The sequence below is a fragment of the Phaseolus vulgaris genome, chromosome 9 (genome assembly GCF_000499845.2).
Source record: "Phaseolus vulgaris cultivar G19833 chromosome 9, P. vulgaris v2.0, whole genome shotgun sequence".
NCBI lineage: Eukaryota > Viridiplantae > Streptophyta > Magnoliopsida > Fabales > Fabaceae > Phaseolus > Phaseolus vulgaris.
The window spans coordinates 26034567-26106655 of NC_023751.2; the positions used below are offsets into that span (position 1 = coordinate 26034567).

Below are 72089 nucleotides of genomic sequence, written 5' to 3' on the forward strand. Positions count from 1 at the left end.
GTTTGGAATCATATGCACCAAGCAATAATTTTCACGCCGCGAACTCATCATTACATTGCTCATATCTACTCTTTTCTTCTTTCTCTTTTTCAGTCAACTATAATAATCCTTCATAAATTCGCAGAAAGATCCTGCATATATACGTATATAACAAACATTTCTGTGGTATTCGATCAGCATATTTATATTATATCTAACATTCCATGGTCCTAGCTAATTGATAGGATTCAGAATGATGCTTGATTGCCACGTGCAGGAGTTCTAGAAAAAAGGTTAGTGTCTGATCGAAGACCAGTGCTTGCTTTTATCTACTTCTTTATGACCCTTATGAGAATTATATTTTTTAAGCTAAAAGTTGTTCGTCTACAAGATTTCCAATGATGATGGCCATGATGGTTGCCACTACTTCTGTTCTAAACAAACCTATGATTATGGGTCAAAGAGATGCCCTAATCTCATTCTTCCCTTTCCCTTTTATCTAAATGAATCATGCAAATGCTTTTCATTTCTCTCTCTTCATTTTCCTTTTCAAACGTATCTCCCTTTCAAGCTTTCAACAGCAGTCGTTTAAGGGAATGCGATTTCTTATATGCAGATATTGCAAAAAGAATCATCAAAAGAATATCATTCTAAGATATGCTTATAAGGTTCTTCCAACTTCCAACGGGCATAAGATACTCGATCTCAGAAACTTTAGACCCTCGCAATATTATTAATTATTGCATAATTTTTATGAAGCCCTTGGTAGGGTTTTGGGATTTTTAAATATGTAAACAGAAGCTAACAGTGATCGAAATTTGGAAAAGGTTGGTTCTTGTTTATTATTATTTTCTTAGAAAAATGTACCTTCATGGGCCAATGTTTCTGACTTGCGCAGAAAGACCACCATGTCCTCACACAATTAACGTGGAAGGTACAAAATATGGACTTCAAACTCTTCGTACTCCATTTTATTGTGGAGGCAATTTTATGAAGAAGATTAATTTAAATCCCTTTTAAAAGACTAAATTAGATTTAAAGCACATATAAGCTATGTTTCGAAATTTGTGACATAACTAGTCGTTTTTGTTTAAATAATGGTACATTAATTACTTGACGAATTAATCTAAGCAACTACTTGTATTATTAATTCACTTCGTTTAATATATTTTTTTATTGATGTGTGTAAGTGTGTGTGATTCTTAATTCAGTATAGGATACTTTCTTGGAAAACCCTAATGATTCATGTTCGTTTCACAATTGTCTAAATAAAAATAGGTGAGATGAAGGTAGTCAAAATCAAATATATTAACAACAACAAGTTGGTGGTCCAATATAGTTAGAAGACAAGAAGATCATACAATTCAGTAATAGGGAGTTCATTGTGTTTATGTAACAACATAGGAACTGAGGTAATGATTTACCTGTGATTCCTAGGGTTTTTTTTTTATAGGGGTGAGAATGTGGGTGGAGAATGTACTCCCGTTTAACTTGTCTTTTTTTTTATGCATAGAAATTTTCTTTTTTGTAAAAGCGTTAAAGTATTTGAAGTAGTCCCATATTTATAAATTCATTTTGCTGAAGAAAAACAATCTCTAAAAACTCTACTAATACTAAAAAATATGGTTTCAATATTCTTTGTTATTGATGTCTTTTTTATGAGAGTGTTTTATTTTCTTTGACCTTCAAAAAATCCAAAAATATAGCAAGAGATGTTTCATATATAAGTCAATATATAGATTTTTTTTACTATTATTTAATGTAAATTATAATAAGAGAACACAAATCAAGATATCATGCCCTTTTAATCATTTTGGGATACCTACTCTACCTTGAAATTCATCAATGTGAAAGAAAATCAAGATATTAACCCTGTTATTAGTCGAATTTGTTGAATTAGAACTCCAACTTTTAAAACTTCTTTAGCTACAAAGGAATGTTGACGGAGGAGAATGCCTTATCCATAGTAGCCTTCAAATCTTGGACGCTTACTCACAGTTAGAAATTTCCTTGTATTTACAAAAAAATATTCTAGGTCAATGAATATAGTTCTTATCATGTTTGCATCTCTTACTTACTTTTTGGTGTAGGTTAAATTTGCATATCCTAGTTTCATTTCCTATGTGTTGCACCTCCTAGTCTCAATACTATTCTTGCTAAACTAAAGCATATTGCAATGACTTCAATTCTAAATCAAGAGTCATAAATTCACCTCTTATCTTCTATTGCTCTAATTAAAATGGTCTCCAGCTTCTTTAGTTCTAGTTATACAACCAAAGACTTTATACAAACAAAGGAACAAAGAGAATTTTGCTACTTATTTTGTAACAATGCCCAGACTTTTAATCATCCTATATTGAATATCTCTTGTCTGGGTCGACTCGACTCGATTTGGTCCAGACCTCTATTCGAGTTTGACTCGAACTGATTCAACTCGACTTGATCCGAATCGACTCGGCTCAACATGGGCTCGAACCGACTTAGTTTAATATGGGGTTTGGACCGAATTAGCTCAACATGGCTCAACCTAGGCCAGAGTCAAATCAAAATTCAACCCAAAATCCATTTTTGATAATCCAAAAATGTATTCAATCTATATCTAATCTATGTCCAATTAAATAGATTGAACTTAAAATCCAAAAATATGGATTTAGATTTGAGATACATCTATTTAAATAGACTAAAAGTAATATGGATTTAGATAATTATGAATTAGATTTCACAATTTGAATTTTTTTGTCTTAGTTGGGCATAAGAAAACATAAAGTCACATTAAAATAGAAATAAACTGATAAAAAAGACAAAAAGAAATAAATAAGTAGTATTATTCATAAAATTATTTTAAAGAGTTTAATTTTTATGCAAAATATCTAGTTGTAATATTTATACATAGCGATTGAATGAGAGTGTAAAACTCATAACATTTTTAGTAATACATTCAAATAATTTGGGCCTCAACCCAAAACTGTAAAACCCAGCTAATGCCAGTGTTTTGGGATGAAATAAGATTAAAGAGTTTACGAGAATAGAATTAAGGCTTTTTTCTATTTACGCCTCCGTTTTAACTAAGTTCACTACCCTTCTAATTATTTTATTTAAAATGATATATTTACTCTTATTTTCACTTTCTTGTTTCATGTTTTACACTTAACAAAATATAAATATTTTCCATACTATTAAGAAAATAAAATGTACTAGGGAAAATATATTTGAAATATCTAAAGAGCAATTCGAAAACTAGTTCCTAGAACACAATTTTCTATTTTTACATTTTCGAATGTATTTTTTAGAAGAAAAAAATAGCATTTCACTAAATAATTTTCATAATAGACTTGTTTTTCTTAACATATTATGAAAAATTTCCAAAAACATGAAAATGAAAAGAGTTTCAGAAAGTACTTTTCAAAATATTAAAAGAAAAATAATGTACCAGAAAATATATTTTGGACTACATTGAGAGTATTTTGAAAAATATTTCATAATTTTTTTCCTTTTTATATTTTGGAACATATTTTTAAAAACACATTTTTTTTTCTTAACATTTCTTAGAGTACTTTTTAGAACATGAAAAACAATAGTGTTTTATAAAATACTTTCCAGAATGTAAAATAAATAAATAAAATGTGTTTTTAAAGTATTTTTTCTAAAAGAGACATTCTTATCAAAGATTCATGAGAAAAATAAAAGATGAAGTTGAGAGAATGAAAATTATTTTAATTTAATTGGATCGAAACATATTTATAAAAATACGAAAAACAAAATAATAGAGGATTAAATTGTATTTGTTTTTAAATTATGCACTTTTCTCAAATATATTTTGATAGTAAATACTCAAACAATATATTTATAAATTTGATTAATCAGTTGAGTTTATAAAAGTTATATTTGATTTACACTTAGTTATTTTCAACACTTTAATTAAAATATAAGATGTTAGATTTGTGTTTTAACAATATTAATTTCAATTAATTTATAATGTGTCAGAAATATTATTACTATGATCGGTAAAAACAAAAAAAGGCATGTGTAATATGAGCAAGAGTGCAGATAAGAGTGTTTTTCAAAAGAAAGGAAATGTGACATTTTAAATAAAAGAAACAAAAAGAAAGTGTAGATATTAAAAATGAAGTGTAAATAGTAGCATCAATAGCCTCTGCATGTTTCAAAATTTATTAATTTTCTTTTTGGCTAATCAAAACTTTTATAATTTGTTGAACATTTAAATAAAATTAGGAGTCCTCTTGTACTAGTTTTACTAGAAGAACAACTAGGACAGAAAAATGAAAAAAAAAATTAGAAAGTTATTTTTTTCATAAGTTAAAATTAGCTTGTATAGAAGTTAAAAATAAAATATTGGAGAAATTATATAAGATAACTTTTCGAAATTAACTTATACATAAACTATTTTAAATTTATGCAAAACTTAATTTAGTTGTTTTTTTCTTTTTATCGGTTGTCATAAAAATCATTTTGAAAATTGATGGAAATGATAGGTGTCTACTTTTTAATTGGATTAAACTAGTTTAAGAATTTGATTTGTTTAAAGTTGTTTAAGGATATGCAAAATAAAATAAAATAAACTTAAAAATGTTTACCTAGTTGTTCAACTAATATTTATGTATTTGACTATCCATCAGAAGGAATGGTTGATATCATTATTCGATCTGTAGTGAGAAGATTCATTAGGAAGATCTTACAATAATGAAGTTTGATTCAAATTCATACAAAAGATTGATACTAATCTTAATCCAAAATCTTAACTCAATAAATTTATATATTTTTTCTTGTATTTTACTTATTTTTTTAATTTCTATCCAATCCAATGAGACTTAGACTCACTTGAATTATTACCATAACATTATTTATATTATAAACATTTTTATTATGTGTATAAAGGAGGTTTTGAGAAAAAAAAAAAATAAAATATTAAAGTTGATGTTTGAGTTTGATGAATAGTTAAACAAGTATTATAAGACAAAGTTGATGTGGTATGAAACATAAACAAAATGTATAAGAAAGAAAAATGTGATTATTGTCATAAGAATAAAGTCTAAGTCTTGGATTTTGATTTAGGAATAAAATTAGTTCTTGCACTCCTTTATTTTGTATTCTATATTTCATAATTGGTTTGACGCACCATTTGTTTATCAACAAAGAAAAGCGATGATTTATTGTGCAGAAAGAAAGTTGAAAAATCAAAGCAAAAATTTTTAAAAAACACAAAAAAAAAATCACTTCAAAACTTTCTTCACAACTATGCGATGAAAGTTGTATACATGTATATTATTTAATTAATTAATTTTAATTTACATTTTTACTCTTTTATTTTAAAATCAAATTATTTTTATTTTTATTTAAAATAAAATTATAATTTATATATAAAAAATATAATCAAAATTATAAAAAATAATAATTATTAAATAACATAATTAATCATATTTTATATATAATAAATTATAAATTTAAATAATAAAAATAAATAAATTTATATATAATAAAAGATAAAAAAAAATAATAATGTTATTTAATATAAAATAAGTTTTTATCAAATATTTATAATTATAAATATTTTAATTAAGCATAGTTATAATTTATAATTAAATTAAATTAATTTTTTAATAATTTTTAAATATAAGGATAAATTTGTAAACTTATATTTTTATCAATTAAAAAAATATAATTTCAATCACACCCATCACATATTCACAAACTTTCATAAATTTTTCTACAATTTTCCTTCAAATTATCTCAAATTCACTCTCTCATTTTAACTCCCTAATTCAAAGAAAACATAAACTATTAATTTGTTGTCTTCATTTTTTTCTGACTATTGTCATTACCATGGTCGTCACTATTATCATTGCGGTAGCTCACACTGCACTTAGAAGAGAAAAAATATATATTTTGAAACAAATTTTCTAGACACACATGAAGAAAGTTATTTCTGAAATACATTAAAAACTTGTTTCAAAAAACTCATTCCAAATAAATACATTGAAATGTTATATATGTTCTGAAAAGTTTAATTTAGAAATCTTTTATGAAAAGTTCTTTCCAAAATATATTTAATGAATTCCAAAAAAAATTATTCTAGACAAATTTCTAAAACAAGTAGTAATCCGAAAGCCATTTTAAAAAAGGGAAAAATAGTTTTTTCGAAAATTGTGGGGTGAAGGTTTAAATTGTGTGAGTACATGAAGCAATTCCTTGAGAAAAATATTGTTGAAAAAATTGATCTTTCAATCGCATCTGTTTTGACTCGAATCGTGTTGGCTTGCAAAAATAAGCTGGAAGGACCCAAAGTGAGGGTTGGCAAGCTACCTTATCTATTTATTTATTTTTAAATTATTTTATATCTATATTAAAAACGCACTCATTTATATAAATATTTTAAAATTTATGATTAGTTAATTAATATTTTTAATTAAATAAATTAAGATAATTATCACATTTACATATTAAATAATTTATTATAATTAATAATTAAAACTTAATTTATAAATATTAAAAATTTAAATTATTTGATATTTTTTTATTTTTAGTTTAGAAAACAATAAGGACATGCAGATTGGCAAAGAAAATTGAAGTGCAGGGAAAGTTGAAAAAAAAAAACATAAAAACACAAAAAAAGGAAGCAATTTTTTTGGTTTAAAACTTTCTCTTTCTTCATGGAGAGATTTGCGGGAAAAGGTGAATTTATAGTATTTTTATTTTAAAAAATTAAAAAATTACATATTGACTATATGTGTAAATTAGATATATATTATATTTATAATTTCTTTATTAATTATTAATATTAATTTTTTATATTACTCGCGGGAAACTTGTCTGTGTATCCTGTGTATCCGCATTTTTTATTTCTTTAGTATTTTTTTTTTTAAATAATTTTTCTTAATAACATTAAAATGAGAAGTTAAAGAGTAGTGGAGAGAGAAATTGGGAAGTAGGTACCTATATAAGAGAGAGAAAGTGGAAAGTAAGATATGTGGGTTATGTGTAATGGAGAATCATAAAATTTGTTTCTTAAATCAATTTTAATAAAAAAATATCAGTTTAAATCAGAAAAGTAACATAGTATCCGCATTTTTTATTTCTTTAATATTTTTTTTTATTTTTCAAAAACAATTTCTCTTAATAACATTAAAATGAGAAGTTAAAGAGTAATTAATTTTTTTATTTAACAGAGAAGAAGATCTTTAAAACAGAAAAGTAACTAATTAATCTGAAAAATAAATTAAGAGCAGTTAAGAGGGGAATAAGAAATGACACAATGACCATAATACAATAATAAAATTAAATATTAATATAAGGATAAAATAGGAAAAAAAATTAAGAGCAGTTAAGAGGGGAATCCCCTTTATATATAGGTATAAATAATAAAATAAATAATAAATAAATTATTAATTTTAATTATTAATATGTATTTTTATTAAATTAAATTAAATTTTTTATTTTAATTCTAATATATATTTCTAAATTCTTTTATAATTTTTTTAAAATTTATTATTTATCAAATTTGTAAACTTATATTTTATACATTTTAAACAAATTTAAAAATCTTTCACAATATCACATCAATTACAAACTTCAATAAATTTTTCTCACAAATTTACTCTAACATACTCCAATTTAAACAACTTCACTTTTCTCTCAAATCATTTTAAATTTATTCTCTCAAATTTCCTCTTCAATCCAAACAAAGACGGTAATGAGAGGTCACCTCATTTCTTATTATCTTTGACCCGTTAATTGACTAGTTAAATAAGAGTGACGGACCAAACCTACTTTCCCATGCCTATTAATTTTACTTCAGTACAAACTTCAAATCCATATATTTCAAGGCCCTAAAGTTATTACAGTCTCATATATTGTGTTTGTCATGTGCAACTAGTTTTACTAAAGATATCTGAGTTAGAAAATAACTTTTTTTGAACTTTATTTATTTTATCAACGATTATTATTAAACAGAAAAACAACAATGATGAGACATGCGAAAAAAGAGAAAGATAGAAATGAAGGAGCAAAATTGCATTTGTGTTTCACTTTCCATCATACAGAAAACTAACACTTCTAATTATTATTATACAAACATTACCCCGAAGCAAATTTCCCCAATCACGATTTAATGGCAGAAAGTCTATCTAGAAAGTGGCTAAAATTTTCATCAGTATCCAACATGCTAATTCTTACGTATTTTGGGCTAACCCCAAAATGTTTTCCACTTCTAGTTAAGATGTTGTGTGCTCGAAGGAAGCTTTCGCAGTCTTCCACGTTTCCCTCACACTTTAACCACACAAAAGCTGTCAAATCAAATATGCACACAACAAAAACAATATAAGAGTTTATGTAAATTGAAGTTTATTAGTTTCAAATTTGATCAATTGAGCAAGTACCTGGTTGAGGCTCCAAAACCTCTTTGAAAAAAGTGCAGAATGCTGGAGAAAATTTGGGCAAACTGAACAACTCGCTATGCTCCACCACTAGTCTCAGTTGCTTCCACCTATTGGCCATGAGTTTGTGGCTGAACTTGAAGAAGGACTCCCCCTCTTGGGAGTTTCCTTGTTCCCAGCTGTCAGAAACTGCCCTTAAAACCTTAGCAGCCCTGAGTTGAGAATCCTTAGACACTCCAATTGTGTTCAGCTCTATGAATTTTGTCATTTTCTTTGCTACCTCTTTGTCTTTCACAAGAGCCCACCTACACAAAATACAAATTATGTGGAATCTTCTAGGAATTTCATTGATCTTTCTTTACTTTATGTTTGGATAGATCAAACACTTGTCAGAAAACCAAAGGGGTTCCTGTCCAACTAGCCATACTTCTATAGACTAATAATAACATATTTGGTTTCACATTCCAGGAAAATGTAAAGCTAATAGTTATAACGTCTCATTCCTTCTCAGACTCAGAGAAGAATGGTATTTTGTAACAATGTCAGTATGACACCCTGATCAAAGACTTAAAACGAAGTAGTTTAAAAATTATACTCACAAAATACCACGACCTAGTGGATCTCAGATCTTTCCTTTCTCTAAACATTTTTAGGCAACCAAAAGAGATTAAATCCCCTTTTATGTTGTTAAGTTTGTTGGGACTTAAAGAAAATGAAGTGACAACTGATAAAATTGTATTAAAGAAATATTTCTAAATAAGTCTTAAAAGAGTGATGATTGTGAAATCCAACTCTGGTAGAGCTGTAATTCAAGAAAGGTTATACAAATCTTGTGAAAGGGAAAATAATTGAGGAGTGTACATAAAGGTAGTCTTTATGACAAGGGAAAACTTACCCTATGCGCATTCCAGCATGGCCAGTGCTTTTTGAAACAGTGAAAAGGGTAAGATCATGATCTGCAGGTCCTGATATTGGAGTGTACTGTGGCCAGTAATAGGCAAGGTCATGGACCAAAAATCCCTGACTTCTATTGACCTTAGATATTCTTGCATGTCCATCAGGATTATTGGGAGAAGTAACCAGCTCAATGTAGGGACCCTCTTTCTCAAAACTTTCTGCATCACCACCCCATTGGTAGAGTCCTGATTTCAGGTGATTCGTCATTGATGGATACGACTGCAAGTAGTTAGTTAGTTAGTTCACTAGTCAATTCCATGCCAAACCATCAATTAGTCAAACTAAATAACATGTCACTGCAAAATCTTCCATGCAAACCTCAAGATAATGAACCTCCTGTAAGACCTAATTAGAAAGTCTGAACCATGTGATGTAACTAAAATGTGTGCCCCTTGTCTAAATCTTTCTATATTATACTCTCATTCTTGCGTGTAACTTGTTTCCACGCAGGATCAAGTGTGATTAAGGGTGATCAATAATACCATAATTAGTAATGAAGCCATATGACACCTTTTTTTTGTCCACCAATTGAATGAATTACCTTCCTGTTCAGATTTTCAAACCAAAGCTACTTTTCTGACAGTTCCGCACATGCCACAGTTGGACAAAAGTATCAAGTGTCATGTGATCAGTTGCAGCTGTGCAGAATTATGAGTGTAGGAAAAAGAGAAGATATCCATACACATGGAAGGATTAAAAAGGAAAAAATAAAATGTTATTATCACTGTCATTAGAACAGAAGTTTTTTTTTCCCTTTAATAAGAATATACTTTGACATGATTTTCAAAAAACGAGAAAATTATTTAAATAACTTCAGATTGTACCAGTAAGACCCAAATTAAAAATATATGGGATCAGGAGGTAGAAAATTAATTGCAGAGTACAGATACATAAGAAATGGTAGGAACACATTGAATGGTAGAATTAATAAGTGTTTCTTTAAGAAGAATCTCAGAAAGAGAAAGGGGAATCAAACCGGACGTAATTAACTCAATTGCTAAATGTTATCGATTTCCAACTGTTATAATAAATGCCTGTGGTTCATCATCAACAACCAACAAAAGTCTTCTGGACTTAGTACACTGTTTTAAGTTCCTTGGAGCATGCAAAACTCAAAGTGGTCAAACACTGTTTATAACACAATTATATAAACTATATGGGGTAATTAGTACAAGAGCATTGCTTTACATTACGAAAGCTGTATCAGAAACAAATTCAAGAATGACTTTGCTATTCTTTAATCATCCACTTTTACCAAAGAATACTTTTAAATTCTGCTACAATATCTTAGAAATCTTCTAGTTTATTAATTCTAGACAAAACATAATTTTATATTGTGATTTAATTATAAACTAAACTGAAACATCATTGATAGTTACACTGAAATATAAAATATAGTATATGAAAATGTTTACTCACTGAGTAGTAGGGTGAGGCACAGACAACACTGATTGGTTCGGGTGCATCAGTAGGGGAGAGAGCATAGAGAGCAGCCAGAAAGAGCTGAGAAGAACCTGTCCCAACCACAATGTGTCGCCCTTCTGTGACAGCATTTCCCACTACTGTGTGCAGCCTCACCACTTCCCTCGCAAACTCTGCCTCCAAAAACCAGCAAATGTTGGTCACATCAGAAAAATAACTCATTGACTGCCACCCCGGGATTATGATCGTGCTCTTCTCACCCGTTTGTCTCCAAAATCTCTCATACACTCTCGGGTCTCCACTGCAAAAAATCTCAATTTCATATAATTTCAATCTTTATTTTAATGTAACACAGCTCACATGAAACTACCCACATCATGCACTATCATCATGCCCCACAATGAACAAACATTTCAGAATAAAAAATTCCATGTCTTCTATAATGTCATGAAGTATAAAATTTGCATTATCATCATGTCCACCCATGAGCAAATATTTTAAATTATGCTGAGATTTTTTTTAGGGAAACTGTGAAAATTCAATCCAAAACCTTAAGCTATTAAGTTTATATTTTTTTTTATCTATTTTATATACATTCTTCTTGTCTATTTCTATTCAACACTGCCATACCAACTTCCTCTTGAGGCCGAAAAATTAATTATATATTTTAAGTAATACAATATTGAAAATATAGATCAATTCAAAGATTTTTTACTTGAATACCTTCTCATAGATTTGGTTCTCCTATGTGTTTTTTTCACAAACTTGATGTACACTGTTTAACTGCATAATTTCAATTTATCTGTTAATCTGATATAAAATATTTAAGAGATATATTGATGTTGATGTAACTCTATGTTACACTGTTGATGAATTAAAATCACAGAAATGAAACAACAGGAGAATCAAAGTGGTGAAAATAATGGAAGATGAAATTTACGAAAATGAGCATAATGAGAAGATTAAAAGCACACTGAGAGCAAAGAAAAAACGTATAAAACTTGAAAGATATAATGAACCTAGACAGATACATTTAACCCCTCTCACATGTAGACACAAATCCCATCACTCTGTATCCAATTTCTTTTGAGTAAATTAAGGCATAGTAATGATTTTGTTTGTACATGAAGATGTCCACAAATTAGGTAAAGAAGGAGCCATGAACAAGTTGAGGAAAGGGTATTGAATTAACTAAGGGATGAATGTGCACGTGTAAAGGTTATGGGAAAGTAATCATAAAACAGCATTAGCAAAGCAATGATTTGGTGGGTTGAAATATAAGGGTAGATGTATGCATTTAGGATTACATCAATGAATGGGAAGCATGCAGAAGTGAAGAGCGAAGGGGACAAAATATGTTGGAGTTGGATTTCTAATTTTGGAGGACCCACAATGCAGTTGACATGTGTAGATGCAGATTCCAAAGGGTTCAACCCAAAGCTTGTTTCTGCAATTGAGCGAATCACGATTGAAGCAGAAAAAAAGTTTTAAAAATGTCTTCTCACTCATTCAGCGAGCCAAAGAAAATAAGCGCCTCCACATAGTGTTATGTTATGGCCACGGCCGAAAGAGTGTCTTTATGCAGTGTGCGCATAGGCCATGTGACCCCACCAACTTCTTTCCAATTCTTCCAACTACCAACGAACACTATTATATTATACCATTTAAAAACAAACGCTAAGCTTGATTTTTTAAATTTTATTACATTAATATTCAAAGCAAACTAAAGATAAACATTTCTAGAAGTGTGTTTTAAAGAAAAAAAATCATCATTTAGCTTGAGACTTTCGCGTGTTGGTAATTTTGATCCATTTCTCTGTGACATGCAGTAAAATTTTTGAGTTTATAAAAAAACAGTGAATGCAACTCTGGTGTGTGAGCAAGACCATGTGATCAAGAACAGTACCTTAAAATGGTAGGAAGAAAGTTAGTTGGATATCAAATGTTTCTTGATTTAAAAATTGTGCTTCTAGAAGTTAAACACACTCTAAAACAAGGGTTCTTACAGGTTGAATAGTTGAGATGAAATGGGGTCCTTTAAAATTGACTTTAGTTTTGCAATTATCATCACTTTTCTTTTTCCCTAATCAAATACACTATTATAGCAATAGTGAGTGTCTATTAGGAAACGAATAACTTGTTAAAAGAGAGGAACCACTTTTGAATATAAAAAATAAGAAATCAAAGAGAAGGTTAATGTATATAATGATATTGGGTTAGACAATGTCAACGAGGATCCCGACAATGGTGTTGAAGTTAGACTCTCCTAATTGGCTACCACTTCTACCACAAAAATGGGACTCTACTTTTTCTAACTAAATCACCACCCTTCAAGGGAGTGCATGATAAAAATGATTTTTTTTGTTACATTATGAAACACACTTGGGAAAATGACAGGATCCAAATTGCAGCAGTAAAATATATATTTCAAAAAACATACACTCAAGTATCAGCGACGTCTTAATCTAACTTAGAAATTAAGGAACTATAAACTCATAATTCGACGTTATTGCATAATCTGAGAAAAAAATATAATCGGTGTTATATTTGGAAACGTGGTAGATCACATTTGAAATCCGTGGTAATCTTCAGCTATCTCCGAACATAGTAAAAAACCATAATAAGACCGAGTTCGACGTGGTTCCAAACAACTTCAACAACTTTTAGTTTACTAAGAAAGTTAATAGAATTTAACTATCTGAGAACTTAACAGATTGTCTCACCTCTCACTCACACGATGATCGAAAATAGGGATATAAACAAACCAGACGAATTGTACGGAATCTTAAAAGCTTAAACTTAAAAAAAAAAAAAAAACAGTTGAACATTTAAGTTTAACATGTTTATTCAAACACTTATAAAAAACTTTGAATCCAAATAGTTCCCAAATAATTCCGTTCCTTTTTTAGATGTGATCAAAGAGGTTTCTCGGTTAATTCCATTAACTTATTTACACTACTCATCTAAATTATATAAATAATCTCTGATTTTCTACTAGGAATGCAAAAGAAACAAAAAATATAATGAAACAAAGTTGTGTACTGTGTCTGCTGCTATATTCCTGACATTTTTGGTATGAGCAAGTCACGTTAGAGAAGATGAGTTGTCCCTGTCTTCTCGGGCAACAATAGCGGTAGCAGAACGCAAAGAACAGTACCAAAGACGCAAGACTCAGTCATAGCTACCAGAAACAGAGCCACGATTGGCACAACTAACAAAGCAACAAACAAAAGTGGTAGCAGAGATAAAATGACAGTAGAATCGAAGATTTTCAACCATTTGGCGCCAAACTATCTTCCATCCAAAACACAACTCATTACTTTTTGGTTACTGGTTCTCTTCGATCTGCCACTCCCTTAGACTAACACGACCCATTACTTTTTACTTATCAAAAAAACTTCCTTTCTCACCAAAAGTTTCTTAGCCCTTAAGTACGACAACGTAAAAAATGTCTAAAAACATGTACCAAGTATCTTGGAACATCAAAGGTTGCTTACTCACTCTAACACCACTAACATATTTGCAAGTTATAAACCATAACCAACACATCATGTATGAGCAAAACTAGTTAATCATATATTATGTAAAGTCTTTGCTTACTGGTCCAAGTTGATCACTCTATTCCCACCTCCTGCTGTGCAAGTTGAATTGGATGATGATGATGATATAAGCATGTTGGAATTGGTTCGTGCAAGCGATGAGGCTCTTTGTGAACCGAAACAAGAATTGTTGTGGGGTTCTTCTCCTTCGTAGACCACTAATCTGAGTATAAGACTAACGTTCAAGGCGAGGGATAAGACCAAGAAGTGTCGAGAAGAGAAGGAAGTAAGCTTAGGCATGGCGTAAGAAAAGAGAGAAGAAAAGGGTGTGTGTGGAAGAAGAAGAAAGTAGCTGGTTGAACTGCTTTCTGGTTGCACAGGTGCCACTCATATAAAGTGTTTGGAAAAGTGGACCTTTGGTTTCGATACCAAATCAAGTTTGCAAAGCGAACTTGCCTCAAACGTCGTGGCAACACGTACGTAGAATCGCTTCTGCGCTTCTCTCGAGATTTTGGTTACAATCAAAATCTGTTTATATATGACGCAAAAGGTGGTCTGTTTAATTTTAATTTAAATTCTCAATTTGAGATTAAAGATATTAGTACCATAAAAATAAATATTGAGATAGACATGAGAAAGTGAGAAATGGAGAAAAGTAAAGTCATGTGAATAACGTGGCTGAGAGCCTGAAACAGCTAAGGGAAGAATTTTTTTTAAAAAAAAAGCAGAATAACAAAAGGAAAAGAAGAAGTGAGTCAACTATTTATTGAGTGAATTATGTATTATGAAAGTATAATGGTACATAAGAATATAAAACATAGAATTTAGAATATCTGAGAAGAAATTTTGTGTATCAATCATATCAGTTATCTTATCAAGGGATTATTATAATTTTTAAAAAAAATACATTATTTTATTTTTATGTCTAATTATCATAATTTTTACATTAAGTTCTTCTCTATTTTCAATTCATATTTTAATATCCTCTCCCACTAACCTCAATCTTGTTCTCAAGATTGAAAAAATGTGTCATAATTGTTATATTAGGTTATTCTTTATTTTTAACTCATGTTTTAATACCCTTCCCCACTTACCTCAACCTTGTCCTTAAGGTTGAAAAAAAAAATGTCATATAATTGTTACATTAGGTTCTTCCTTATTTTCAACTCATGTTTCGATACCCTCCCCCAATTACCTCAACCTTGTCCTCAAGGTTGAAAAAAGGATAAGATTATTTGAAGTGTGTCTCATCTTCCCACATGGCATCCTCATCCAAAAACTCATTGAACTAACAATTGTGGAACACATAGCCCATTGCCTAACAGTGCGTGTAGATGAAATCTTCATCAAGAGGGAAAGACAAGTATTGTTCATGTGGAACTCCATGATACCCCTTGAGGAGAGATACATGGAAAACATGATGTAATTTTGTTGTCTCGGGTAATTGTAATTTATAAGTGACTTGGCCAATATTTTTTCAACACAAGAAAATGACCAAAATACCTCAATTCCAATTTATAAATTTCTTTCAACCCAGGGAGGTAAGGTTGCAACTTCACTAAAACCATATCTCCAACTTGGAATTGAACATCTTTACGTTTCTTAATTCGCTTGATTCTTTGTATAATTATGTGCATTATGTAAATTTTGCTTCAATATTTGCAAGAGGTCGTTATGTTATGTTTGGATTTGCATATGTACTGTTGTTAAAGACGGAATTGCGGGACGAAGTGCGATGCTACATTGTAGACCTCCCTTGTCGAAGAAAGCAAGAAGAGAAAAAGAAAATACATGTAAACAAATGTTGAAATGCATTTTTGCCTTTGCCAATTTAAAAGGATTTAAAAGGTAATTGATTATGTTAGTTAAAAAAAAATTAAAGGAATTCATTATGTATATAATTTTATAATATAATATTATTTTATAACATAGATAATAATGATAATATTAAAATTATCTAAATACATTAATTTAACTAAAAAATTAAAATAAATTAATAATTGAAAAATAATTTAATTATATTTAAATTTTATATTTTATTTATTTATTTCAATTCTATATTATTTTATTCTTTTATTTATAGTTAAAAATTTAAATTATTTTAATTAAATAAAATGTGTATAAAAGTAATTATCATTTATTTTTTATTTTTTTTACATAAGGGAAAATTTGTAATCTTACAATTTACACAATTAAAAATAATTCAAAATATCCTTACAACCATCAAATCACTCACATATTTCAATAAATTTTCTTCACATATCCACTTTAACATATCTCAATCCAAACACCCTCAACTTTCTTCACACTTTCTTCTCAAATCTTCACACTTCCATTTTTTCACACCCTCAACTTTCCTTCCACTCCTCACTCCAAACAAAGCATTAGGGTTTAGAGCAGAGGGAATGTAACATTTTTTTTTTCAGCAATGAATAAATTAAATTAGAGGGTTACTTCAGGAGTAACCCAACCCATAAACACAAACAAAAGATTACAGACCCTTTAGATCAAAATCAAAAACCCAAAAGATCTGAAACTTTAGATGCCAAAAAAAACCTACACCTAATTGATCCCAAACTGGTGTACACAAGTGTAAATTCTGCACCAGTTTTTCTTAATTCTATTACCAAAATCAGCAACAAAATAAAATAATAGCTCAAATCTGCCCTAAGAGAAGAAAAAAAAAACACACAAATTGTATTTGACTAGTTAATACTCCAAACATATGTTGTCACGTTTTTTGTTTTGCAAAAACAGAACATCTCAAATACATTTGACCATCTGTTTAGAAATGGTATGATGAACCCATTGAGCCACAAATCTACTAATGTCTTGTTGAATTTTGGGCCAGAAAAATTGTTAAGCAATCTAGCCACGATTTTTTTAACACCTTTTGTCCCCCAATCTTGCTTGAACGAAACTCAGTACATATTTTATTTTTTATATATTATATAGATGGAATACTCAATCTATCTTTTCAATTTAAAAAAACTTTTTTGAAAGCACAATTGGAATATAGACCGGTAGCCTACTAAAGTTTAGTATACAACTCATATAGAAATTGTTATTCGAAAATAATATATATATATATATATATATTAATTTCTTAAAATATTTATATTAATGTATAAATAATGGATCGGTTTGTCCATACAAGTTGGACTGTTTGAGGTTAATTTCAAGCTAATGGTGAACACAACTACAAGTTCATGTTTGCATGCAGGTTTATTACACCCATAAATACTTGAGGTTGTTCGTATATGTGAATGTGAATGATGTGAGTTTGGTGGTGAAGTGAAGAGTGTTGAAGTGGTGTTCGATGTGATATGTGATAATCCGCGTGATTGTAGGTGGTGTTAGTTTCAATTATCGGAAATAATGATTTAATTAAAAAAATTATAATTTACAAATAAATAAATTAAATTAAATTTTTAATAATTTTTAAATATAAAGATAAATTTGTAACATTAATAAAAGTACAATTTCAATCACACTCATCACATATCACTTACCAAATTTTTCACTTTATTTACTTTAATTCAAACAATCTTACATTTTTCCTTTTTTTTTTTCAAATCATCTCAAATTTAATGTTAATATAACACTACAACACAAAGCATAGTTTGTCATGAATCACGACTCTCATACAACTTGAAAATGAGTAAATATTTTATTAAATTAAAAATATTAAATAATACTATCTGATAAACTAATTAATAAATATATAATTATATAATTTTTATTACATAAATGAGTTTATATTTTCTAAACAAAAATATTTTATTGTTATTTAATTATTAAATAAGTGAATTTTTAATACTTTTATTTATATTTTAAAATTGTATATAGTTTTTTTTTTATTTGGATAAATCATTTTGTTTAAAGTAATTAATTAAAGTGCATTAGTCGAATTTAATTTTTATTTATTTTATAATTTTTTTATTTTTAAGTTAAAACACTATTATAATGAATTTACCATTTTGTAATTTTTTTATTATGTATAATTTTCACTTAACATTATTAAATAAAACATTAATTAGTTCAATTTATAATATTAAATTCTTTTAATTTGATCTATACAGAGTTTAAATTAAAAATAATTCAAAAAATAATAAAAACAATGTAATAATTACTTGCATTTATAACTTTATAATAAATAATAATAATTTACTTGCATTTATAACTTTATAATAAATAATAATAATTAAAAAAATTAAAAATTAAAATAGAAGAAATAAAAAAAAATCTCAGTTACGAATTAAATAAAGTAATTTGTATATAAATCAAAGTACCTTTAAGATACCTTACAAATGAAATTATATTTTAGTAAGTTACTTATAGTAAGTTCTCTGTCACTCCTAAGACACAAATAAAAGTAGCTTTTCGTTTTCATCATTCATTTGAAAAATGAGAAAGACGTTAGGAAAATAAAATAAAATATTTGTATTATTAATATATAAAAAATGCCAAAATTGAATATTAAAAAGGTAAAAAAATACTAAAATTTTAATAATTATAAATTTTAATTTATCTAGAAAAACCTTCAATTTTATTTAATATATCAAGATTTAAAATTTGCGTCTATTTTAAATTCAAATTAAATGTTAAATTGTATTTTTATAATAATAAAAAATAATTCTCAGTGAAGAAGTTTGGGATCTAAAAAACACCTTAGTGTTTAAAATCGAAAACGAAGATTAATAGTTTATAAATAACTCATAGGTGGATAGTTTTTACTATCTAAAGAAAGTTAAGTAAAAGAAGATAATTTCTTGTAATTAATTGAAAATGAATTTTGAATCTCTACACAACTTATCCACAAGTTAGAACATATTTCCTTACAAAAAAAACTTGATAAAGAAAGAAATAGATAAAGATGTTATTGCTTAAAAACAGAGTTTAACATCATAGCATTCCAAAATCCCCTTTTTGAAGAAGTAATAGGGATCAAAATAAAAACTCAAGCATTGAGAATTTTGAAGAAGTAGGCCAAGAAACTAGGACTCTCACCATTCTATCCTCATAATCAAATTTCACAGATACCCCATCAAGTTTGCAACTAATTGGCTTCTCTGATGAGAACACCCTCATCTCCCCATAACCCTTCACCCCAATTTTGACCACATCTGTGTCATCATCAAACTCCAGGGACTGAATGGCACCACCAGAGTTAAGCATGTTCACTAATCCAATTGGAGCAAATTGAATTAACCCCTTTGATAACAGTGTCACTGGAGACACTGTCAACAGCTCAAAGCTAAATGGCTCCAGTGAAACTTCCAATTTCTCAGACCACTTCATCAGCTTCACTTTCTTGTCCTTGAACAAATACACAGCAAACACATCCACCCCTTTTATGCACATTGGATTTTTTCCATTGCTCCATTCAATATCTTGAGGACTCGCCAAGCATGTCACAGCGTGTGAGAATTCAGAGGCACTCTTGTTTCGCCGAGTCACAGGACACCACCCTCCTCCTTGGGAATTAAATAAACCCAAAACACCTGTATGCTGTGACAAAACGAAGATGTAAAAAGTTAAATAACAAATCCAAAGCCATTGTGGTGTGATCAAAACAACTTATTCAAACAATCATGTCATGATATATGATTGAAAAATAATATGTCTCTTCAAGTTTAAAAGGATTATAACATGGTTTACGATCATGATTAGTTAATAAAACTCAACTGGGTGTCATGATCTCCACAAACTTTTACGTCAAATATATTCAATAAAACTCAGAAGGGTGGCTTACTTTGTTGAGATTCCAAATTTTGAGCATTGTTTTCCCATCGTGTAAAGGGTCTTCAAACAAAGAGTCTCGAGTGGGGAGTGCATAGTGTTGGCAACGCAAGATGGAGCCATCAGGTAAAGAGAGGCTCTTGAGCAACTTGAAGTTGTGATTTCCAACACAATCACTAACGTAAATGGGTCCACCAGAGATGGCTCTAGAAGCAGCATGGAACTCAGCACATGGGTGAGTAGATTGAAACATGTCCCAATCCGGGTGAATAAAATTTCCCATCCACAAGCTGTTGTAGGCACAATGCACCATGTGACACCCTTGGAGCCAGTACGTTCCATTTGGATCCCCAGAGGGATCAGTGCACCAAAAGTCATCTCCTATATGAATCAGTTGTTACGGGTAGAAAAATTTAGGTTTATTCATCAAGTTTCAGAATTTTTGGATATAAAAATGAAAGCAATTTCAGAAGTTTCAGAAATAGTGCGTGTTTAGTTCAAGGTCTAAGCTCTGATATCCACAATTTGTATATAAAAGTGGAGTTTCAACTTGGAAGCAAATCATGAATTCACGTTTGAATCGATCCGATGCAAAACTAAATATAGACATAATCTTCTAATATGTGATGAATTTGAAGTGGTATTACCTACGCGACCAAGGGCTATGGTTTCAGTGCCAAGGAGAAAGAAGTCGTTACAATGCTCCATGCTTGCAATGACTCCATTGCCTTTGAAATGCTTCTTCACCGATGCAGTGAGTGCTTTGTAATAATCTTTGGCTAACTCAACACGCCCACCGAATTCCTCAGAGAGCATTTCCAGCAACTACAAGGTGCAAATCACCAAATATTATACTTCAAAACCATCTAAACAAATATCTATGTTTTGTTTAGTCTTTTACTTTCATAAAACTACATTTTTGTGCTTAATACTTATTCTCAAACCTAACAAAAGAAAAAGAGTGAGTCGCCTTCTTTTAAATTATTCATTTCGAAAAAAATATAGTCTATGCATGGAAAATGTTAAATGATTTTATATACTATAATTTCATTATAGATCATACAATAAGTGTATTTTGTTTACCATAATTATTTCCAAATTTTCATAACGTAAAAGATTTTAAACCGTTCCGAGTATAATATATCATGCTGGTAGTACAAAAATATAAATATACACCAATGAAAGTATCCAAAATTTATGAGTTGTGAAACTAATTTTGGCAAGGTCCTCGTATACTTACCAGATGTAGTAGGAAAGAAATAGTGCCAATGGAAAGAGAAACCTTCTCAATCTCATGACAAACCATTTCTAGTTGAGACAATTTGGCTTTCATGTTTCAACCCTGCAATTACGACAATAGTAGTGTGTGTATATGTACATCGTTGCTCCTATTAAACTAAACGTAAATACAATAACAAAATATTCAACTCAGTGCTGCTGCTAAATCAAAACCTGAACTAGTCTATTTGGATTTTTAAAAATATTTTCTTTCATTCCAATGTAAACAAAAAAAAAACTCTGAAGTTAACTAATTCAACCCTATTTAGTATTGTATTTCAAAAATACTTTTATGTTTAAAATGATTTAATATGCATACGTTTTTATTATATAATTAGTTTTGGTTGTATATTATAATTTCTAGAGGCAATATTTCTTACATGTATAACGTCAACTTTGACGCCGTCAATTCCCGCCGATTCCAAACGCGAGTGGAGCCCCTCGTACAAACGGTGAGCGAGGTGTGGTGGCACAAGTCCCACACCGTTATTCACGATCTTATCCACCGCTAAATCTTCCATTGTCATTTTTAACCCCTGCGAGAGCTTCGGAGTAACAAGCTTAGCCTCGGGCATGCCCGGAACCTCAGGTCTGACACCACCCCAGTACCCACAAAGCGCGTGCCAAACATACACCTGCTCCACGCTCCTAAACCCCTCCTTCAAATCCCTCACGAACGCGCCCAAACCCTTCTCACACCCCTCCACACTGCGATAATCCCTGAACTTGTAATTCTCCTCGAACTTCACGAGCCTGCACGGCATTTGCTCCCCTGCGGAGGTTCGGTTCACACCCTCTTGGTCCGTTACGGGATCCTCATCGTGACAAATTGATTGCCACCCATCGTCTATTAGGACCATCCCCGGAGGGCACCCTCCCTCCACAAGGCCCTTCACCCCTTCCCACACCCCTGATGGATGCACCTTCAGGTAAAACGCGTCCCACGTACACCAACCAAACTTCTCTATAATCGCTGCAAAATATAATCAAATTATTCAATGACTAACTTAATCTTTTTTTTTTAAATTATCATCACGATCAAATTTAATATACCTGGCGCGGTTTTCTCCTCCAGAAGCTTGAAACTCCCCAAATGCATTCTAACCACCTTCGCTGCTTCTCTGACTAACCGAAACGGATCATCGCCTACGTGGACGTACAAGCAGCTCTCGAAGCTGGAGGCAGTGACACGTGTGGACCCGCTCTCCACGCAAACGTCCACGTAGTCATCTAACCCAGGTTGGAGGGAGGCTCGGAAGGAGCCTTGGAGGATGGGAAGCAACAACACGTAGGGGCGACCCAGCGAGTCATTCTTGTCGAGAAGGATCATTTGGGTTTCGTGTTCCACCTCGTGCCCGTTGCTTCCCACCCACTGCGTGCTCCACCACACCTTGAACCGGAATATGCTCATGAACCTTATGTCCCTCAGCTTCCCCAGAGGCACCACGTGGCGGCTCCTGGGCTCGTCCACGTGCAGCCCCACGAAGCAACCCACCACCGTGTCGGTCGGTTTGGAATACAGCGAGGGTGAAGGGGTGGCCATAATGTTGGGTGGGACTTCCGTCAGAAAAGGGTGGCCGTTAGCGAGAAAGTTGGATCCGTTTAAGGTTATGGACATGGGTGAATTGTCGTGGAGCAGACCCAACGAACCTAGTTGCACTGTTTTGCTTAAGCTTGGAGCCATGGTTAGAGTGTCGTGGGTTGGTGGGTTTATATAGTGAAGCCACTTTATATGTTATGTGTTTTTTCAATGCTGCATAGTTATATAGTGCTACAATGCTTTCATTAATCTTTACAAAAATAGTTATCTAGTTCTAATGGTGTAGTTTGATAAAAGAAAAACAGGGTGGAAAATGTCGAATTTGTTTTGTTCTTACTTCCTTATCTAGATAGAATGGAAAAAAGCTTGCTGGATACATATTAAAAAATAAGATGAAATAAAAGAAAAAGAATGATAGAGTATGAGAAAATTGGAATTAGTAGGATACACATTTCTGGAAGAGGAAGTGAACCGCTAAAAGAAAAGGTTAAAGGGAGTTGGGTGGGTCCCTTTAATTTTTGCAGGATAGTGAATAGTGAGAAAATATATTGTTTATTTTCTTAACTGATTCTTGCTATTACGGAACCACAACTCTCATTGCTATTCCAGATGTTTCGGCGAGCTTGTATAGTTCTTTTGTTTATTTTATTATATTTTACATTTGTCTTTTTGACATGTGCAACAAGAGTGATCCTCTACTGTCTAGCTTCATCTTTTGTTATCTTAAACATAATTAGTCCGTCTTCAACTTTCAAATATGTTTTTTTTTTCTGTTTGAAATTGTTCTTAGTTATATTCGTGAAGATTTTGATGAAATTATTTAAAGATGAGTAATCTTTTATAGGTAGATTGTCCTTATATGCACGTGATTATTTAAACACACTATCATAGGAAATAGAAGAACACGAGTTAGATGTGGAGAGATCACGATATATCCATGGGGCAGCAGGATGCTTCGAGAAAGTAGTTGCCTCGATTGGCACCCTAATAACAATTGATAAAAACATTGACTATTGGAAGGAAGTTGAGTGTGCGAGATTGCATATGCGTCTACCAATTGAAGGAGAAAAAAAAAAGTGAGTACGAGGTTCAAGATTAATGGCAGAATTTATCTGTGTATATTGCAAAAACAAAAACAGAGAAGTGGTTTTGATTCATGAATCCTAAAACAGTTTTGATTTACAAACCTAAAATCTAGGGTTCAGTTTTCTTGTTGCACGATTCACGGAAATCCTCGAGCAAACGTTTCTTCTCTCTTCACTCACGATCTGTGCAAGGGCAAAGCGTGAGACTCGAACCTTCGAAGAATCCGTTCTTCTTGGGAGGTTGTGCAGCCGAGACCTGGAGTAGTGCCGCAGATGACTGCTGGAACGTGGGTTGTGGCCGTTTGGGCTGCTACCATTTTCCCTATATAAGCAAGGGTTTCCCTCATTCAGAAATCGCATCTCTCTCACACACCTCTTCATCTTCTTCAGACCCACTCGTTCACCATCTTCTTCCTTTTCCTAATTTCCACTTTTCACTTTCTCTCTCCTCTTTATTTTAATATTATAATATTTCTGGGTTCTATATGGTATTACTCTTTTAAAGAGAAACTTGTTAGTTCTGATCCTCGGAAATTACCGGAAAGTTCTTGTTGTATCCTGGGGGACTTGCGCAATACACCGCGGATAAGTCCTTACGGACAGTGATTACTCACGCCTCGGGAAATCTTTTTGTTCGTTTTAAAGCCTTTTTTACTACATTGATAAAAGTGGAAACACCACTAAATGAGACATCAAAGTATTGTTGTGGGTTATGGGGAAAGAAGACAGATGATGAATCCTCATCGTGTTCCTCCATAGCCAAAGGTATTAAAAAATAAATTTGTTTGAGTGCAGGAGCTTAAACTATTTTGCATTATCGCAACCAAACAAAGACGCTACATCGGTGGCTTTGCCGCAGAGATAGGCCCCGGTTAAACTATGGTGATCAATAGTGATGGCAACATGAAATCTGTGCAACAAACAATTATTAAGAGAGGGTTTAAGAAGTGCAACAAATAATTACTAACAGTGGCATAGAGGAGCACAACGAGGGAGGTTAACTAAACATAAGAACGACAAAGAGTGTGTTAGAGAATGGAACGTTGGAGGAAAACCCTAATGGCGAAGAAAACATAATAATAAGAACAAATGAAAGTCAAGGTGGAAATAATAATAGGTATTAATGAGGATCATAAGTTTAAATATAAAAGGATTAAGGATTAGGGAAACCATCAAAAAGTATATACATAAGAGAAAATATTGACATCAACAAGTTTCAAACACAAACCAAACACATATCAATAATTTCATACAAATTAAAGACTCAAAACACCAATTAGAATATGAAAAACTTACTCTACAAGCTTTGAAGTTTACCAATGACCAAACTTTCAGTTGTACCATAGTAAAATTCCCAATATGATATATCCTATCACTATTAAAGATCTTTTTATTTTTGTGTTTCCACAACTCATCTACCACCGCTATCCAACACAATCCCAAATTTGATTAACGCTTTTACTCATCCCACTTACTTTGAAATTAAGAAAATGCACTTTTGGCTCATAATGCTCCGTCAATACCACCTCCAACCAGGGAAAATAGTAATATATAATAGATATATAATCTTGTTGAAAATGGAGATGGATGTGTACTAAGTACCTAAAATAAAAATAAATCTACATTGTCAAATTCAAGATATGGAAAATGATATATAATATTACAAGGGAAATGGGATGAAAAATGCCAACAACTAAGTGTAGCAAATGTATATTCCTCATACTTGTATAATGAAAAGAATGTGGTCGGAAAAACTATTAAGTAGTAATATGGTTCCTCCATCTTTTCCTGCAGCTCTTAAATCATTCTATTATTGTATTTTTCATCTTCACTTGAATATTAAAACTCTTCTAATTATTTGGATCTATACTCTTCATCATGCTCTTCATCTTGTTATTTTCCCTTCTTGCTCTTGGTATTTTGAGTTCGGACTTTCAAAGAATAAGGTAAATGTGATAATCCCAAAACCTCTAGTTTTTCTTTATTTTCTGCAATTCTTTGTAACCTTTGTTCTTCATATTTAGACATGTCTCCTACAAACAAAAAGTTAAGATGCTTTCTCACTTGAAGATGGATCTACGTTGAAATAATAGAAATTCTCTCGTAATTATTGTATCAGTTATAAATTTGAATATCTTTCTCACATATTCACTATTCACACACAAAAAAAACGTGTATGTGGTGGCGGTTATAATATGACGATTATTAAAAATTGTCACAATTTGTTGTATAATACGACACTTCGAATTGTGACATGTAGAACCACCATAATTATCCTTCAAAATAAAAACTCTCTCGTATTTCGTTCCCTCCGTAATAACAATGTGTTTGAAGTATACATCTCTCTTCAAACACCTATTTTCGGCAGCGATGCCCCAAAATCCTAAACTCTTCGAACGTTGTCTTGGCAACACTATGTGGTTGCATTCTCTTATCACTAAACAATTATACCACTAGAAGCGTGGGCGCGGTGGAGGTTTCAAGAGTGAAAGCAGTGGAGGTTTCAAGAGTGGCTGTGACGGTGGCGGTTGCGGTAGAGGTGGATTTGGTCATGGCAGTGGAGGACACGGCGGTTTTCGCAACGAAGGGCCACCCTCCGAAGTCATAGGTTGTTTTTTCTTCCAGAACTTAAAAAATGTTTCAATTTCTTTGTTTTTTTGTTGGGTATTTAACGAACAGTGTTTGAAGCCTAAAAAATATCCTCCTGTATGTTGCTACAGCAAGGTATGGAAACTCTTTCCATCTATACCTGCTTAGTATTTTTTTTTTACTCGAGGTTGAATGAAATAGCATGCTAATATGATTTTAAATTTTAATTAGAAAGGGTTTTCAAAAAGATATACGAATTAGGATGGGTGCTTAAGTAAACATGGACTATTACTTGATTATGGTAAAGTATTATTATTATGACTTATAGTGAACTTCCTGTTACTATATTGTTTATATGACTATATACTTTCAGTTTCAGATTAACTATTTATATGGCTATATACTTTCACTTTCAGATTAACTATTTATATGGCTATATACTTTCAGTTTTAGATTAAGAGTAGGGCTAAGTGAAAGGCATTAAGTTTATGGAATTTCAAATAACACATTTGTGCATATTGGTTTAAACCAATGTGCCTATTTTTTGAGTTGTTTCAAACTCTTCGTAGTTATATTGTCTTTATTGTTATCTAAGGAAAATTGAAAAAGGTAATATTGATTCATTGTTTTGATAGTTGTGTATGGATATATTAGCAGTTACATTTGTTTGCATTGTAAGTCTTATTTGGGAAGAATTTATGTTTACAGTTCTAAAAAAGTTATAATATTATTTTCATTTATTTTTAAAAAATTGGAAATTAACTCTAAACACATTTTAATTTATTTTAGACACCGAATGTTAGAAGTGAAAGCACAAAGAATATTATTGGATCAAGTGGAAGCACAAAGAAAGATTAGAATTTAGAATTATGACTTTAATTGTAATATGTTCAAATATGAAACAAATTATATTTTGACAATTTACTTTACGTTTGAATTATTTTGACATTATCAACTCTCTTCCTTAACGAAAAGTCATCTTTTGATTATTATATTTATCAATTTTAATTATATTAAGAAATTAGTTTATGTTATAATTTAATTATATTATAAAATGTGTACTGAAATTTAATTATAATATGAAATTAAATAATATTATAAAATTAAATTATAAAACAGAATTAAATAAATTATTATAAATATTAAAAATAAAATTAAATATTTAATATTTGGATTATTTCAGTTATAAAGATTATCATAAATATTAAGTAGCATTTATAACTATCATAATTTACAGTAAAAATTACAACATTTATAATTTTTACTACATTTATATCATAAATACATCTACTACCACCACATTAGGCGGCAAAAATGTCATCTGCATAATATGACATCTACTATCACCACATTAGGCGGCAAAAATGTCTGTTATGCTGTACCGCCCCTAGACTTTATTCATCAGAATATTGGGCCATAATTCATGTTCTTCCATGTAACAAGAAATTGGTACTTCCTCATGAGGGCACAATAAATAAATCTAAAATAGTTCCCCTTTTATTGCAAATATTGAATTTGACAATAATTTACTGTTAAAATTTTAAAGAAAAGTCCAATTTTCCTTTTATAGACAAGTTATTTCAATTTTAATCTTCCAAAAATATCATAATACCTCTCACAAGAAAGTGGTTAGTGTCACTAACAACAACATTTTGCAATAGAGATACAAATTTGTGATGTACCTCTTGTTAAAATTGTTATAGAGCTGGGGAGAATAAATTGTTAGTCAAAAATTTAAGAAACCATCAAAAGATATAGAAACTTGTTCAAGATCTCATGATGATATTAGATCTCATTATGCTACTTTCAGAAACATTATCCAATTTCGAATCTGCAAGTAACAAGTCCTAAACTTCCAAAAGTTCAATATATCCTATGCTGTAATGAAGGATCAAATTTTATTATCATTCTTGTATTTGGAAGACACATTAGAAAATGTCGATGTTCTTTCGTTTTACCATGTACATTAGTTTATTAAAATCACAATAGTGATGCATTTTCATAACAGAACATTCTCCAATCTTTTAATAACAATAAGAGAAAGGGGAAAGAAGTAACATCCTTTCCATGACATTTCCGTCAGTCCTTATATGTGCTTCTGCAATGGTGTAGGCATTGTGTTCAGTAAACTACAAAAGTATATTCCCCAACCGTTTCCAATATTACACTCCACAAAACAGATGTATCAAATTTCAACCAAAACAGTAAAACATTTATTTGATTTTTAAAATGTTCAATATTAGCACAACTACGTAAGTACTCCTGGCATACACATACACGTGTAAACTTTATAATCAGACCAAACAACATTTACCAAATCAGTTTGGTATGGAAATTCACAGAACTATTGAAAGTGATACAGAAGTTAACAAGTAGCATGTGTAATAGTCATGGGATTATAAAGCCAAAACAAAAAACTGAAATCAATTCAAGGCAAGCTAAAAAAACTAATATCAAAGTTATGTATTATAAGAGTTCTACAATGCAACTTTCAACGCTAATTTTTGTATCTAAAAGAGAAAACAGAAGTGAAAATTAAGGACATTTTAAGCATCAATTCAGTAACAATGAATACCATAATATACATTTTGGGTATTTGTATGTTTGTTGCTTTACGACTGAGTTTCAGTGCTAATCTAAGCACAAACTTGTGTATTTACAGATGGGTAATAAATAAGAAAAGTGAAAAGTAATGTGTTTTCAATTAAATCAAATCCTGAGGATGAACCAAAAGATTAATCTTAAAACAAATTTTCAGCCAAATTCCAAAAGCATATGGGTAAGCCTCAGTCAGCCAAATTTGTCATCAAATATCAGACGGTAATTCCAATTAAACTAAATCATCATCGGCTTCGTGGCAAGCATGACAACATCAATAAACAAACGACATAAAGTTAAACAAACAATAAAGATGTAATCGCACAAAACGGCTCTGCAGATCATAAGTATGAGATCCACAGATTCCTATCAAGATGCGAAACAACCGAAATTCACTTTTGCTTTTGGTCCAATCATAGCATCACTGGTCAATGCCGAATTGAAGCTACCAGAGACGTGGCATCGGACCTAATACTAGAAAAATAAATTAAAATTGAATAATAAAATTAAACAATAATAATTAATAAATAATAAGAAAACCCTCAGAGACCCGTTCCAAATCACACACACAGAACCACAAAGAACAAGTCCTTTGATCGGCGCTGCGTTTAGAGTGTCATACGGCACTTCCTATCAATGAAGGGAGATCCTCCTCACAGGGTATTTTCGCATCTCCGTTCTCTATCAATCCAACATTCATAAAATTAATCACAAAATAATAACTACGGTGAACAGAATCAGAAGCTACCAAATACATGAAGCAGTAACAGAGAGTGTGTAACTCCGCTGTGAGGCCAACCCTAAACAACCGAACACACTGAGAAAGGGCTTTGGATATCACATTTATAGACATGTTAACTGAACTGTTAGGGTTAGAGCCGCCCATGTTAATGGCATTGGGCTTTCAGTTATGCAAATGGCCCAAGAATGTTTTAATTATATATTTGGAAAACAAATATTCTAGGCAAGAATTAGGGAAAATTAATTGTAAAAAAAAAAATTAATGAAATAATATATATCTCTACTTTATTTGAAGTAAGAAATACCAAAAAATAAGAAAAAAATAGTAAATATAAATTACATCTTTCCTAATAATAATTGCAGAGTTTTTTTTTTTTTGTTCTTTCTTCTTCCTTTACACCTCCATTCTTCATCACTATCCTCTTTGAAAGGAAGAAAAAACAAAGACAGAGAGACATATTATAGAAAGTTCATTGGAAACTATATTATATATGTTATGAAAAGTTTGTTAAAGAAAAATATTTTAAAATTTATATTTTGAAACCATCTCATATGTTCCAAAAAAAATATTTCAAAAAGTAAAAAAAATTGTTATGGAAATCTTGTTCCATAAAACTTGTTATGGAGGATGCATCTCATAAATTCTAAAAATCAAATTCTAGAAATTATGTTCCAAAAATTTTGTTCTAAAGATTCTGATATGGAAATCATGAATAGATAATTTAGAAGTCATATTTTTTAAGGATAAAATGGTCTTTTTAAAATTATGGAGATGTAAAAAAAAATCTTTAATTATATATTTGAACAAATATTCTTGGCAAGAAAATGTTTAGGAAAAAATAATTATAAAAAATTATTTTTAGATAATTGTTTATCGCAATACATAATGAAATATATCCATTTTACCTAAATATTTTATCTCTAATTATGTTTTAAAATTATAATATTTTAAACTCATAATTATTGTTTTTACTGCCCATCCATTAAAATAGCTATACACACATTTCTACTATTTTATAATATAATTACATTTATTCTTTTATTCTCCTATCCATAAATATGTAACCTAATTGTTCCTTCATCGTTATTTTCATTTAAATTATAAATTATACATATCAAATATGAAAAATAATAATACATATATTTTTAAAAATACATATAAAATTAAAATTAATATAAATATTAAATTTTAACTTGTTAGAATAATATAACACGATAAAAATGTAAATAATTATTAAAATCTTTTTTAATTATGATCATTAATATTATTATCTCATTGTTGTATGTTACTATCATTAAACACCCAATCAAATTCTCCACAAATTATATATAAGGCTTGATGGTGTAGAAAAATTAAGTTGAGAATGAGGCCAAGAGATAGAGGAAGTTGTGATTCCCTAATCTATCAAAGAGTTTCTCACTTTAGTGAAAAAAAATTCTAAGGTTACAAAGTGATCAGAGTTAACATAGGTGGTTTCTTAAGTGGCAATAAGAAAGCTTAATAAAAGAAACCATATATTTGGATCTCATTCATCTAGAAAGAGTAGATTGAAGTCTCATTAGAAATCCTCCCTTAAGTGCTTTAGATATGGTGGCCAACATATGATTAGAGATTGTTTACAATTTTCTTCTTTAATGATTTACTTCAAATATTATAAGTCATGTCATTTGACCAAAAATTGTAGGTTTAAGAAAGGATTTATTTCTTCTAGAATAGTGTAATAGAAACCAAAAAGTGGTGAGCAAGGCAAGCATTTGCTATCAGTTAAGTTGAGGCTTCATAATCTAAAAAACCTAGTACTAGGTAAATGTTTTAATCTTAAGTTCAACATTGAGAGTATTATATGATTCTAGTTTGTGTGTTGAAATATTGCAACTCCCTTTGAGTAAGTTATTATGTGATATGTTGGTATCCACACCAATATTGAGAATAGTAGTTATTTCCTTAATTTATCTAAAGTGTTTTATGCTTATTGGCAAACTAAACTTAAAGTAAATATGATTTGCAACCTTTAAAGAACTTGGACATTATCTTAGGTATGGATTGATTATATGTCAATCCTACTCTAATAGATTTGAGTTATAAGGATTTGATATTTTTTAATTTTAAGAGAAAAATAATAGTTAAACACAATAATTTCATAAGCAAAGGGTGGTGCATAATATTATATATTGTTGGCTTAGAAAATGGTTAGTAATAGTGGTCAAATAATAAATATGTTTGTTGTGTAAGAGTATATAAATGTTTTTTCTATATAAGATTTCATAGTTTTCACCTTAGAGAAAAATAAAGTTCTTATGTAAATTTCTCTACATAGGATGACACCAACTAAGTAGGCAATTTTGAAGATTTGTTGGGGAAACAATTCATCAAATTGAATGTTTCTCCAAAATAATAGTTCCTTTGACTCAATTGACTTACATGGATCAACCTTTATATGGACAAAGAGGTGTGAAACAAAAGTTTCTATAACTTAAAAGCAAAGATTAACTAGTGCAACAATGTTGATTGTTCCTTATCCAAGTAAATCCTTTGAAATTAATATGATACATTTGATCAGGTTTCGGGATGTGCGCTAATGCAAGAAAAGAAAATAATTGCATATGTTTATTGTCATTTAAAGGTACATGAGAAAAATTATTTCATTCATGTTTTATAATTATTTATTGTGTGGTGTGTGCTCTGAAGACTATGACACATTATGTGTATGGTGTTATATTTTATGAGTTTATTGATCATAAGAGTTTGAAATATTTGTTTGAACAAATGAAGTTAAATATGAAATAAAAGCGATGAATGAGATTTATGAAAGACTATGATTTCCAGTTGAGCTACAATCTAGGTAAATTTAACATGGTTGTTGATGCATTGAGTTAAAAGATAACACATGTATCTCTCTTTATGATAAATGAGTTGGATTTATCGAAGCTTTATACACAAATTTGGGTATGTGATATTTGATCATATTAGTTGCAACATGCTTGTTGTAACTAATTGTTTCCATAATATGATTAAGGACAAATAACTAATTAATCTTGGTCTAAAACATACTAGAAATTTGATAGGTACTTACCAAACTAAAGATTTTTTTGTGGATTTAATGAGATTTTGATATTCATAGCAAGTGTCTATTGATGTTGGATTCAAGAGGTTGATCCTTAATGAAGGTCAAAGAATAAGTTGTGTCTCCATCCTAGTATACATAAAATGTATTAGTATATATAAAGGTTATCATTGACAAACAAGTTTTGCTTATGCAACTCAGCTAAGCCATTTTTGCCTTTATTGCATATCTGAGTCTTAAAAAAAATGATATTCTCAATAGTAAGCGTTAATTTAGATATTACGACACCTTGTTAGATATATGTCATTCTTTTTTACACCCTTCATCACCTTATATGTAATTATGTAAAAAAAAATTAGATAAGAGGAGAATCCATTTTATATATATATATATATATAAAATTTCATTCCCTTAATAACACATAAAAAGAAAATAAAACATATAAAGTATATATATAGTGACATTTCACTCATCACTTGAAAGAAAAAAGAAATCAAAATGTATTTAATGATGTTACTTTTGAAGTTTCAGCTTGTTATAAACCCTAATTTGAATTTTTATTTAATATGATTTTTTTTTTTATTTAGTCACGTTTCCATTTTTCAAATTCAAGTTCTATGTATCCATGGCACATAGGTTTTTTTTGTTAACTAGTGACCTTGTTTTTGTTTCTCTTTGATTCTATGTATCCATGTGACAGTTTTTTTTGTTATTTTCTAAAATATCACTATACAATTAGGAAAAAATGGTTTTGTGGAGGATAATTTTATTTTATTTTTAGAAGATCATGATTTTGCTAGTAGTCACAAGTGTTGCTAAATATTGGATGAGAATTTTTTAGAATTAATTTAAAGGAACCTACTTTAATAATTTTAGTGATAGTTATTCTTACAGTTATATTAATTCGACTTTATGATAATTTTATGATGTTAAACTCTACATGGATAAGTTAATAAGAAAATAAGAATAGTAACGGTTAAGTCCGTTTTTTAAACTAAACGACATATTTAATTGATGTTAATTTTTTTAATAGAATAAATTATTCGTGTAAATATATTATTGGACTAATATAAGATTGTAATCACATTTATTTTATTTTTTTGTTTTACTAATCATACTACCATTTTCAAAACATTTTTGCAATAGATTTTTCTTAGAATGATTTAGGATTACTTTCCGACATTATAATTTTGGAAGAGTTTTAAATAACTAAAGAAATTAATTAAAATACTCCGATAATATCAAAACATTTTAAGCTATCATTCAATTATAAATTATTATATATGATCAACACATTTATTTTTATTAATTGTTTTAAAATTTTATATATATTAATTAATAATTGATTACCATTATAAGTTTCTGTATTAGCAATAGTCAAAAGATTTTTTTTTATAAAATTAAAAAGTTCAAAATGTTCTATATATTTGAAAAAAGTTAAATTTTGAAAAATGACATAAAACAGTAAAAAGGTTAATAGTTCATATGTGCCATAAATTTTTATGATTTCAATTTAATTAAAAATTGATTGGTTATACATTTTAATTAAAAAATTAATGTACAATTTGAGAAGAGGAATATTGGGCTGTGCCGCGAAGCATGAAGAAGGTGGTGTGGAGATTCCAACGCCGACGAGAGATTCAGCAATCGAAGTGCAGAAGCTATGGACGCAGATTCTGAAAATCGTGAAAATAGCGATTCTACCTTTGTTTGGGATGACAAATCACAACTTTACTTCCACGCTAGGTTTTCCTTTCGATCCCAATTTCGAAACATTTCTCACCAATCAATCATTATTCTGTTTGCTCTTAATCCTTAACACTGCCATGTTCACATTTTAATTATTCATTGTACGGAATTGCTACAAGCTATGGTTATTCATTCTTTCATTCAGTTTAATTTGTAGTAATTAGTACATTTGGAACGTTAAAATTTCATCATGTTGTTGTGCTTCTTTATATCTGCTGAGCCTCTGAACATATTGCGTGAAGCCTAAGCTTTCATTTTGTTCAAATTAGCGTTTTTTATTTCCTTCTTTGTTTTAATACCCTAAATGATTGATGTGGATAGAATGAAAACAGAATGGTCAGCTCCTACGACTCTGTTTGATATGAATATTAATGAAATGATTACTCTACCTTTCTTCGTTCTTATGTTCGGTGTGTTATAATTGACGAAAAGAATGTATGATGGAGAATAATTTATGATTTTTGAGATGAAACTAAATGGGATTGGGAATGAGCTTTTTCTTTTCAATATCCTAATCAAACATAAGAGTGACTTATTTGATGATTCCACGCCCTCCAACCTCAGACCTTTCGATTTTTTATTAGGTTCGCATCTGATTGTATATACTGATGTAAATTATGAATATAATGAGCTACTTCTGTTTTGTTTTGTTGGTATAAATTTGTTGTCGTTAACTTTTTTCTCCCTCTTTATTCGTTGGGGGAAATGTATTTAACTCTGTGCAGTAGTGGATTTTACCATGACCCTAATGCTGGCTGGTACTATAGCAGCAGAGATGGTGCTTATTACAAATTTGAGGATGGGAATTATGTACTTTTAGATACCAATAAGGTAGTTTTGGAGTTGGACTTCTATGTAATCAATTTAACATTTTATTTTCCACAGATAAATTCTTAAATCAATCTCATTTTATGTTAGAAATTTAGTTTTTTTTGCTTGTTATATCTTAGGACGATAGTGCAGACACATGTCTATACAAGGAAACTACCACAGAAAGTCCTCAACAAATATATGATGGTAACACCAACGAGGATTATATTTCCTTTCTTGAAAGTATATCTGACACCAACCAACAGACAATAACCCAGGCTAATGAAGCACTTGATGGTAAGTATATGAACTTGCAACTGTGTTTCTGTATTTGCATTAACTTGTCAACAATATTATAGTATAATGATGATAGGTCTGCAGTATGCAGGGACAGGGGGTTGCTACCAAGCACGGCCTTGTCAAATCCCCAATATTTGTACTTATTTGTATTAATGTTATAGACAATTGGTTTTCCACTACTCTTCGAACATTTTGGTGTTTCAGATATGCAGCAGTAGTTAATATGAGTAACTTAATTTATTTAAGTGTCTGCCTTTGAAATAGATGCTACAAATTCTGCGAGTAGTCCGACTTGTGAAAAGCCACCTCCACCACCATCAGAATGGTATCCACCTTGCACATCCTTACTCCACTGATGATTTTTACCTTCAAACTTTTTGTACATAAATTATTCAATTTGCCTACTAACAGGTTAGAGGACACACTTATTGATCTTTACTTGTCTGGCTACAAGAATATAGCAGTAAGTGAAGCAGATGGAGTGACAATGCCACTGGAAACAGATGATAGATATGACTCGTTAGCAGCTGATGGTGTGTACATAACTTCTATCATTTTTTGTTACGTGGTAACTAATACAGCTCGTGAATGAATTTGTTTCCTGAATGTATAGCTCACAGCAAAACTTATGAAGTGGAAGGTGAGTGGAACCCAAACCAAGTGGGTGAAAATGGCTTAGCTGATACTAAAAGTATTGTAGATGAAGGTGTAGCTTACAACAACTCTTATGAACTGGAAGAGGGTGAGTGGATCCCGGACATGGAGGATGAATGTGACATAGTTGATAGAAGTACCATAGATGAAGGTATTAAATAGACTTGACCTATCTCTTAAATAGACTTGATCTATCTCCTAAATAGACTTGATCTATCTTTACAGATATGTTGTTGGATGAAGAGAAATGGCGGGCTCAATATGGTCAAGTTACTGAATCAGGGAAAGATTTGGTTTTAGAGGTTCCAATTGCGGACTTGTGGGATTGGGAAATGGTTACGAGATCCAAAAGAGATGAAAAAGATAAAGTGGCAAGGTTGGTTGGAAGATTGGTGAAACGGTCTGCAAAACAACATCCATCTATCCCTTCTAGTGGAGGGAAATTAAGATCTGCTCCCATCTGTGAAGCACATTTTGATCTGGTACGAGTTAGAACAGGTTTGCATTTTACTCTAGTACTTGTTAGTACTTATTACACACCGTGTCATGAGTAGGGATGACAACAGCTGCCCGCAGCAACGTATAGTAGCTATCTTCTACCCGCTCTGTGTAAAATATCCAACCTATTATTCGTCAGGTATCCTGTGGATTATTCTACACCAGTCGATATCCATGGATTCTTTTTTATTTTTATTTTTCTTAAATTTTTTACTAAGATTATTATTATTTATTTAAAATATAAATAAAATTAATCTCTTTAAAAATAATTTTAATTTTACAGGTCTAAATAAAAACATAAATATGTATAATCAAATTATTACCATTTTTCAATTCTTAATGTTTTCCTCTAACAAGTAGTGGATATATGCTGGTTGAATACTGTGATACCCATACCTGTCCCATTAATAGGCGGATAATTAAAATACTCATACCCATTATCTGGTATTTGCTGGTATCCTTAGATGTACTCGTTTGATATTCATTATAGATGTTACACGTGGATATCTACAAGTATGAATTTTGTTGTCATCCATAATCAGGATATATAATTATTAAAAAAATTATAATGGAGAGATTTGCTAACATGTAATTCAAAAACTTAAAACTTTCTTGCTTGTATATCTTTCCTAAACAACCTGTCATAAAATTCATTTTGAAATGATGGATGAGTGAGTAGTTTTAAAATGAAGCAGTATTGGAATTTTCAGTAAAGTGATAGAGCTAGAAATACCCCCTTGACTAAATACGTTTGCTTATCATGTTCTTTTATCAGGACAAGTGTACAGATTGCGAAATCCTAGTGCAAAATATATGGCTTCATTATCAACTTATGATTCTTCGAATCCAACAAAACATTGGGATTTTCCCCAGCTATCACCTAGTAGAAAAATCACTCATCTCTCCAAGTCCAGTGAAAGCTCTGCTTCAGTTTCAGATGAAATACCTGTAGAGAAGGATTTGTCTGCGTTACCGAGTCATCCCTCTGCATGTAAGGTGTGTAGTCTGATGTTGAAATCAAACAAATAGCTGCATTTTATAATAGATAAATGAATGCTCAACATCTTGGGAAAGCAATTAGGATGGCATAAGTAGTATATATAACAAGTGAGGCCATGGCTTATAAATTTTCCTTTCACATAACTGAGTGGAAAGTGAGTACTTCAGTAAGTGTTGTGGGTTAGGGAAGTTGAAGGGATCGAATAGGAAAGAGAGAATATGACGACTTAGAGATAAGGGTTCTAAACTTGTCTTTCACTTCCATGATCACCCTTTCTATAGAACAATTGATCACATGTAAGGATATCTCCAGAATCTCTTAACCTTGAACTCATTTTTTTGTTTGCTCTGCCAGCAAATAAAACATCCATACAGAGATAGGGCTGCTGAAAGAAGAATATTGCATGGTGGCTTCGGCATGGGTCCAGGACAGAAGAATCTGCCAGATGTTTATAATACGCCATCTTCACCTGATGCTGGTTGTCCTCAAGAAGCTGCATCAGAGGCCTTGGAGATGTCATTTGGAGCAGGTAGTTATGCCAGAAAGCTTCTAAAAAGCATGGGTTGGAAGGAGGTATCTTCATACTTATCATCAAATTACTTTGTTTTTTTTTTTTTAATTTTTCTTAAATCTTCAGAATTTTCATTATAATTTCAGTTTTTCCTATGCCACAAACTTACAGCTCAAAAGGCACCACGCCATGAGGAAGACCGGTGTATTTGAATTTAATAATGTAGTAGGTCTTGTAATGAGCCACACAACCCCTTGTGTAAAATAAAAGTTTAATTTTCATACACCAACAAAGGAATAATATATCCAATCGTCAATTATTAAAAATCAGTTCAAATATGATTTTTACATGACTTTCTATAATTACACTACCCATCATAAAATAGTGTTACCTTGTTCAGGAACTTTTCTCATCACACCATTAAGCCATGAATAGCAACGCCAAGTCGTATCTCATATTTGTCGAATTGTTCGGGTTTATGATTGTAGAATAACTATTTTGTATGATTTGTGCAGGGCGAGGGGCTTGGAAGTTCTACGAAGGGCTTGGTGGAACCTATTCAACCAGTTGGAAATGTTGGCACTGCAGGTTTGGGATGGTCTCGTTGAAACTGACTCATATAGTGTAGGGTCTAAAGAGAGCTATTTATTGCCCATATACTCAATTTTATTTAGAAAACGTATTTTAAAAATACAAAACCTAAACCCTAAACCAAATACAAGAAGAAAGTATTGAAATGTAGTATACCATCTTCAACTGCGAGGACTATATTTTCCATTTAAAGCAGAGCATCCTCATGACTATTAACAGTTAATGATCTAATATACAATAGTAAAAAAATGAAAAAAATTTGTTTCGTATAGAAAACTATCATGTCAAATTAGTTTGCGGTATCCCAGTCTTATTGTTGTCATTTTTGTTATGTGCTGCATCTAATCCACCATCCTCCAAAATTTCCAGTTGAAGGGCTCTTCTTAGTTAGTCTTTGGATTTCCCGATCCTTCTTTTCAATTTTATATTGTAACATGAGAACCTGCAATGAAATCCACATAGTTTGGATTCTAAAATATCAATTTGCATGTATTCACCAAGGTTACTTGTGACTGTTCTTAGTTATAAAATTTAAATAACAAGTTCGGGTAATTGTCAAATTTTTAACGTCTTTAGAGTTCACAGTTCACAAGAATCACGCTATCCAACCAAGCTCTTAGGTGCAATGAATTTGCATCATGAAGCGACTTTTTTTCTCAAATACTTCTATTTCTTTATCCAACACTTTTTTGTTTTTATTTTCTTATCTAACACTGTTTTTGACTTTTTTTCTTCTCAAATAACACTATTTTCATTTTTAAATATTTATAAAATTATAGTGAATTTAAATATTATTGAAATAGAAGAAAATTGATCAACATTGGTGGACTCATACATTATGATCTTGTTGCACGTTTGATTTCTTTATATTGAACATACCCCTCCAGCTTCTTAAGTATTTTCTTCATGAGGTGTCATAAGTACCACCAGTGACTTGCATTAGGAAATACAATTTCAATTGCATTTTTCATTGTCTTGTATTGGTCAGTTACAATGTTTTAAAGTGACCTATTTGACATACGTCACAGTCAAGTTTGAAAAAGTCAAACAACCATTTGTGTCTTCTAAAGATAGTAGTCCACAACCCAACAAAATAGATTGTCCATGATGATTAACACAATTAAATGGTACAAATGGCATGTCATGTTTATTAATCAAATATGTAGTATCAAAACATAGAACATCCCCAAAGCTTTCCCACGCTACCCGGCTTCGTGCATCTGCCCAAAAGATATGATGAATGTAGTTATTAATGTCCAAATAAATGTCAAAGAAAAATTGGTGATTAAACTCCCTCATACGAGAGAAATGAATTAAGAGTGTTTTCTCGTCTCTTTCCTTTTCCAAAGATCTCCTTTGTTTCCCGACAAAGTTTCACACATATTGTTCAACAAATTCTAGATTATCATAACCACCAGATGAAAAAACAAACGACCGAAAACTCTTGTTAATTCGTACCCAACATCGCCATTGATATCAAAAGCCCTCTTTGTGTTTAATTTGATTCTTCTATTACCCTTAAACAATCGTGACTTTCTTGGGTTAAGGTCATGTGAGTGTTCTAGGTGCACATGCATAATATATCACTTTTCATTTTTTATCCCAATAGTTATTCGAGTTGGACACATTCTTTTGAGTTGGTTGGGTATTAACTTCGTTCAGAATAAGCGAGACATATTTTTCGGCTCTGGCACACACCAATATGAAGTACCTTAGCTCTTTGTCCGATCCTTTCTTAGAACTTTGTGTTCTAATGGTAAAATCCTTTGAAATGACATCTTGTCGATAAATTTTTTTAACATTGTCAAAATACATACCCACTGTAGCAACCAAATCATCATCATTTTTAATTCTTTTATTATTAAATACATTAAAACTCTCATATTCTTCAAACAACGGAATCTCATCAAAGCAAATATTTTCCATTTCGTTCATAGTCTGCATTATAAAAAAGATCATTGTATGTAAATATTAATATACATTATTTACTAAATAAAAGAAGACGACCCATATTGTGTGGTATTCAAAGTAAAAAAAAACATGTTTTGGACAGTAAAAAAAAATTGTATGCCACACTGCCTTGAAAAATATGAAGTATTAGTGAAATATGAGAATCCTAATAAATGAAAGAAAAACTATGACAAACCATGACTTCACGTGGTCGGTATTGAATGTGCAGGTGAAAAATTAGTCAAAACCATTCAAGGCAGCCATTAGAGATGAGTTTTACATTCAATGCAACGTTGGAGATGACTTTCTTGTAGGTATGTAATAAGAAAAACTCTTAATGGAAAAATCATTCTAGCTACAAACCATTTTGCCTTGTCTTTGTCTTTTCAAATCATGGTACTTCAAAGTAATTAATGTAAGTTAATGCTCTCACCTACCAACCTTGTGACATGTTCCACTTCAAAATGTAAATAGAAATGTGCATCATATGCCTCACTAGAAAAATTTGATTAATTTTTAATAAAATAATAATAATTTAATACTAATTCACACGCTTTTCCTTTGATGGTTAATGAAATAATGATAATTTAATATCAATTCATTTACTTCATTGAAAAAGGTTAATTTTTTATTTTTAATAAAATAATAATTTAATATCAATTCATACACTTAACTGAAAGAGGTCATTAATTCTTAATAAAGTAGTAATAATTTAATACCAATTCATGACAATATAAGCTTATCACCATTCGTCAATCTCATATCTTATAAGCACTTGGTCATTTTCCTATCTTCTAAGTTGAACTTCACACACCATTCATTTTTCGACAAAATGATTTGTAATGGATGAATGAGAGGACCTTGATACCAGTGATATTGCATCATTCGTGCGATGGTATAGTTCCAACACAAATGTAATTCTTGGACCGGTATGTAATGTGCAAGTTGTTATTCTAAATTGGAAATCCAAATACCTCATTAAAACAAGAATTTATAAATTGCATAGGTGAAGAAAATCTAAGTTCATTTGAATCTTTACCCATTTGAAAAGATGGATTTTCTAAAAGGATGTGAAATTTCAAAATATCGAATGAACATGTTGTTTGACACTTAAGTGATTTTTAAAATGATTTGGAAAAAACTTAACTTTGTTTTTAAATGATTTCAATTGTTTTTGGTTTAACTGCGTTTGACCAATTAATTTAGAATTTAGGTCATACATTGAATTTTGTATTTTTGAACTTTTAAGTTTTGATTTACAAGGTGTATTCTATTCTTCTTATTCCTCAAACATTATATTTATGTATTGAAGTGATGTATTCTATTCCTCTTCTTTCTCAAACATTGTATTTCTATATTGAAGTGTATGTATTCTATTCCTCTTCTTCTTTAAACATTGTAATTTTGTATTGAAGTGTAAGTTTCTAGAAACTGTCTTGAGGAGTTTATCATTTTTGATGTGTGTTTTGTAATTTAGATTTGATTACATTGGTATTTTCATTGGTTTCATTGATTAGATAAGAACTCAATATAGTCTTTGATATCATAGAATAAGCTTGTTTTTTTCCAAAAGAAAAATATCTTTAATATTATACTTTATTAATGTTCTTTTAAATAAATAAAAAAATAAGTCTGTTTTTTCTCAAAAAAAAAATATCTTTAATATTATACTTTATTATTTTTCTAAAATAAAACCAAAAAAAAACATTTATGAGTCTAACAAGTGTTACAACAAGGTATCCCAAAACCAATTAAAGGCGGTGCATAAAATTGACTTCAAATATGTGAATTTTAAGACTTCTACAATGCATATTTCTATGCTAATTTGCGTCTGCATACCAAGGGGGAAGCAAAAATGGAAAATTAAGTATTTTCTTCCTCCATAGTGACCACTTTCCTGCAAAAAATTATTCCGACACTTTCCTTGTTATCTACAAAAGTTATTCCGGCACTTCAATACATAAAAAAGTAAAATCTTAGTATTTAATATTCAGTACAATATATAATAATAATATATTAATTTATTTTAAAAACTCGTAATTATTTATATGATTATGATTATTATGGATTCACTATTATTATTATTCACTATTAATTCACTATTTTGGACCTGTTTATCCTCGGTTGAATATAATGAGTTCACTCATATCAGTCCACACCAAATGAATTCTGAGACCACCAGTGTTCAGGATAGTTAGGGGGTCTAAATACCCACTCGGTGTCAACCGAGTACAAAGGATAAAACTTAACAATATTTCAGTAAAATTCCAAAAACAGATGACAAGCCTCAGTTAGCCAGAAATTGTCATCAAATATCAGACGGTAATTCCAATTAAACTAAATCATCATCGGCTTCATCACACTAAAAACGAATGACATAATGTTCAAACAAACAATAAAAATGTAATCGCACAAAACGGCTCCGCAGATCATAAGTATGAGATCCACAGATTCCTATCAAGATGCGAAACAAAGGAAATTCCCTTTTGCTTTTGGTCCAATCATAGCATCACTGGTCACTGCCAAATTGAAGCTACCAGAGACGTGGCATCGGACCTAACCCTAGAAAACCAATAATAATTAATAAATAATAAGAAAACCCTCAGAGACCCGTTCCAAATCACACACACAGAACCACAAAGAACAAGTCCTTTGATCAGCGCTGCGTTTAGAGTGTCATACGGCACTTCCTATCAATGAAGGGAGATCCTCCTCACAGGGTATTTTCGCATCTCCATTCTCTATCAAGCCAACATTCATAAAATTAAGCACAAAATAACAACCATTGTGAACAGAATCAGAAGCTACCGAATACATGAACATGAAGCAATAACAGAGAGTGTGCCACTCCGCTGTGAGGCCAACCCTAAACAACCGATTCACTGAGAAGAAACTTTGGATGTCATATTTATAGACATGCTTACTGTACTGTTAGGGTTAGCGCCGCCCATGTCAATGGCATTGGGCTTTCAGTTATGCAAATGGCCCAATAATGTTTCTATTATATATTTGAAAAAAAAAAATCTAGGCAAGAAATAGTAAATAGTAAGAAAAAATAGTAAATATAAATTACCTTTCTTAATAATAATTGAACAGTTTTGTTTTTCTTCTTCCTATGTGTAATATATATTCTCATTCAATTATTATTTTTATTCAAATTATGAATTGCATATATTTTATTTAAATAAGTATATAACATTAATGTAATTACATAACATAACAAAAAATTGAATATACAAGCAAGATAATACATTTGTATCTTACTTATAATGTTTATTAATAATTTTAATATATGGATAAATTTATTTAAAGAATTTAATTTTTATGAATGTAAAAAAATGGTCAATTAATATACACATGCACATGACTTAAAGTGTGTGAGAGATAGATCAAATCCTACATATGCAAGTTTAATTGACATTTATATCTTTAATAGCTTTCTATTAAAAGGTAATTTTTGGAAGATGTGCTAAAGTGATAAAATAATTTTGGTTATAATATTATATGAAAATCACTAGTCTTATTTCTTTTGTATTAAAAGATGATAAGTAAACTCATTATGATAAATCTTAAGTTGAGAATTAGAAGGTAAATCCATCAAACATGATTCGTAACTATTGATACCTCTTTAGATAAACTTCCTTAAATGAACTTGGATGGCTCTCGATCATGAAGTTTGAAACTTATAACTCAAAAAACAATTAAATTTTATAGAAAAATAATGAACAATATTCATGAAAATCAAAGTATTAGATCGAAATTAAATCATATACAAAATCATATAATTTTATCATTAGACATGAATTTAATCAAGTGATACAACAAGGGTAAATGTTTAATTCATAAGAATAAAACAAGAAAAATACAGCCATGGAAAAGATAAAAGATTAATCTACTTTCTCAAGATGAAGATAAGTGCTAAAAGACAATCACTTCAATTTAGAAAACTAACTCAAAATAAGAATTTAAGATTGAGAATTTACCTCTTAAGTCACAATTAGATAGAAAGCCCATGACTCTTGTATTTCATGTTTGCATGTTGTTTTACAATGAAAAGCCTTCATGCTTACATAAACACAAACACAAAATATGAAGAATATATGGCTTGTTTGGTTGTTGCCCTATTCCTTCAAAACAAGGTCATTAGACCATTGTTTGGTTGGTTCTCCTAAATTGCCAACCAAGGTTTCTCACTAGAAAGAGAAGTTAAGTCTTACGATAAATACAAAAGTTATGCACTCTTTAGGATAGTTATGGAAGATAAAAAGTGTTCTTGCGACACATAGAGATTAAAGGCTTTAGTGTTAACATTGGAAACATTTTGGCGACTGTAGTTTTATTGCTTGTCTTTAACTTAAGAGATTCACCCAAGATATTTATACTAGTTCACTTTTAACCAAGAGCTACATCTAGTCCTCAGCTAACCACTGAGAATTCACTATGTAATCAAATCTATATTACACAACACACACCAAAGTGATGATCTTGAACCCTTTAAGAACACACACCACCTTTGGTAAAACACACACAGTTTTCAGAATAACCCTCTAAAACTGCACCACACCAAATCACACAGAAATACAATGATTGAGGAAGAAGGAATATAATACACTTGGGTAAATCGAAGATTCAAGTTCAGAATATAAGACCCAATCTTATTTCACACTTGAGATGATGCAAAAGCTCTCTGAAATCTTGAAAACTCTTTTTGATTGATCTTTCTTACTTAGTTAATGCTTGGGAGCGTAAAACAACATTTTTATACTTCAATCAAATGGTCAAGACTTTTAATTCAAGAACCAAAAGCTATTAGGATCATTAAAAAACAGTTTAACCAACTTAACAAAATTTTGTTGAGGTTTTCAGAAAATCAATGGATTGTATTTTCGAAACAATCAATTTAATTTTCCGAAACAATCGATTGAATTTGTTTGACAACAAAGTCAAACTTTTCAAATTCTTTTTAAAATCCACTAAGTGTAAACAACCGGTTAAATTGACATTTTAACAAGTTGAATTTTCACACTCTTTAGAAAACACATATTTTTTTAAAATAATTAAGATTCAATTAACTTTGGATCATCATAAAGAGTGAATTAACAATTCAAAGATTACTACACAAAAAAAAAACCAACATTACTCTTGAATTTTGAGACATCAAAGCACCTTGTTCAACAAGGGTGTTCAATCCAAATCTAATATAAATTTAAATATTTGCATTAGACTTTAAATTCAAATCTATTTTTTTATAAAAACAAATTAAATTTTTATAATTTAAATTTAAATATTTAGATTAATTTTTAAATTTAAATCCATATATTTTTATAAAACAAATTGATTTTTTATAATTCCAAATCCAATCCAGATTAATATTTTTTATAAATAAATTAAATTTTAAATCTAAATTAATATTTTTTTAGGAAAATTAACATAATATTAATAGAATAATATGTAAAAAAATTAATATTGTATAAATATTAAAAAAATATAATAATATTATAATTTAATAATACTAAAAATTAGCATTACAAAAAAAAGAAAATGAACCTTGTGACCACTCCTAAAGGGCTAATAGGAACACAGTGGAAGAGTAGGGTTTGAATGTGATATTTACAAGGCAAATGCTCCCTGCACCCAACACTTTTGAACCTGCACCTAACATAATTACAAAAATTCCGAAAATATCCTTTATTTCGGAAATAAAAATTCGGAATTGAAAATAATGCATTCCAGAAAAATAAATCCGGAAGAGATTTTGTGTTTCGGATATAAAAATCCGGAAAAAGAAAATCAAAATCCCATTCCGGATAAAAAAATCCGGAACTGAAAACAATGCATTCCGGAAAAAATTATCTGGAAGAGATTATTGTGTTCTGGAAAAGGAGGTCCAGAATGTAATTTTATATGTACCCCATTTTTTTAAGGGTATTTTCGGTTTTTCCCATATAATTGGGTGTATGGTGCAGGAAGCAATTGCCTGTTTACAGCCATGCTAAGATTATTTGTCGCAGAGTGCCACATTTCAATCACATTGATCTGGAATTTCTTCTTTTGGGCCTCAAAAATAAGCTTTGACTCAGGATTTCTTTCTCAACCTCCATATTTCTGTCATGCACCCTTCTAAATATGTAAATTTTTATTTTATTTTTCTCAGAAGTTAAGAAGACTATATAATTCAGAATTAAGAAGATTTTCTAAATTATCTAATCCGAAATTGTTTTTTACTTATAAATTATATAATGTGAAAGTTATTCTTTAAAAAAAAAATATGGATTGTACGATCTATAGAAGTTATTTTTTGCTTAATAAATATTTTTGAATTTCAGAAGTTAGTTTTAGTTTTTGGATAACATAATATTTTTAACTTTTAGATTGCGAAATTTGAATAATTTCCAGATTATGCCATTCAAAAATCTTTCTGTCAAAAATAATTTTCAAATTATACAATTTAAAAAAGATAAAATGAGAATTTTTATATTTACAAGAGAAGAGGATGAAAATATTAAGATAGATAAAGAAATGTCTGCTATAGACTTTGCTTGAACAAAACACGAAATAATTTAAGGCTGAACTACATGTCCAACAACAAAAAAAAGTACAAAAAACATAATGAACTTACACTAGGGTACTTCTTTCTGCACCACTGTATTTTGCTTCCTTCCTGCACCACAACAGAAATGTAAATTGACAAAATTCACTTTGGAGGTTTTAAGAACCCAAACACAATCTCCTTCTTTTCTTTCACTTTTGTTGTCACTATTTAGAGCAAGCGACGCTAAATATTCTAGACAATTTTAGTACACTCTCGTAGACATAGACATACATGTATGCTTTCCAATAACATTGTGGTGGATGGTTTTGAAAACGTTGTTAGTCAAAGAAGAAAAATAAAACTCTTTTTTTTCTTCCAAAATTGATAATTCGTAATATTTGTGAAAATAGAAAATCCACGATAAATTGTGAGAGTGGATACATATTATATTATGGAAATGATCGTCTATAACCATTTCATAATACTCTTTCTGAAATACATTTTATGAATTCTAAATTTATTGTTTTGGAAGTAAAAAAATGTTAAAAAAAATATTATGAAATAAGATTTTTTGTCTTTCAATTTTTTTAATAAAAAAACCTTTTGCTTACAAAACACCTTCTATTATTATTGAATTACCTAAAACTATGTAGAGGTGTAGTAAGAAACACCCTTACACTATTTGGAACAAAAACAAATCATCCTACTGACAAGTTTTGCTCCTTTAGAAGATAATTTACTTTTAGTAAAAATTAAGTTTCAGTGAATTGATTTTAGAAAGCTATTGGAACAAAAAAGAAAGGTCAAAGTTTAATAAAAAATAATAATGTTACCTGTTAGCAATAGATAAGGTTACAGTAAAAATTGAACTCAAATTTTCATTGGATTTAAGTTTCCAGAGGTTAAAGTATTCTTAACATTCTTTTATCAGCAAAGTATTTTTAATAAAGATTCATTAAAAGAGAAAAAAAAGACTATATTTAAAGTTTTCTTCAATCACAAACATTAATACATACCACGAAAAAATACACTTATTTTATAATCATTTTGTAATAGCTCGTTTGATTTTTATTAAACAAAAAAAAATATTATTTAATAATATATAAAGTAATAAAAAAAATTCGAATTCAATATAAATCTTTATCAACTATTTTACTCTTTTTTCCTCCCACAATTCTCTTTAAAAAAAACCTTAAAAAACTATTCATTTTATAAGATCGTTAAATTTGTACAGTAACTATTTAATAAATTCCATTTTTTCAACTAAAAAACATAGAATTTAAATTCTTATTAGCATTATACACAGGACTTTTCTTATGAGAGAGACCAAAAGGGATCTAGAGCCAAAATGATAAAAGGTTTAAGATTTAGATAGGTATGTTATGATTATATAGGTTTTGTTTTATTTCATCTTAAAATAGTAGGATACTGATACATGTTATATATATATATATATATATATAATTTATTGATAGACACCATGAATGTTAAAGAAAGAGAGAGAAGGAGATTAAACATGAACCCTAATTCTCAGCCACATTCACATGCATAAACTCTACTAGTACACCTTGTTTGCTTTCTACATTCTCCACTCTCCATAGATAATATTGTCTTTGAATTATTTTGTTCTCTATTCTCCTGTCTCACTTGCCCACCACTCTCAATTTTTTCAAGGGACAACTCACATAACACAATCACTTTTTCAAAGAACAATTTGTTATTATTTAATAATAATAAATAATTATTATCATTATTACTTTATTGTGGTGTTCCTAAGGAGGAGGTATGTTCATTATCCTTAATCAAATTCTCCTAGCTACCAATTAGGTTTCTGAGCTTGGATTATGCATACATAATCTTTTTGGTTACTATTAAGATACAGACAAACAACCTTTTCTTCAAATCTTCATGTACAAAGCCCGAGATAAAGAAGAAAAAAAATAGCTAGCTACAATATATTCTATCGTCTTGTTCAATATGGATTGTTATCTACACGTGTCATCATGTTATTGGCATATGGCACTTGAATCAAACACAAATCAACATTTTATAGTTTTCTTTTTGTACTGTTTTGTGCCTGTAATATTTAATTAGTGCTAGATAATGTAAATTAATTAGGGTAGATGATTGATCCTAAGAGATCAATTAGGGATTTGTCGGGTAGATTTTAGACCCCTTGAATGCATAATCAATTCAGCTACAAAAATATGAATAATACAGAAGGGAACATTGTTATGACACTAGGGCCCAAAGGTCTCTTGAGGGTCATTTTTATTGTTCTTCATCTCAAAAGCAAAATTGCACATTACTTGGAAACTTTTCATTCTTTGAGAAAAAAAAAAAACCCCAGTTACATTGTAGATGCATTATCATACTTTCCTCACCATTCCAACTTTAGATAGAGGTGTTTATTGATATGGGTAACTCATTAATTCAATGGGACCAAACTAACTGCATTTGATTTAATTTTATATTTCATTCAATATATATAATTCAATTCAACTTGTACTAATTTAGGTAATGATGTAAAAAAAGTCAAGAGATCACACTCATTTATGCAAGATTTTAGTTTATTTAGTTATTACTTATATATTTATCTTATTTTTCAATTAAAGAACAAAAATATAAAATGAGGTATTAGAAGTGAAATATCCATATACAACACTAGAAAAGAGAGAGAGAGAGAGAAAAGTTGTGCAAAGAATAATTATAAAGACACTCCAAGGTAAGATAAAAGCTACATGACGTAAAATATGCCCAACCATACTTAAGGAATCAATAATATTGGACTTTCAATGTTATTTGACATAAAAGAATAAAAGAATATTGTTGAAGAGACTAAGACCAACCAAACATAGCTTTGTTATTTCTTAATTAGACTTGTTTTGCCCGTGATAAAAGTTTAACTTGGATTGATTTGATTTAAAATAAGAAACTAAATTTATTTATTTTTAGATTTTAGAACACATAACATGAAACTCAAAAATATTCATCATGAGAGAAAAAAAAATCTATATAAGTGTAAAATCTTGTATCTTAAAGTAGAAAAAAAAAATATGACCATAAAAGAATAAGAACAGCATAAATGAAGAGATAGAACAAGAATTCTTAGAAGTTTACCATTGTACATGAGTTTAATACCTACATTATAAGAAAATCATTAAATAAAAATCAATTGTTGAGACTAAAAATAATTAGTTACTATATTGATTAAATTATATATTATTTTAGAAACTAAAAAGATTATTGATATCTAAAGTAATTAGATTTAGGATGTCTTTTAAGTGTTTTGTGTTTGAGTTTGTGGTTTTATTTGTATGATAGGCGTTTCTTGGTAGGGTGAGAACAAAGAGAAACTTTGTATAAAGGTTGAACCACCCATGAAGTGGTTCACGTTTATTGATTTTTTATTGTTGATAAAAAAAAATATTGAGCCGAGTCAACCTGGGACCATGTTGAGTCGAGTGGGCTCAAGCCCATGTCGAGTTGAGTGGGCCTAGCTAGAGCTGACCTAGCCCGGGTTGAGGTCGAGTTGAGTAGACCTGGGCTCAAGTCCATATCGAGTCGAGTCAGCTCGGGCTGAGGTCGAGTTAAGTCGGTTTGGTACCAAGTCGAGTAGAGTCGACTCGAGTTCAAGTCGAGCTGAGTCGGCGCGGGTTCAGGTCTAGTCGGCCTAGGTTCAGGTCTAGCCAAGTCGACCTAGATCCAGTTCTACCATATTCGACCCAAGTTCAGGTCTAGCCGATTTGATCCGTATCCGGGTCAAATCAAGTCAATCCTTATACAGATCGAGATAAATTTAATCTAATTGACAAAGTAGATTTAATATAAATTTAATCTATTTTAATAAATTTGGAAAAATCCAAATAATTTTAATTTAATTAAAATAGATATATATATATATTTTAAATTCAATCTATTTTATTAGATGAAATTAAATTTATATTAAATTTTTATTTGATCTAACTAAAATAGATATAAATTTTAAATTTAATCTATTTTATTAGATTAAATTGAATTTAGATTGAATTTTGAAAAATCTACTCTATCCCCCACCCTAGTTTGCCTTGAAATTTGATATTGGCAATTTGGTGATTATTTTTTTTGTTTGTCTTTATTATATTATGATATTGGTGATTCTATTCTTATCGAGTGTTTGTTAATTTTCAGGAACACGATCATAAATAAATGACAATGAAGACTGATTGAAAATACATTTACATGTTAAATTTACTTAGTATTTATTAAATAAGTTCTAAAATTTGGCTACATATGATTGTCTTTATACAATTGACTTTAATTGATTATTAACTAAAGTCTAAAATTTTAACTTCGGAATTTTTTAATATTTTGTTCAATAATTGTCTCTTTAGTTATATTACGCTTTATAAATTTTAGTCATAAAAAAATAAAATATATTAATTTCATTGTTTTTAAGGAGTACATTAAACGCAACTAAAAAAATTTCGGCCTGAGCAGGAACAATTTCTGGTGATAGTTATTGTACACCATGAACATGCCATTTTTTTTAAGTGATTGAAATAGATAATACTACAAACAACTTATATAAGTTAATAGATTATCATTCAAAATATAAATTAAACATTTATAATTTATAACGTGTTAGAAAGTTGAGTAGATTAATTAACAAATTACTACAAATAATTGTTCAATAAATGCCTTTTTTAAGCAATCAGTGTGAAAAAGTTTTATAATTTGAAAATTCATAAATTAAGTGGAAAGAAATATTATAAAGTGAGACATTACCAATGTTCTCTGAATTCTGCATGGGAATTCATTAGCATTTTGACAATTCTGGCTTTCAACTAATGAGAAAGTTGAGTGAGTTGTAAATCAATTTTGAAGCTAATTATGTTGCAAATCTACCAACAGCAAGGTTTTAAGATTGCTTTGAGATTAAGCCACAGTTTGTCAAATCAAATAGGGACTGAATTATGAAATGACTTTAGCATTTTACTAATTAGAATGGTTAATTTCTTTCTTATTTTTCGATTTTAACATCATGATTCTGGACTGAATTCAGGTGGCAATAATTTTAATTTTGATAAGCCTGACTCTCACTAACTTTTTTTTTCTTTTCACATACGTAGTCATTAAAATACTATTTTTCAACCATTTATTCTCAACATAACGAGTATATTACTTTTAATTACAAATTAAAAAAAAAGAACAATTTGAAAAACACCTTGGTTTCCATGTCTTAAAAAAATTATATAAAAAGGTAATAGAAAAAAATTAATAGAGAAGTATTAACTACCAAATACAATTGCATTATTACAGTAATTATATATATATATATATATATATATATATATATATATATATTAAAACTATCTATGAGACACACAAGTATGTGTAAGATCTACTACAAGACAATCATGAAATAGAAACCAATTTTTAGAGACCAAAATAATTAGTTGCAATAGTAACTAAATTAGATACCATTTTAGAAATTAAAAAAAAATTGATTTCTATATTAGTTTCTATTATTGTTAAATAGTTTCTAAATTGTTATCTAATTAACAACCAAAGTTTTAGATACCAAATTTAGAAACTAAATAATTGGTAGTTAAAAGCTTGGTTGCTAATTAGATACCAATTTAGAAACTATTTAACAATAATATAAAGTAATTTAGAACCAATTTGTTTTTTAGTTTCTAAAATGGTCTCTAATTTAGTTACTGTACCGGTCGGCACCGGACGACCGCAGGATTCTCATGGTAAAATTATTACAAAAACCCCTGCGTCTTATACGACTCTTCGTCCTTCCATGACCTCTAGCCGGACGACCGAATGGTTTATGTCGAATAAATCTAATTTAATCCAGAACGTGGTTACACGTGTAGAAAAGAGCAGTTATAACAACCATTGACGAAGTAAAAACACGTTCTCTAGACCACTCCCCTGGTTTTCAGGAAACCACCAGGCACGACCCAAAGACCACTAAGCATGTCTCTAACCATCAACTGATTGGCCCACATGGCCAAGGCCCAGGTCAACCTACTAAAGGGACTTCTGAAAAGGGGGAAAAGGTACGTTTTCCATACTATCAGAGAATTCTCACTTGAGCACCATCGCTGACTTGAGCGTCGGAGTGCAATCGCAGGTACCCCCGCCGGCCGACCGAAGCACGCGAAGAGAAAGAAGACTTGAAGAATAGGACAACCAAGAGTGAAGAAGACACCTTGTATCGACGTGGATCAACATTACTCAGTCCCCAATATCCATACAGGTACAATTGGCGCCCACCGTGGGGCCGAGTAATCATTATTTCCAGACCCAAAGATCCCAACGCTTGAAGATGGGCTCAACGGCAAACAACAACAACAATGATATCTCTGAAGAGCATAGGACCATACTACAAACCCTCCAGATTCAGATGCAGGAGTTACTCCAAAAAGGAGTCATCGATCAACTTCGCCAGGATGAAGAAAGGAAAAGACGAGAAGAAGAGCGTCAACAACACGCAGAGGAGATAGCACAATTGAAAGAACAGAACAAGAGATTGTTGGATAGACTTGAGCAATCTGAACGCGAAGGGCATTCACGTGCACCTTCTCCATCACCGTTCCAATCAGGAACAAGAACAATAGCCCAGGCTATACCTCACACGTCACTCGTTCAACACACCCGTCAGAGTGTGAAGCCAGTAACCCCAAACGAGGTAGCAAACCCGAAAGGCCATCCGTTCACTGATGACATCATAGCCACTCCTCTCCCTGACAAGTGGAGGGGCCTAACGATAAACCTTTATGACGGTTCCACAGACCCAGACGAACATCTGAATATATTTAGAACTCAAATGACCCTTTACACAACCGACCGAACGGTATGGTGTAAAGTCTTCCCCACCTCTCTCAGGGAAGGCCCCCTTGGATGGTTTTCGGACCTTCCACCCAATTCCATTGCAAGCTTCGACGCTTTGGAATTGAAGTTCACCACGCAATACGCCACAAGTAGACCTCATCGGACATCCTCCATGTCTCTTCTAAATGTCAAACAAGAAAGGGGAGAATCATTGAGAACATTCATGAACAGATTTAGCAAAGTGTGTATGAACATTCGTAATCTTAATCCAGAAATAGCCATGCATCATTTGGTCTCGGCCATACTACCAGGAAGGTTCACTGAAAGCCTTATCAAACGACCTCCGTGCAATATGGATGAATTAAGAACAAGAGCAACAAAGTTCATGCAGATAGAAGAACATATTGACTATCATCGAAAAACTTATGTTGAGAACACGGACAAGAGCAAAGGAATTCGTCCCCCCACAATACCGACCGACCGAGAACGACATCGCCCCAATGGGGGACCCCGTTTCCACAACTACACTCCCTTGATTGTACCAAGGGGTAAGGTTCTCGACGAAGCACTGCAGATTGAATTGATTCCGACATTGAGGCCATCACAAACCCCTCCCAATGCCGACACCAGTAAACGTTGCCAATACCATCGTAACTATGGCCACACGACCGAAGGATGCCAAGCACTGAAAGATAAAATTGAAGAGCTCGTCCAGGCCGGTCATCTGCGCAAGTTCGTGAAAACCACCATCACTGCACCCAGGTCACCCCAGCGTGATCATGATCCCCGCGAACGTTCGGGACGAAGAGACGACCGGACCCGTGACAACCACTATCGTTCAAACAGAAGAAAAAGAAGCGAAAGTCCGATCAGACGAACGAGGCCTAAAAGCGAAAGCCCTGAACGTAGAAGTCGAACTAAACAAAAAGTTCGCACAGTCATCAATACAATCGCTGGACCGGTGTCGCTCGGTCAGCCCCCTCAAGAAATTAATTACATTGCAGGTGGCTTTGCGGGTGGAGGATGCTCTAATTCAGCAAGAAAAAAACATTTGAGAGCAATTCAATCCGTTCATTCGACTCCCACGCAACGCCGACCGCATATACCACCAATCACTTTCACTGACGAAGACTTCGCAGCAATCGATCCATCTCAAGATGACCCCATGGTAATAACTGTGGAGATAGATAAATTTGCAATTGCAAAAGTTTTGGTAGATCAGGGTAGCTCGGTCGACATCCTATATTGGGAAACGTTTAAGAAGATGAAGATTCCAGAAGCAGAGATACAACCCTACAACGAGCAGATAGTTGGTTTCTCAGGGGAAAGAGTGGATACGAAAGGATTTATCGATCTATACACCACGTTCGGGGATGATTACCTCAGCAAGACCATCAACATACGATATCTACTCGTTAATGCCAATACATCGTACAATATTTTGCTCGGTCGACCATCTATCAACAGATTGAAAGCCATTGTCTCAACTCCTCATTTAGCTATGAAGTTCCCCTCGGTCAATGGAGATATAGCAACCGTGCATGTAGACCAGAAGACAGCACGAGAGTGTTATGTAGCTAGCCTGAAGGTGGAGCCGACCCGAAGGCTTTATACCACGTCAGCCGAACGGACCACAGAGCGAAGAGGTCGGTCAACAGAAAGACGCTCCAGAGGAAGAGAATCTAGAAGACACTTGGTCGCTTTAGTCGATCTAGATCCTCGACTGGATGATCCCCGAATGGAAGCAGGAGAAGATCTTCAACCCATATTCCTTCGGGACAAAGACCGGAAAACATACATGGGAACATCCCTCAAACCAGACGACCGAGAGACGATCGGTAAAACATTAACAAAGAACGCTGATCTTTTCGCCTGGACGGCCGCAGACATGCCAGGGGTAAAATCAGATGTGATTACCCATCGATTGTCTGTTTATACAGAGGCCAGGCCGATCGCTCAAAAGAAAAGGAAACTAGGTGAAGAACGGCGCAAAGCCGCACGAGAAGAAACCGACAAGCTAATCCAAGCTGGTTTTATTCAAAAGGCCCACTATACGACATGGCTAGCCAATGTAGTGATGGTAAAAAAGACGAATGGAAAATGGAGAATGTGCGTAGACTACACAGACCTTAACAAGGCGTGCCCAAAGGACTCGTACCCTCTACCTACTATCGACCGGCTGGTCGACGGTGCAGCCGGTCATCAAATCTTAAGTTTCCTTGATGCTTATTCAGGTTACAATCAAATACAAATGTACCACCGTGATCGAGAAAAAACCGCATTTAGAACAGATTCTGATAATTTCTTCTATGAAGTCATGCCGTTCGGCCTCAAGAATGCAGGAGCCACATACCAGCGACTCATGGATCACGTATTCCACGACATGATCGGTCGGAATGTAGAAGTATACGTTGACGACATCGTCGTCAAATCAGACTCTTGCGAACAACATGTTTCTGACTTAAAAGAGGTTTTTCAAGCCTTGCGTCAATACCGCATGCGTTTAAACCCGGAGAAGTGCGCGTTCGGCGTAGAAGGGGGGAAGTTCTTAGGCTTCATGCTCACACATCGGGGTATAGAGGCTAATCCAGAAAAATGCAAGGCAATCACCGAAATGCGAAGTCCCAACGGACTCAAAGAGATCCAGAGACTAGTCGGCCGTCTCACTTCGTTGTCTCGATTCGTACCCAAGCTTGCCGAACGAACGAGACCCATCATAAAACTTCTGAAGAAGACAAGTAAATTTGAATGGACAGATGAATGTGAACAAAATTTCCAACAGTTAAAAGCATTTCTGGCATCTCCACCGGTCATCCAGAAACCGAACGCACGGGAACCCATTGTGGTCTACCTCGCCGTCTCCAATGAAGCGGTGAGTTCCGCTCTGGTACAAGAAATTGAAGCGGAAGAACGACCAGTATATTTTGTAAGTCGAGTCTTACATGACGCAGAAACCCGGTACCAAATGGTCGAAAAAGTTGCCTTCGCTTTGGTCATTACCGCACGACGGATGCGGATGTATTTCCAAAATCACAAGGTCATTGTTAGGACTAACTATCCCATTATGAAGATTCTCACCAAACCTGACCTCGCCGGACGAATGATAGGTTGGGCAGTCGAACTGTCAGAATTCCACATCGAATACCAACCCAGGGGAGCCATCAAGTCCCAAGCCCTCGCCGACTTCACAGCAGAACTCACTCCCTATCCGACCGAACGGACTCCCCGATGGACACTATACGTAGATGGGTCATCTAACAGTCGTTCGTCCGGAGCAGGAGTTGTACTTGAAGGACCAGGGGAGATTGTTGTCGAACAAGCCATGAAATTTGAATTTAAAACTTCCAATAATCAAGCCGAATACGAAGCTATAATCGCAGGTTTGCATCTGGCGATTGAATTGGAGATAACAAATATAACTTGTAAAAGCGACTCCCGTCTAGTCGTCGGACAACTTACAGGGGAGTATGAGGTAAGAGAAACATTACTCCAACAGTATTTTCATTTCGTAAAAAATCTTCTAAACAGGTTCACAGAAATCTCCTTCCAACACGTACGGAGGGAAAATAATACTAGGGCGGACGCTCTATCGAGATTGGCTACCCTAAAAAAGAAAGGCGTCCACCGGTCGGCCATACACGTGACCCTGGCTAAACCAAGTGTTGGTACCGAAGAATGCATGGCGACTGACACCCAACCTAACTGGATGACTCCCATAAAACAATATCTTACCGATGGTGTATGCGATCCACATTTGGAGAAAACGATGAAGTTACAAGCCGCCCGATACATACTGATTGGCGAAGATCTTTACAGGAGAGGGTATTCCCGTCCCCTCCTAAAATGCCTTGGTCCAGAACAAGTCACTTATGTAATGACCGAGTTACACGAAGGGATATGCGGAACCCATTCAGGAGCGCGGACTATGTCCGCCAAAATTCTAAGAGCAGGATACTACTGGCCGACCTTACAGGGAGATTGCACTGAATACGTTCAAAAGTGCGTGAAATGTCAAGAGTTCGGCACCTTATTGTACCAAAAACCAGAACACTTGCACTACATCCTATCCCCTTGGCCGTTCGTGAAATGGGGAATGGATATTATCGGACCTTTCACACCCGGAAAAGGGCAATGCAAGTTCCTACTGGTGGGTATAGATTACTTTACCAAATGGATTGAGGCTGAACCACTAACAGCCATCACCGCCCGGAACGTACAAAGCTTTGTGTGGAAAAACATTGTCTGCAGGTTCGGCCTACCTCAGATCATTATCACAGACAACGGTCGACAGTTCACCGACCGTGGGCTAGCTGAATTCTATGAGAAACTTCACATCAAACATATAAAGAGTTCGGTCGAACACCCTCAAACCAACGGTCAGGCGGAAGCCGCCAACAAAGTTATTCTCAATGAGTTAAAGAAGAGACTTGGCCCGTCCAAGGGAAATTGGACTGAAGAATTGTTAGAGGTTCTGTGGGCTTATCGTTGTACTCCCCAGTCAACAACTCAAGAAACACCTTATAGCCTGACGTACGGCACAAAAGCCATGATTCCGGTCGAAATCGGCGAGCCTTCACTACGCCGACAGACGTTAGACCTAGACTTAAACAAGGAAAGTCTACTAGTCGGCCTCGACCTCATCAATGAATTAAGGGACAAATGCAAGATAAGGGAAGAAGCATGCAAGATACGAGCAGCACGAAGGTACAACTCCAAAGTGAAGCCACGAAGCTATCAGAAAGGAGATCTAGTTTGGCGCATGCGCAGCGACGCCCGGAAGGACGGAGGAAAGTTTTCAAGCAATTGGGAAGGTCCGTTCCGCATCTCCGACACAGCAACAGGAGGAGCTTATTACTTAGAATATTTGTCAGGAAAATCTGTACCGAGAACGTGGAATGCCACGCATCTCAAATTCTATTACAGTTGATGAATAAACTTAGTGCACTCTTTCCTCGCTCGGTAGTTTTATCCCTAAGCAGGGTTTTCTACCGAGAAGGTTTTAACGAGGCACTTTACATCACCAATCTTGGTCAGAAATTCAATTAATTCACCGTTCATTCGGTCGGAATACATAACGAAAGTTATCCGAATCATAACTTAAACGTTATTCACCAATCTTGGTCAGAAATTCATTTAATTCACCGTTCATTCGGTCGGAATACATAACGAAAGTTATCCGAATCATAACTTAAACGTTATTCACCAATCTTGGTCAGAAATTCAATTAATTCACCGTTCATTCGGTCAGAATACATAACGAAAGTTATCCGAATCATAACTTAAACGTTATTCACCAATCTTGGTCAGAAATTCAATTAATTCACCGTTCATTCGGTCGGAATACATAACGAAAGTTATCCGAATCATAACTTAAACGTTATTCACCAATCTTGGTCAGAAATTCAATTAATTCACCGTTCATTCGGTCGGAATACATAACTAAAGTTATCTGAATCATAACTTAAACGTTATTCACCAATCTTGGTCAGAAATTCAATTAATTCACCGTTCATTCGGTCGAAAGATATAACGAAAGTTATCCGAATTATAACTTAAACGTTATTCACCAAATCTTGGTCAGAAATTCAATTAATTCACCGTTCATTCGATCGGAAGATATAACGAATGTTATCCGAATTGTAACTTAAACGTTATTCACCAATCTTGGTCAGAAATTCAATTAAATTAACTAACCGTTCACTCGGTCAGAAATTCAATTAAATTACCTTAGTCAGAAATTCAATTAAATTATATATAAATGTCCAAGTTACGCGCGACATCAAATTCTTCATCAAAGCACCGTCGTCCGGTATTAAATTGCGTGGTAGTAGCAACATGAAAATAAATTCGATAGCAAAAAGTAAAATAGTTCAAAACACGCCACAAAGCAATAAAATTGTCTTTAGCCCACACCCCGAGCCCAGGTAATGAAAATATTAAACAATATCAAGGGTGTCATCCGGTTGCATCGACTCCTCCGGCGGTACGGTATCATCTGCACGTGGCATCTCTTCGGCGTCCTCGTCCCCCAGAGGCATCAGACGGCCGCCCACAACATCCATGTTCGAGTCGTATCGCTCATCGTCGTCCGGCACCCCATGGAAAAAGGCAACCTGCCGAACTCCCTGCCTGAATGACTCTTCGTTGATGCGCAACATGAACCCTCGCAGCTGTTCAACTTGAGCACTCAACAATTTCTGCACCACAAACACGAAGGTAAGATACAAATATGCTATCAGCCGAACGACCGCAAGAAGAAGGTGCTCACCATTTAGATCCACCCACTGCTTGGACGACCCGTAAAGGGCTATCAGTTCCCGCGTAGGGAGCCTACACGGTAGTTAATTCACGACCATCCATGCATCACATCTCTGCCACATATTAATGATGCCAGCTATCACGCATTGTTTCAATAACCCCCTGAGCCTTATACGACTCTTTGTCCTTCCATGACCTCGAGCCTGGGGGGCAAGTGTACCGGTCGGCACCGGACGACCGCAGGATTCTCATGGTAAAATTATTACAAAAACCCCTGCGTCTTATACGACTCTTCGTCCTTCCATGACCTCTAGCCGGACGACCGAATGGTTTATGTCGAATAAATCTAATTTAATCCAGAACGTGGTTACACGTGTAGAAAAGAGCAGTTATAACAACCATTGACGAAGTAAAAACACGTTCTCTAGACCACTCCCCTGGTTTTCAGGAAACCACCAGGCACGACCCAAAGACCACTAAGCATGTCTCTAACCATCAACTGATTGGCCCACATGGCCAAGGCCCAGGTCAACCTACTAAAGGGACTTCTGAAAAGGGGGAAAAGGTACGTTTTCCATACTATCAGAGAATTCTCACTTGAGCACCATCGCTGACTTGAGCGTCGGAGTGCAATCGCAGGTACCCCCGCCGGCCGACCGAAGCACGCGAAGAGAAAGAAGACTTGAAGAATAGGACAACCAAGAGTGAAGAAGACACCTTGTATCGACGTGGATCAACATTACTCAGTCCCCAATATCCATACAGGTACAGTTACTATTGTAACTAATTACTTTAGTCTCTACAAATTGGTTTCTATTTCATGTTTTTCTTGTAGTGACCACTTGTTATAATTTGAAAAAAAAGGTTTTAGATCCCATATTCAAGTTTTGTAAAATAAAAATAAAAGGTAAAGAAAAAGTTAATAGCTCTACCTAAGATGTAACTTGAATTAATCCAGGGTTAAAGTGAATTTTAAATATTCAAAAACTTTAAACAGTTTTTTTTTCTCTTTTTACATAATAAAACAGGTAATTATTTTTATTTTTATTGAAATAACATAATTAATCAATAATACGGTATTCCTATTATATAATATAATATTGTATTTTAATATGCTAATCAAGACATCATTCTACAAAGATAATGGTTTATTTTATATTCTAACTTTTTTTCATTTTTTTGGTTAGATATATTTAACTTTCTTGAAACACCACAATAATTGCTAGAGTACATTTTACCAAGTCAGAAGCTTCTAGTAATAATTATTAAGGGATTGGATGAGATTAAATTTATTTTATATTTTGGTTTATAAGGCTAAAATGAATCATTAACTTTAACTTCTAGTATTTGGTCAATTTTGAATTTTTTTTAATACTTTGTGTCTTAATTTCAGTTTATATTTCATTCTTGGTTTCGGTTGTAAGTTTCGTCTTAGCATGGGATACCTGTAATTATATTCAAGTTAGTGTCATCTTGATGTTCAAAAGTAGACAATTATAAGAAATTACTTAAAAGTATTTTTACCCAAAATACCTTTCTATAAAACTTTGCAAACGGCTTAAGTGAGTTCTAATTGCAGTTTTAGGGCATGTTTAGACATAATACATATTTTTAATCATGCTTAATTATTCAGGATCAATGAAGCCTTGGGTGTCTACTATCTCCCCCAAAAATCTAATAATTTGCTCGTTTAGGGAAAGATGACGTCCTTTGACAAGCTCAATCGTTTAAAAGTTTTCCAGTATAAGATGTTCACATAGCTACGTAGTCAACTAGAGTTTTCATCACTGCGAAATTAGTTAACTCCACCATGATAATCATGGGGTCGTCCTGCTCAGGGTCACTATTTCAGAAATCATTGTTGGAAAGGTAACGGTTAACATGTTTTGTTTTCTTCATTAGCCACGATGTTGACTAATTGGATCGTTCTTAGGTGTTTCTTCCGGGTCGAGTTAGAGATGTTTCCTCCAGCGCATCCGCTCGATATTGTGTGATTGTGCATTCGCTTTGCGTGATTTTATCAAGGTTTAATGCGAGTTTTTTTGCACAGGTTGTCCGAAAATGGTTCGGATTTAAGTGCGATAAACATATAATGCATAACCACTTATGGGTTGAGGTTTTGAATATTAAGTGCGACTCTTTTGAACCATTCCATAGAGGCTCAAAGGGATTCGATCTTTTCTTGTCTAAGGTTGACAAGGACTACTAAGGTAAGGTGATGAGGCTGACTCATTAAGATTTGCATTCTGAACTTCATCACTAAGGTAACAAAACAGTTGATTAAATATGGGAGAAGGAGAGTAAACCAACTTAATACAACTCCTTTTAAGGAAGTCAAGAATACTCTGCAGAGGATGACGTCATATACTAATTTGCGTGACATACGTTGATGTGCTCATCAATGTCTGTGGTACTGTTATACTATCCAGGGATGGGTTCTTCCAATTTGGAGGGAGTGCAGTTTCCATTATACTTTTCGTGAAGGTGTGTCGACGAGCAGAGACAATGAAAGCGTACATAGAGATCGATGGTCAAGATTGAGCATTTTTGGAAATTGTTGGCCTCTTGAGCTTTTGGGATGGTTGGTACATGGAAGTCAGTTGAATCTTTGTGTTTGGTGTGAGTGTGTAGAGGTATGGTCCCGCTCCCTTCCAACTTCTACCTTATTCTTGCATTTTTATATTAGAAGGCGTCAATTTCTTTTGCGCTCTTTCTCTTAAGTGTTTTTATTTCTCTTTTAAACTGCATCATCATTTTTATCTTATCAACAGGGTTATAATGGGGTTCCTAGTGTTGGCATCTATTGTTAGTCATGTTTCGTGTGGTCATCATGTAATTCGTTAATGGGTTTTCTCCAACCTCACAGTGGGCGCCAAAATGTTCTTACAATGCCTAAATGACCCTATAGGACCACTTACTTCAACTCCTACTGCTCGGTCAATCCTGATCTCTGTGTTGCTTCATGTCTTGGTTTCAGCGTACAACTAGGTCTCATTCTGCTTTGGTCTCAGGTGTAAATCTCGGTTTCAACATGGGTTACCTGCAACTACTTTGATGCTCAAATAAGTCTAACTTTAATGTTCAAAAGTAGGTAATTATAAGAAATCACTCAAAAATATTTTTAAAGGGGTATCTCCTTATTTATATTAGCTTTTATGGGTGTATACCTGTATGGAACTCTCCAAAAGGTTCAAGTGGGTCTTAGTTACAATTTTAGGACACATTTAGCCATAACACATATGCTTATAATGCTTAAATCTTTAGGAGGACATGTGTTAGTCAAGGGTATTGAGATTGTAGCATGTGTCCACCTTGCTTAAATATAGTAAGATTTATTAAATCGGGTGTATATCAGTCATGGAGATAATTTCAACTTTTCTCAGTTAATCGAGATGTTTTTGGTCCTAGATAATACATGTTTATTATTTTCGAAAAGAAATAGATGAGCTATATCTTAAAATTTATTGAGTAAAAATGTGAGCTCTAGATCCTATATACTTTACATAGTAGTATTCAAACATTATTATCCACTTATAAAGTTTTCATATTAATATTAAAATTAAAGATATGAATTAATTCCATTCTTATTGATAGTGAAGTTCAATTTACATAGTTATGAAATATGAATATTTAATTGTTATATAAAAACATTTATTTGTCGGTCCCCTTGAAATAGCTTTTGAGTTATGGTGAATCATCTAGTTCCGGATATGCATGTAGTATATGATCATGCCATATAATGCACACACACACGCATATTAAAACTTTAACTAAACACAGACACTTTTTCTTTGGGCACTTGCCATGATGCATATGAAGAATGAAGACAAGATAGCACATGTGAAAGAACAAGAGTATGAGTAGTGCTTGTAAGAGGAGTGGCAGGTTGATGAGATGGTGTTGGTGAGTTGGGAAACACAATGGGACCCTTCACAACCCACAGTCCCTATTTCACCACTCCCTTGTTGAAGGGTCAACCTCAGTGCCTATCTTTTTACCCTTCAAGCCTCCAACACCATCCATCATTTCTCACAACGCCATATGGAAGGGTGAACAAACTTGGACAAAAGAGAAGTGAATGGCACGGTGTGCACGCAGCAAAAGCATGTTTACTTGTCTGCAACTCCTTTGTGTCCCTCTCTGTCGTCTCTGCTGTCTTCATTTGATTCCTTTTCTCATCTCTCTGCAAATTTTAATTATCAAAACTTACATTGCATGCTAGCTAGCTACCTACATATATGCTATCATTGGGTTTTCTATATGCACACGTGTTAGGGCACCATTCATATGCGTCTCTGCATATATATCAGTGTGCATGCATGCATCATCAACAAAACAAAGGCCTCATTTTTCACATTAATGGCATCTACAGAAACTTAATAAGGATTTTAATACAATTTTGAATGAGTTTGGAAGAGAGAATAAAAGTTATTAGATTGGTTTATACTATCATATATAGTCTAAGAATTTTCAATTTACAATAAACAGAAGTGAGTAACATTGAACATTAAAGAAAAAGGAGAATTTCTCTATAACAGTAACTTTACTGTTCCTTGCTGAAATTTTGAAATAACAATTGTAGCCCACTATTTTGGAAAAGATCTGTGAGTGGATGTGACAGTGAAAATGCATTTTAAGTTTGTTGAATCTGACACTACTTTTGTTAAAGAATGAAAACGTCAAATGGCCTTTCATCAAGAAGTTAGGCAAAGTAGATCACGTATCTTAATTAGGGAGTAGTAGTGACTTGAGAAGAATCTTCTCTATTTATATTCTTGCCCTTTCAGTTATGTCAAACAACATGTTTTAACATAGGTGGTGGTTTTTATTATTCTCAATTTTCAATTTATATACGTGATTAAGGTTGTTTTTTTCCACATCTGTGTAGATGGATGTGGCATGGTTCAAATCAAATAACGTAGAGTTTCAATTTATTCCTTCTTTTGTCTTATTAATACCATATTATGACTAAAAGGTTCTCTCAGAGGTGACTTTAATTTCTGTCACTGAGGTAACAACCCATTTTCTGGTACTGATATGATGCCTCAACCACATTTATTAGTGGGTTAAAACCTTAACTTTCAATCCCCTTTTGGAAAATTGTGATTTGCCAGCCACGAGTCTTGAACGTGTGCTTTTTTTTCAACTTTCTTTCAATCTTTCTTGTGTTTTTTCCTTTTTCTTTTTTCAGGTAGTAGGTTTGCAACACCAATATGATATGTTTTTGGACCACAAAGCTGAAACTAACGATTTTCAAGTCATGATAGGTTGAATTGTTTTAGATTATAACTAATAAAAATAGAAGCAAAAATATTTTTTGTTGAAATATAGATGGAATTTTTTTTAAAAACTGTAAAGTGGTATTTTTTACTATATACCCGTTATCAATATAACATTTTTCAAAAGAATATCCAAGTTAAGTAGTGTGACTTTGACCACATTATCTTTAACAGTAATAGTATAAAACTATTTTATATATCATGAATCAAGAACATTCATGTAGGTTTTTCACACTGTAATTAGGCATTGTTTGGGTGGGTCTTCCTCACAAGTCTACAACAATAATTTTGGGTGGGTCTTTCTCTCTAAGTTTATTTCCTCTTCAGGTCTTGAATAAAGGAATAGTGGTAGAATAAGTGATCCACTTTTTGTGGAATTGCGTTTGAGACTTGTTACTTTGTCCCCAAATCTAAGACAATTTAAACTTTTGCACTCAAGCTTTATTTCTCCATACACACTTCTTGTTCAACTAATGAGAGAATTTTTGCTCTCTCCAAAAAAGAAGATCTTAAACATGACAAAGGGATAAGGTTAGAAACTGGACTTCAATTCAATGAAAAGATAATAGTAGATCCGCCGGATCCCCAATGAATTACCTGCTCGACTATATTGGAATATGTCCAGTTTTCCGGCTTTAAAAAAAGTTGAAAAGGAAAACAAAAGAAGAGAGAATTCACTTAGTGGTAATCTTCATATTATCATTTGTTGTTACATTAATTAAGTATTATTATTAAACACTTTTTGCTTAGTACATAAGCATAATTATGGTCTAGGAGATTTTACCAGAAAATATCAATCAGTGACCGCAGACTATTGAAAAATGCAAGGCACTAAATGAGGACAAACATTAATTATTACAAAGAAATTAATAACTGAAAACAAAGGTTAATAAAATTGATATGTTAAACCATTTTATTAGTAGGTTATAATCACGAAGTTTGTGGACCATCTCGTGCTGGTGTCTCAACCAATGATTTCGCTAAATATTGTCGCAATAGCTTCCAATTCTTCTCAGAGACAACTTATTATTAGGTAGATCAGCTAGGTTGCTCCAAGGAATAATCCAGAGGAAATCAATAAAATCATAAACAAATCATTTATTTATTGTTAATTGTTTTCAAAGATCATACATAAAACATTAATTACTTTATATAATCATGGAAAAAATTATTTAATATCTAGTTGACCTGCTTAATACTTATTTAACATGTATTTATTAATATTTAATTAGAATATGTTTTGCAACTATATATTGATCACATAATATATTTCTAACTCACAGGTGTATATTTATACATTGACTTTATTGTAGAGTATCTAGAGAAGTGTTTTATTAAGTTAATTTACGATAAAAGAATAATAAATAAAATCCTCTATTTTTTTTCACTTCACAAATTTTCTTATTCAAATCAATAATGATTACTCTTTGGCATACCGTATCTGTTATAATAATATATATATTACATACATATATTATATATACATATATATATATACATATATATATATATATATATATATATAAAAGTAGCTGCATGTGTTTGCAGTCTCACCAAAAAAACCTTCAATGTTATTTGTCTCTGCAACACTCCAAAACGAACCCATGAAGGCAACTCTAAGATACTTAGCAGGAATGGCAGGCCCTAGTGGTTTTGGCTCAAACTCCACCGCTGAACAAGTCACTGAAGATTCTTCTTGCTTCCTTTCTTCACCTCTAACCGCTCTCATCACTGGTAAGTCTCAAAAAGAGCTTCCAGAGGATACCTGTGTAAAAATAACCATGAAAATTTAGCTCAATTATCATCTTCCACTTCCTCTGATATAATATATAGAGAGAGAGAGAGAAACTGTCATAAAACAAGGTTTCCCTTTTGTATTTTATTTCTTTACCTTGTGTTTTTTTCTTTGTTGATTTGAGTGAGTCTGTTTCTCCAGAAGCTGAGGGAATCATTAGTATGGCTGTGCTAAAGGTTTTGGTGATTCTCAAATCACCGTTATTTTGCTTACACTTTCCCATTTTACTTGCATTTCTTATGTACTTAATTCTCAGTTCTTCAGTTTCCTTTTGATTTGTCAGAAAAAAATTGAGAATTTAGTCCAATGTTTGTCCAAAACAATACCCCAGAATTATTAGCCTAACTGCATGTGGTGGTTTCTTTCTTATTGATTTTGCGGCATTGGGAGAGGTGAGAGATTGAGTTTGAAACCTGCAAGCTCTCTCACATCACATGAGTGTGCCACTTTAGATAATGCATGGTGTGGTTGTTTTTAACCGCAGCAAGATGAGGTTCTGTGACTTTTGTCTCTTTTGTGCACCCTTCTCTCATCAAATCCAGACATATTCATCACTTTGCCTACACTACGTACACCACAAACTCATGATCAAGATCATATCTCCTTTTTTCCACGCAAAAATAAATAAAAAAACATACCCTCCCAAAACATTTTATAATTCACCCTCATCTAAGGATGACAAAATCTAAATACTTTATATATATATATATATATATTATTATATATTATTATATTTGTTAACTAAAGCACGTGTTTTATACGTGGAATCAGTTTAAGTAATAACAAAATTGTTATTCATTTTGAACTTTTTATTGAAGGAGCAAGTTCTGGTATTGGAGCTGAAACAGCTAGAGTGTTGGCAAAGAGAGGAGTGAGAGTTGTGATTGCTGCAAGGGACTTGAAGAAGGCCAGGGAAGTGAAAAGGAACATACAAAAGGAGAGTCCAAAGGCTGAGGTTGTTCTGTTGGAGATTGATCTTAGCTCTTTTGGTTCTGTACAGAGATTTTGTTCCGAGTTCTTAGCTTTAGAACTTCCCCTTAATATTCTCATGTAAGTTTTGTCTACCATCATACTGTTCCACCTTTTCATTCCATAGTAATGATGGTTATCATTGTGAAACAAGGACAAAGGCATTCATATATTTTAGGTGATTTATACTAATAGTTAGAATAAATTAATTTTACAGAAACAACGCAGGGATATTTTGTCAAAACTTGGAGTTCTCTGAGGATAAAATTGAGACCACATTTGCTACAAATTACTTAGGTACTTTTCTGATTATTGATCTTTGCTTAGGGTTTACAATTCATATCATTGTTAAATTCTTGGTGAAGAAAATAAATCATTCCAAAATAACTATAAATTGTTGTCACTATAGTTATTAAGGTATCATGTTACCATGTAATTCATATTCACAATTAGAGATTGCTTTTATTTTAGTTTTAACATAAAAAAATAGGCAAATTTTAAACTTTCAAACTTGGTTTAAAGTTAATATTAAAGGAAGTGCTTGTCACTGTGATCTGCACCAGAGAATCCTTCTCATTTTTTTTGTTTAATATTCTTTACTTACAGACAAAAAAGTTTGCATAATCACATATCTAAAAGAAGTAACTTGGTTGGTTTAAGGTCCCCACCAAAAACATATAATACACAATCGTCCATATTTTAGGCTCTTTTAGGGTCCACGACCATAACATGGAGAAAGCTTATACAGCACTTTCAGGCTTCATTTTGGTCCACAAACACTGAGCACTAGGCATGCGTTTTTCTTTATGGGCTCAAAGTCCAAAGCCCGTGTGGCCCGTTTCTAAAGTGCTGAGCTTTTGTTTTTCGGATTCAAATTTACCGTTTCCATTTTTAATGGCAAAAGTTATTATCGACAATTTGAAAGACATTTATTGAACTTTCATATTTTTTTCTCCTCAATTGCAGGTCATTTTTTGTTAACAGAAATCTTACTAGACAAAATGATAGAGACGGCAGAGAAGACAGGTATTCAAGGAAGAATAATAAACGTTTCTTCTGTCATACATAGCTGGGTGAAGAAAGATGGTTTTCGTTTCAACGACATACTCAGTGGAAAAAAGTACAACTACCTTGTTCTCTGCAAAATTATAACAGTTCTGATTGCCTTACATTTTAGATACTCATTGCATTTCTCTCTGGCTACTATTGTAGATATAATGGCACACGCGCTTATGCTCAGTCAAAATTGGCAAATATTTTGCATGCCAAGGAAATAGCCAAGCAACTCAAGGTTGGAATGACAAATAACTCCAAACTTTTTAGTACTTCTTATCTCATTGAATGGTGATTATCATGCTTTTTGTTAGACCCACTACATTATTCATGAAAATTGGAATATAATTGCAGGCAAGGAATGCAAGAGTAACTATCAATGCAGTACATCCAGGCATTGTGAAGACAGGAATTATTAGAGCTCATAAGGGTTTACTAACGGGTAGGTAAAAGTTTCGTCAGTTAATAATTCGAACCCATTTTCATCTTATCAAACGTTTTTTTGAGACATTTTATCAAAATGTTAAAAATACTGAGAATTGGTAAAATTTCACGCAGATTCCCTATTTTTTATCGCATCAAAGTTACTCAAAACAACATCACAGGTGTGTAAACAAACACGCTCGATTAAATACACTTACGTGCAGTGATTGAATGCAGGATTGGTGTAGAATTATAGTGTAGAAAAAAATGACCATACAAATTAGACAAAGCTGCTTTATTATGCATATAAAATAGTGTGCTTTGTAGAATTGCAGTTAAACTAGCAATGCAATATTTTCTCAATATGTCACTGCTTGTCTGCAGGGAGCAGCAACAACGTGTTATGTTGCTCTGAGCTCAAAAACAGAAGTGATAAGTGGAAAATACTTTGCAGATTGTAACGAGAGTAAATGCTCGAGCCTAGCAAATGACGAGTCGGAAGCACAAAAGCTATGGAACAACACCCATGCCTTGCTTCTGAAACGACTACGTCAAGCAACAATTTGAAGCAATTCACCTTTTCAAGACACTATGTATATTAGGTTATTCGTTTACCTTAACCACCTGGCTCAACTCAAGATTTGAGTCTTTAAAGTTAACCAAAAAGATAATCCTGAGGCATTGCTGTTAGTAGCCTTTCCTGTGTAGCTCCATTTTGATTATTTGTACAAATAAGAGAGCAATAAAACATAAATCTCTCTCTGCAAATGCAATAACAAAGCGACAGTTTATCTCCTCTATAAAGCAAATGAGAGCGAAGGCTGCTTCACATTAATAATCAGGAACTACCCAGGTCTAACGCTGAAAGGAAAACTGTGATATTTGTTGTTGGTAAAAAAACATTTACACGACTGTTCAAGACTCCAGCGTGTAGGTGACCCACCCTCCAGTTACTCAATTTTTAAGTCAGGTAGGTGCTTCCCATTGATCAGGATTATACAGTAGCTAGTATCCGATCCCACGTGCAAGGAAAAAGAAAATACATCCACCCACTGCGTTTGTTAAAATAAATAAAAGGATCATACAGATCCATTTCCCAAATCCCAATACAATATTGACAGTGTCAAAACAAGATATCATCACAAGAATTACCGATCTTATATTTTACTATAGCAGTATATCAGCAATGGGAAAAAAAATTAAAATACTCACATAAACATCACATGGACCATACATGAAAAATGTACGGACCTTCTGGTTATTCTATACAGGTTCAGACATCCAGAACATGGGTATGCCTTAACTAACATGTCAACTAGTTAGTAATAAGAGGTTCAAACTCCAGAACCTAGATATGTCTTACACTAAATGTCAATTTGATAGCAATTAGAATCATTGGTTACAGCCCTACATGAATCAGCATGTCTCATCAAGATGAGGTGACGAGCATCCCCCACACCGCTTCATTTCCAGGCCTGTCATATATTAAACGTTAGAATAACTGATCTTACATACACATTGCATACTAATATACTTAATATATATGCAATAATCACAAACAATTTTACTTGATTTCATCATCTAGAAATTCTGCCTCACAAGTTTTTATATGATTAAATTATTCCAGGAAAAATATTAATGATGATGATAACCCTTCATCTGACACACTGTCCACAGTAAACAAGAATTGCATGGGCCAAATCTCAAACAAACTGGTAAATCGTATGTCAACTTGTCCAGTCATGCAATACAACATTACCAATAACTAAAATACTGACATTTCAAGCCTAGTACACGTACTGATAATGTTATCCTTCTGGTGTATGTTCTATTTGTTTGGCAGTCAGAATCCTTTCAATCAAGAATCCATAAAGCATAAATTAAAAAGGACGAATGATATTAAGGACACAATGAACATAAAATTTACCAAGTCTTCTCCCGGAATGATAATTGTATCAAAGATA

General features: G+C 32.2%; 6 protein-coding genes, 1 long non-coding RNA gene and 6 other non-coding genes across 15 annotated transcripts in view; 3 read left to right on the forward strand and 10 right to left on the reverse strand.

Annotated features, from left to right (window-relative positions):
- Positions 1-7986: 7986 nt before the first annotated feature.
- LOC137821031 (tryptophan aminotransferase-related protein 2-like) lies at positions 7987-14794 on the reverse strand. Its single transcript, XM_068625443.1, has 5 exons — positions 14349-14794; positions 10746-11049; positions 9265-9545; positions 8373-8674; positions 7987-8279 (listed from the first exon to the last, which is right to left on the reverse strand). Exons 1-5 carry the CDS (start codon positions 14585-14587, stop codon positions 8095-8097), a joined length of 1311 nt encoding a protein of 436 aa, XP_068481544.1. The 5' UTR covers positions 14588-14794; the 3' UTR covers positions 7987-8094.
- A 4348-nt stretch (positions 14795-19142) lies between these two features.
- Positions 19143-22991, reverse strand: LOC137821033 (galactinol--sucrose galactosyltransferase-like). The gene is made up of 5 exons (XM_068625444.1): positions 22361-22991; positions 21688-22280; positions 20677-20854; positions 20043-20410; positions 19143-19798 (listed from the first exon to the last, which is right to left on the reverse strand). The coding sequence occupies exons 1-5, from the start codon at positions 22989-22991 to the stop codon at positions 19235-19237; spliced, it is 2334 nt and encodes a 777-aa protein (XP_068481545.1). The 3' UTR covers positions 19143-19234.
- A 5409-nt stretch (positions 22992-28400) lies between these two features.
- On the reverse strand, positions 28401-29935 carry LOC137822007 (uncharacterized). The gene is made up of 2 exons (XR_011082904.1): positions 29868-29935; positions 28401-28619 (listed from the first exon to the last, which is right to left on the reverse strand). It is a non-coding gene; the product is annotated as an uncharacterized lncRNA (long non-coding RNA).
- LOC137823247 (small nucleolar RNA snoR77Y) lies at positions 29300-29374 on the reverse strand. The gene has a single exon (XR_011083100.1). It is a non-coding gene; the product is annotated as a small nucleolar RNA snoR77Y (small nucleolar RNA).
- On the reverse strand, positions 29431-29588 carry LOC137823257 (small nucleolar RNA snoR2/U65). Its single transcript, XR_011083109.1, has one exon. It is a non-coding gene; the product is annotated as a small nucleolar RNA snoR2/U65 (small nucleolar RNA).
- On the reverse strand, positions 29657-29782 carry LOC137823242 (small nucleolar RNA Z112). Its single transcript, XR_011083095.1, has one exon. It is a non-coding gene; the product is annotated as a small nucleolar RNA Z112 (small nucleolar RNA).
- Positions 29936-34461: 4526 nt separating the features above from the next.
- Positions 34462-39314, forward strand: LOC137823146 (uncharacterized). Of its 2 annotated transcripts, none has more exons than XM_068628289.1 (10): positions 34462-34671; positions 35400-35505; positions 35625-35781; positions 36049-36109; positions 36196-36317; positions 36398-36589; positions 36664-36936; positions 37712-37932; positions 38291-38509; positions 38963-39314. In XM_068628289.1, the coding sequence occupies exons 1-10, from the start codon at positions 34589-34591 to the stop codon at positions 39053-39055; spliced, it is 1527 nt and encodes a 508-aa protein (XP_068484390.1). In that variant the 5' UTR covers positions 34462-34588; the 3' UTR covers positions 39056-39314. The 2 variants fall into 2 exon arrangements, 1 of the variants encoding a protein (XP_068484390.1); XR_011083072.1 differs by having other exon boundaries at positions 34473-34671; positions 37712-37927; positions 38963-39230.
- Positions 39315-43267: 3953 nt separating this feature from the next.
- LOC137823246 (small nucleolar RNA snoR77Y) lies at positions 43268-43343 on the reverse strand. Its single transcript, XR_011083099.1, has one exon. It is a non-coding gene; the product is annotated as a small nucleolar RNA snoR77Y (small nucleolar RNA).
- A 44-nt stretch (positions 43344-43387) lies between these two features.
- LOC137823255 (small nucleolar RNA snoR2/U65) lies at positions 43388-43545 on the reverse strand. Its single transcript, XR_011083108.1, has one exon. It is a non-coding gene; the product is annotated as a small nucleolar RNA snoR2/U65 (small nucleolar RNA).
- A 40-nt stretch (positions 43546-43585) lies between these two features.
- On the reverse strand, positions 43586-43711 carry LOC137823241 (small nucleolar RNA Z112). Its single transcript, XR_011083094.1, has one exon. It is a non-coding gene; the product is annotated as a small nucleolar RNA Z112 (small nucleolar RNA).
- A 10131-nt stretch (positions 43712-53842) lies between these two features.
- Positions 53843-59275, forward strand: LOC137822337 (uncharacterized). The gene has a single exon (XM_068627219.1). The coding sequence runs from the start codon at positions 53843-53845 to the stop codon at positions 59273-59275; it is 5433 nt and encodes a 1810-aa protein (XP_068483320.1).
- Positions 59276-67424: 8149 nt separating this feature from the next.
- On the forward strand, positions 67425-70939 carry LOC137823148 (short-chain dehydrogenase TIC 32 A, chloroplastic-like). 2 transcript variants are annotated; one of them, XM_068628292.1, is made up of 8 exons: positions 67475-67619; positions 68499-68730; positions 68867-68946; positions 69616-69769; positions 69862-69940; positions 70057-70144; positions 70261-70307; positions 70510-70939. In XM_068628292.1, the coding sequence occupies exons 1-8, from the start codon at positions 67490-67492 to the stop codon at positions 70690-70692; spliced, it is 993 nt and encodes a 330-aa protein (XP_068484393.1). In that variant the 5' UTR covers positions 67475-67489; the 3' UTR covers positions 70693-70939. The 2 variants fall into 2 exon arrangements, with proteins under 2 accessions (XP_068484392.1, XP_068484393.1); XM_068628291.1 differs by lacking the exon at positions 70261-70307 and having other exon boundaries at positions 67425-67619.
- Positions 70940-71310: 371 nt separating this feature from the next.
- The window catches only part of LOC137823147 (kinetochore protein SPC25 homolog), a 6593-nt gene continuing 5814 nt past the window's right edge, over positions 71311-72089 (reverse strand). Inside the window, exon 8 of the mRNA XM_068628290.1 lies at positions 71311-71600. Coding sequence (XP_068484391.1) covers positions 71589-71600 — 12 coding nt within the window. The 3' untranslated portion in view covers positions 71311-71588. The remainder of the gene's footprint in view (positions 71601-72089) is intronic.

Bases quoted from the DNA above. Each gene is read 5' to 3' on its own strand.
- LOC137821033 (XM_068625444.1), bottom strand. From the start codon at position 22,991: ATGGCTCCAAGCTTAAGCAAAACAGTGCAACTAGGTTCGTTGGGTCTG. The intron at 22,281-22,360 runs GTATATTAAATT...TATATTTTGCAG, and splicing joins GGAGGAGAAAACCGCGCCAG to CGATTATAGAGAAGTTTGGT. The intron at 19,799-20,042 runs GTAAGCCACCCT...GTTTTGTCACAG, and splicing joins AAATTTGGAATCTCAACAAA to CATACAGGTGTTTTGGGTTT.
- LOC137823146 (XM_068628289.1), top strand. From the start codon at position 34,589: ATGGACGCAGATTCTGAAAATCGTGAAAATAGCGATTCTACCTTTGTT. The intron at 35,782-36,048 runs GTAAGTATATGA...CCTTTGAAATAG, and splicing joins GGCTAATGAAGCACTTGATG to ATGCTACAAATTCTGCGAGT. The intron at 36,318-36,397 runs GTGTGTACATAA...CTGAATGTATAG, and splicing joins TGACTCGTTAGCAGCTGATG to CTCACAGCAAAACTTATGAA.
- LOC137821031 (XM_068625443.1), bottom strand. From the start codon at position 14,587: ATGCCTAAGCTTACTTCCTTCTCTTCTCGACACTTCTTGGTCTTATCC. The intron at 11,050-14,348 runs GTAAGCAAAGAC...GATTTTTTGCAG, and splicing joins AGAGTGATCAACTTGGACCA to TGGAGACCCGAGAGTGTATG. The intron at 8,280-8,372 runs GTACTTGCTCAA...TTGATTTGACAG, and splicing joins GGTTTTGGAGCCTCAACCAG to CTTTTGTGTGGTTAAAGTGT.
- LOC137822337 (XM_068627219.1), top strand. From the start codon at position 53,843: ATGGGCTCAACGGCAAACAACAACAACAATGATATCTCTGAAGAGCAT.
- LOC137823148 (XM_068628292.1), top strand. From the start codon at position 67,490: ATGAAGGCAACTCTAAGATACTTAGCAGGAATGGCAGGCCCTAGTGGT. The intron at 69,941-70,056 runs GTTGGAATGACA...ATATAATTGCAG, and splicing joins AAATAGCCAAGCAACTCAAG to GCAAGGAATGCAAGAGTAAC. The intron at 70,145-70,260 runs GTAGGTAAAAGT...AATTTCACGCAG, and splicing joins TCATAAGGGTTTACTAACGG to ATTCCCTATTTTTTATCGCA.